Source organism: Antechinus flavipes, chromosome 3 (genome assembly GCF_016432865.1).
Source record: "Antechinus flavipes isolate AdamAnt ecotype Samford, QLD, Australia chromosome 3, AdamAnt_v2, whole genome shotgun sequence".
Classification (NCBI taxonomy): domain Eukaryota; kingdom Metazoa; phylum Chordata; class Mammalia; order Dasyuromorphia; family Dasyuridae; genus Antechinus; species Antechinus flavipes.
The window spans coordinates 438,716,308-438,788,396 of NC_067400.1; positions in this window are offsets into that span (position 1 = coordinate 438,716,308).

The window sequence follows — 72,089 nt, forward strand, 5'->3', positions numbered from 1 at the left end:
CAAGTGGAAACAGAAGATCCAAACACCAACAATTAGTCAAACAAAGTTAAAAGTATGAAAAATAAAAAAAAAGTAAAATACCTCATTGGAAAAGCCAAATAACCTGGAAAATAGATCCAGGAGAAAAAATTTAAAAACTATTGGACTACCTGAAAGCTGTGATCAAAAAAATAATCTGGTACAGCATCTTTCAAGGAAAAGAAAAGGGAGAAGGGGACTGAAAAAATAAAGGGCAAATTGAGGGAAGTGATGGTTAGAAGTGAAACATTGGTGAGAAGAGAAGTTGAAAAGAGAGAAAAAAGTTTAAATGGGGGAGATAGGATGAAGGGAAATATATTGTAATCATAAATTGTTAATGTGCAAGTGACGAACTCTTCCATAAAAGGGAAGTGAATAAAAGAGAGGATTAAAAACTAGAGTCCTAGGGCAAAAACAAAAACAAAAACAAAAACAAAAACAGCCAGAATCCTACAATGTGTTTTTATGTTTTTTTTTTTTTTTTTTTCGGGAAGAGATAGATATATACACAGAGTAATGTTAAAAAGCTGGAGCAGAATATATTAAGCTTCAGTGGAAATAAAAAAAAAAAACAAAAAGCAACACAAACACACACCACACACATACAAAGAATTGCTACCTCCTGATCTAGAAGTAGAAGTTCTGATCTCAGACAAAGCAAAATCAAAGATGCATCTGATTGAAAGATATAAAGGAGTAAATTATATTTTGCTAAAAGATACCACAGTTAGTAAAACAATACCAATACTAAATAGATATGCATTATGTCATATAGCATCTGGATTCTTAGAAGAGAAGTGACATGATTTAAAGAAAGAAATACACAACTAAATTATCTAGTAAGGCATCTCAAACTCCATCTCACAACTAGACAAATCTAACCATGAAATTAATAGGAAAGGAGTTAAAGAGTTGAAAATAATTTTAGATGTTAGATATAATAGATTTCTGGAGAAAATTGAATAGGGCTAGAAAGAAACATATATATATATATATATATATATATATATATATATATATATATATATATATATTTCACAATAGTAAATGGCATCTACACAAAATTTTACCGTGTATTAGGGCATAAAAATCTTAACAAACAAATGCATAAAGGCAGAAATATTAAAAGCATCCTTTTCAGATCATTATACAAAAATTATAAGAAATAAAGGCATGTGAAAGGAAAGACTAAAAACTAATTGGAAACTAAATAATCTAATCCTAAAAAATGAGTGGTTCAATCAAGAAATCATAGAAAAAAATAAACTTTATTAGAGAGAACAACAATAATGAGACATTATACCAAAACTTATGAGATGCAATCAAAGCAGTTCTTAGAGGAAATTTTTATGAGTAAAATAGAGAAAGAGGAGATTAATGAACTGGGCATGCAACTAAAAATCTAGAAAAAGGACAAATTAAAAATCCCCAATTAAGTATCAAATTAGAAATTCAAAAAATCAAAGGAGAAACTAATAAAATTGAGAGTAAGAAAATTATTGGATTAATAAATAAAATTAAGAGCTGTTTTTATGACAAAATTATAGATAAATCTTTGGTTAATTTGGTTAACAAAAGAAGATAACCAAATTATAAAAATGAAAAGGGTGAATTCATCACCAGTGAAGAGTAAATTAAAACAAGCTTCAGGAGCTATTTTGTTCAACTTTATGCCAATAGATCCATCAGTCTAAGTGAAATGGATAAATATTTACAAAAATATAAATGTACCAGATTAATAGAAGAAAAATAAAGTATTTAAATACCCCATTTTAGAAAAAAGAAATTGAACAATTAATCAATGAATGCTTTAAAAAAGTCTGCAGAGTGAGATAATTTATAATTGAATTCTTCCAAACATTTAAAGAACAATTAATTTTAGTAGTATATTGTTAGAATTCTTACAAGGTGCTAAGTCTATAGAATTGATAGAGGCAATGGATGTTTAGCAGGATGCTTAACGTTCTCTAGATGTACTTAGTACTTATTAGAGTTCCACAAGATTCACACCTTTAAGAGAGCATATATAAAGAGGAGTCCACTAAAGGACAAGCACACTCTCGAAGGTGAAGTCCATATTCCACCTTTGTGCTGGCTGGAGATTTGGAGGAAGAGAGGCTGAAGCTGGAAGATACAAAGGACTAATGGCAAGAGCTTTCAGAACCAAGGAGAGAGATAGACTTCTAATAAGGCTATTTTGAAGGAGATGACAAAGGATTTGAACTTTAACTCCTGGCTGCATTTGGGGGGATTACACAGAACTGAAATGAATCCAGAAGCCCCCTAATAAACCTACTCCCAGAGAACATTATATTTTGAGAAGAACATTATACTATATAAACTATTTGGGAAAATAGACAAAGAAGGAGTCCTACCAAATTCCTTTTATGAAACAAATATGATACTAATACTTAAACCAGGAAGAGCCAAAACATAGAAAGAAAATCATAGACCAATTTCATTAATGAATATCATTGTAAAATTTTTAAATAAAATATTAGAAAATATTATAGAATTTTAACACTAGAATAATACACTAAGACTAGATGGGAATTTTTTTTTTACCATAATACTTTTCAATATTAGGGAAATGATCAGCATAAATGAGCACATCAATAACAAAACTAACACAAATCCTATGATTATCTCAATAGATGCAGAAAAAGCTTTTGATAGTATAATAACACATTCCTATTAAAACACTAGAAAGCATAAGAATGAAAGAAGTTTTCTTTAAAATAAATGGTATTTATCTAAAACCATCAGCAAGCCTTATATGTAATGGGGATAAGCTAGAAGCTATCCCAGTAAGATCTATATGGAAAAGAGGGTGCCCATTTTTGCACTATTTAGTATTGTATTTGAAATGTCAGCTTTAGCAATAAAAGAAGAGAAATAGAAGGAATTAGAATAGGCAAATAGGAAACAAAACTATATCTTTGCAGATGATATGATGATATACTTGGAGAATCCTAGAGAATGAATTTAAAAATTCTTGAAATAATTTAGAATGTTAGCAGGATTACAGGATTTAAAATAAACCCACAGAAATTTTCAGCATGTCTACACATTAGCAATGAAGTCTAGCAGCAAGAGATAGAAATAGAAATTCCACTTAAAATAACTGTTAATAATGCAAAATATTTTGGAGTCTACCTACCAAGATAAACCCAGGACCTATATGAACACAATTATAGAAATCTTTTTACCCAAATAAAGTCAGATCTAAATAATTGAAAAAAATGTCAACTACTCATGCGTAGGCTGAGTTAATATAATGAAAATGACAATTTTACCTAAATGAATTTACTTATTCTGTATCATATCAATCAAAGTGTTAAAATTATTTTATAGAACTGGGAAAAATAATAACAAAACTCATGTGGAGGAACAAAAGGTCAAGCATGTCAAGGGAATTAATGAAAAAAAAAAACCCAAGGAAGATGGCCTAGATGTACTAAATCTTAAGCTATATTATAAAGCAGCAATCATCAAAACAGTTTGGTACTGGCTAAGAAATAGAGTGGTAGTTCAGTGGAATCAATTAGGTAAACAAGACATGGTATTCAATGACTATGACAATCTACTGTTTGATAAACCTAAAGACTTCAGCTTCTGGAATAAGAACTCATTATTTCACAAAAAATGCTAAGAAAACAGAAAAATAGTATGGCTGAATCTAGGCATAAATCAACAACTTGCACCACATACCACATACCAAGATAGGGTCAAAATGAGTACATTATTTAGACACAAAAGGTGATACCCTAAGCAAGGGCATAAGGAGGGGAAGGGATAGTTCTGGTTAAATCTATGGAGAAGGTAAGGATTTATCACCAAATAAGTGATAGGAAACATTATGGATAATTTTGATTACATTAAAATGTTTTTGCACAAACAAAACCAACATAAAATCAGAAGGAAAGAAGACAGATGGGAAACAATTTTTACAGCTAGTATTTTTGACAAAGTCCTCACTTCTAAAATATATAAAGAACAGAGTAAAATTTATAATAATGTAAGTTGTCCCCACGTTGATAAATGGTAAAAGGGTGATTGAAAGGCAGTTTTCAGAAGAAAAAAATTAAAACTATAATCCTATGAAAAGTGCTCTAACTCATTCTTGATTAGAGAAATGCAAATCAAAACAATTCTGAGGAACCATGTCATACCTAACACATGTGACAAAAAAGGGGAAAATGTTGAATGTTGGAGGGATGTGTGAATTGATCCGACCATTGTGGAAAACAATTTGTAACTATGCTCAAAAGACAATCAAAGTATGCATACCATTTGATCCAGCAATATCACAACTAAGTCCATATTCCAAAAAAAAATCATTAAAAAGAGAGAAGGACTCACATGTACAAAAATATTTATAGCAGCTTTTTGTGGCAGCAAAAAAATGGAAATTGAGAGGATGCCCATTAAATGGGGAATTCAGATTTCAGAAAAACCTGGAAAAATTTACACAAACTGATGCTAAGTGAAGTAAGAAGAACCAGGAGAACATTGTCACAGTACTAGAATCAGTGTAATGATCAACCACAATAGACTTAGCTTTTCTCAGCAATTCAATGATCAAAGACAATTCCAAAATTCTCATGATGGAAAATGCTATTCATATTCAGAGAAAGAACTATGGATTCTGAACGCAAATTAAAGAATTGTATTTTTGCTTTTTTTTTTCTTATAGTTTTTTTTCCTTTTTGTTCTGATTTTTCTCTCACAACATAAATAATGTGAAAATATATTTAACATGATTATACATATATAATGTGTATCAGAATTGCTTACTGCTTAAAAGAGAAAAGTGGTGAAAGAGGGAGGAAAAAAACTTGGAACAAAAATTCTCATAAAAATGAATATTGAAGACTATCTTTATAATTAGAAAAAAACAAAATACTATTTAGTGGAAAATAAAATATATTCAATAATCTCCCTTTTTAGAGGTAGTCTAGTAGTGTAGTGGACAGAGTATTCGGACTAAAGCCAGGATTAACTGAGTTCAATTAGTTGTGTGATCCTGGGCAAATCACTTAATCTGTTTGCCTCACTTTCTTCAAGGAATAATAATAGTATTTATTTCACTTGCAGTGAGTATTAAAAGGGATAATATTTGACCTAGATGAGCAAATGCAGTACTGTACCTCAAATTTCTGAAAGGTACTTACTCCTTTTCTGATCTACTGTTGCCAATTGTGTATTAGTTCAATTTACTCTCCAAGTTACCAACAAACTATAAAGAAGAGCTTTAATCTGTTGATACTAATTCCTCTGGTAGTCTTTTTGTCTTGGGACATTCACTTTGTTGAATGCAAATATTCAGTTTAGAGAAAATAGATCTAAGATCTGTCCAGCATTCAACACTACACTTTGCCATTATTATGAATAATTATTTTTTCCAATTACTTGCTTATTTCTGTTGTAAAGATATTAGGAGACATCTTGTTTTCCTGAACTAAGGCCCAGCAAACAAGCTGTGCCCTGTTCTTGCCATAACAACAGTTCTTTGCCTTCACCCTCTAGATGATCTCAGCTGCAGCAAAATCCCAGAATTAGAATTCATGATTTCCCTATCTCCCAGGCTATCTGAGGTCTGGAACTGCAGCTGACTGACTGCAGCAGAAAGTGATCAATCACATCTCCTGACATTCTAACAATTCTTGTGCTTTTAATTGCTAAGTAAACAGAATTAGGTGCTGCACTCCTGTTCCTACCATTCTATCTCTGAACCTAGATCTGTACCTCCCTAGATCAAAAAGTTTGGTGATTCTTAAGACTTGAAAAAAATTACAAGGTTCAATGAGTCTGATAAATTGGGGACTTTCCACAGAATCCCCAAATGTCCCCAAAATTGGAATATTCCCAGAATGCCTGCATGTGTGGGCCTGCTCTGTTTCCTTAAGATCTAAGAATGACTGTGTTTTGGTCCCACCTTCTTTGGTTTTTATGTTTAAAAATCCTACCTTTTGTATAAACCATAAATCCTTCTTCTCAGGAAGACTTCTGCTTACAAATATTTTCCTAACTTTGAAATTAAATCTGGAAGTAATTCCAGAGTGAAGAAATAAAAATAGGTAAATGTTTTGCATTTTATAGAAATCTCTTAAATCTTCCTTGACATTTCTGATCATGAAAAGAGAAAAGATTGTTTAAGCCAAAGAGACTCCTATAACTCCCCCACATTGGAAATCCTCTCCTTCTTAACTCCTCTCATCCCAGATTAGATTCCCAAATACGTGTTAAAAAATGCTTGAAAAATACAGTGGAACTTGAATTATGTTCTACTCCTCCAGCCATTCAGGGCCCATCTGGTGGAAAGAGGGGCGCAGCTGCAGCAGGGCCCCCATTGGCAGTGGCTTCGATGGACCTGAGCCCCTGAGCACCTTTCAGTCTACCATTCTAGGTTAAGCCTGGGGGTATAACTAAGGTGCAATGCATCCTGTCCCAGCAGTGCTACTACTAATAGGAAAGTCCTGGCACCAGCTACACTAGCCCCTCGTATTCTCCTTCTGCAGGCAAGTGCCTTCTGCCACATTTCCCAAAGCCCAGTCAATGTCTCCAGTGTAGGCCCACCCCTTGGCAGGCCCTGTCCACCTGCTGCCTGAGAAGACCCTGTGGCTCTGGCAGCAGCTAGCATGGTAGTACAAGGGAGCCAGTCAACTTCTACCCTTGATTAGCCCATCTTTCTCTGTTCTGGTAGAAGAAACTTATTAGCTATATAATCTTAAGTAAGTAATGTTGTCTCTTTGTTCTAATTTCAGGATCTGTAAAAAGAAAAATAATAATAGTATCCACCTGCCAGGATTATTATGAAGATCAAAACAATATAACGATTGTTAAGTGTTTAACACAGTGACTGGCATATGCTACACATTATATTATTATTATTATTTCTTTCACTGAACACAATTCTTTTATGCCTGATAACTAAAGTGATTTTAAATGCCAAAGTTAATATGATCAATTATTTTTACACAAGAAAATTTGGAAATGCAGTCCATGTCACCTGAAGTTTTGTTTCATGTTTTAAATATGTGAATTGTTTGTTATTATTGTATTTCTAAATTCTATTGTATTGTAAAATTTGAGAAACTTGTAACATAAAAGTTGTTAGATAAAACAGCTTTTTAATCTGAATGCTTTTACACATGAATTAGGTTTTTTAAATGGTATGGTAAAAAGAATTTTGAAAGCTATTAAATATTTAATGAGATATATTTTATTATAAAGTAGATAATTATAAGTATATTATAATAACAAATTTCCATAATCAAGAAGTTTTGTAAGTAAAATATTAAATCTATTAAAATAAATTGATACTGGAACATCTCTGAGGTACTGTAATAGGATGCAAATATGAACATTTTATAATTTAACCTATATTTGTAGCCAAATTATTATCTTGGGATGATGTCCTCTAAATGATTAGACAAATTAATAAGACAAAGATGCAATATAAAAGTTTTCTAAATAAATGGAATAGTAAGTTTTGAGAAAAGTAACAAGCTTAGATAGACTATTTTCTCTAAGAACTATATACATATGTATATGATTTCCAAATTTATCTATCATAGAAATTCAGGCTTTGAGCATGCTTGGGTAATAAATTCTCAAAGTTGTATTTTACATGTAAATTGTATTGATAATGGTAAATAAAGTGAAATTATTTTAAAGTATCTGGTAATTTTAAAAGGCAAAATTGTTCATTTTACAGTTGGTCCTACATACATTTTTAAGGATTCTTATATTAGGTACAGAATTTAAATAAGGCTAGAAACAACAAATGGTATATGGACTGAAATTCTCTGAAGTTTCAAGATTGGAAAACCAAATTTAAATGATTATTACTACATGAGACAATTTGGAATTCAGTATGTGCTGGTTAAATGGATACTGAGAATGCGTTAACTATGATATAAGTAGACTTGATGTTAATTAATATTTGTCATAACTGTTGTACTGCTTTGGCATTTTAAGATGTTTGTTTAAGTTTTATTGGTTACCTTGGTGACATATACTTTTCTCAGAACTAGTCTATTGTGAGACTTCTAAATAGTTTGATCTGTACTTGGCTTAATGCAATATGAAATTATGGGAATTGTGAGAAAACTGTATTGCATTGCTTGAACCAAATCCTGTGTGGCTGGGAAACTGGATTATCTACATATGCTTTTTTAGAAGCTCTTAATTAAGGACCTATGTTATGCTTATCAGAAAGTCTGATACAAAGATTGATAGAAGAAATTTTCTTATTTTTTCTTATTTCTTAAGTTTTAATCCATATGTCTTCTAATAGCCCCTACCAGGTCCTTCTAACCACTTCCACAGCCATCAAACTTGTGGATGTGGACTCGTAGATCATCTAAAGAAAAGCCCTGCTCCTGAGTGAATAACAGAAACTTCTAGGGATTTTAAAGTTTATCTAGTATGAACCCAGAAGCAAAAAACTTCCTGATGAGATAGCTGTCCCAACAAGATTCTGGGTGAAAGCTGAGTATAAGTCCTAGTTTTTTCTCCTCTTCCATTTTGTTATGTGCTCAACGACCAAAGACCTGATTCCAACATGTGTTGCTATTTTCTCTTCCAACTTTCTTGCCCCATTCCTCTCTTTGTGGCTTGCAAGCTGGTTGGTTTTCCTGATCTTCTGTTAAATATCCAGTCTGAAGCATAAGAACTCAATTCAGTGATCCTCACTGAAACATAATGTTGAAGCAGAGACTTGAGTTTGTCAAAGCAAAGACTACTTTATTGATTTAAGGAGGACTTCATAATGTCTAGAGAATCCACATAGGAACCAATGTGGTGGAGGATTAGAGGAGAGGAACTTACTGAACTCTTCTTGACAAATTCATCAGTATTTCCAAAAGTTTTTATTTAAGTTTCAAAAAAAAAAAAGGTAGATGAAGGGGAAATAAGGATCAAAGGTCTGAGATGCCTACCATTCTGATTATTTTTTTTATTGCTGTTGCTTTCATAACTGTTTTTTTTTTCCTTTTTGAAATACACCGTAAATATTCTATGCAAATTCCTGGCATTTTCACTGGATGATGTCCTAAAAGCAAAATTCTTTCTGATTTTGTGATCTCAGCTATATCCCCATTAATTAAAGATTGCATGAATTTAAAAACTAAAAGGTATCTTGTGTACATAAGTGTCTCGTGTAACAATCAATTAAGATAGATAATACTATCTTAACCTGAACCGATTTGTATTGAAATTGATTCTAAACCCATCCCAGAAGAGCAAAGAAGAAAATATCTTATTTCTGATGAAAGGTTACATCCAGCAACAAGGGCAGGACAGTATAGCTACAGGCAAAGTAGTGAGTTTTCTTAGGATGATGTATTGGGCTCTGCAAAACAACTATTGAAGGTGAAGGGATGCTAGATGGTTGGCAAATTAAAAATAAAGAAAGAAAATGCAGAGTTCCAGCTCTGTCCAGCTGTGTGTATCACTACTAATCCATCTGCAGAGTAAGTCATTTGCTTGCTCTGAATGGGTTCCTGGCTTTGCCAGGAAGTCAGAGAGAGACAGTTCAGAGTGGTTAAGAAGCAGATTGTTCATAGATTTCCTTTTCTCTCTCCAAAAACATACTTCTTGTTTCTCTTCATTTAGCAATGACTGTTTTGAGCTTTTCTTAGGACAGTAGACTAGATTTTAAAAGAGAATTATTTCTGTATTTTGTTCCTTTTTTCTTACTCAAATTGAATGATGAAACTAATTTTTATAGGAATTAACTTGAAAATAATCAATGAAGATCTTTGATATTTTCCTTAACTTTGAAATAAATGAAAACCTAATAATCTCAATGAAGAATATTGTACTTGGAGACAACAAACTTTGATTCAGATACTAGTTCTGATATCAAGATTTTCCATATTTATATTTTTCATGTTCTTCATTTGTTATATAGAGCATGATAATATTCTATAATATCTATATGCCACAATAATTTTAGCCATCCCTAATTGTTGACTTTTGCAATAAGAGGCTCATGATCTGAATCATAGTCTGCTCTAGCTCTCATTTTAGTTGTTACTATAGAGCTTCTCCATATTTGGCTTAAATTATCTAATCAATTTGATTTGTATATTGGCCATCTTGTGATGCCCATGTGTGGAGTTGTCTTCTGGGTTGTTGAAAAAGAGTAGTTGTTATGACAAGCAAGTAACCTTGACAAAGTCTTACTTTTTATTGTATTTCTGTGATAAGAAATGGTTTGCTTTGTATTTGAACAGGTATAATTTAGTCACTTTTGAAATTGTACCCTAGAGCTGCTTTTTTCACACTTCCCCCCCTTTTTTTATGAAGGCTACTATATTTCTTCTAAGGAATTCTAGCCCACAATAGTATATGTAGTGATGTTCTGAACAAAATTTGTCTATTCTCATCTATTTAAGTTTATTGACACTCAAGATATTCATATTTATACTTCTGTTTAACCACACTCAGCTTATCTTGGTTCATAGATCCTATATTCTAGATTACAATGCAATACTGATTTTTATGACATTGGACATTCCTTTTTTAACTCGATGCATCCACAGCCTCGCTAATTCACTAATTCACTAGCTAATTCAAGTATTTGTAATTGTCCTTTGCACTTTCCTCATTTTGTATTTGACACATTCTGACCTCTAAGACCCATCTTCTAATATTATCTCTTTTTATCATTTTGATAGTGTCCATGAGGTTTTGTTGGCAAAGATTCTGGAATGGTTTGCCATTTTCTTTTCTACTGGAGTCTCTCTTCTTGGAACAGTGGAGTATTCCTATATGGCCTGCCCATCTTGGATAACCATGTACAACATAGTTCAAAATTTTGTTGATCTGCATAAATACCTCTGGCATGACAAGGCAGTGATGATGGGGTTGGGTGAAAAGGAGAATTTAAAGGATTCAATCTAGTAACAGGTCTGAAGAACTGTGTACAGAAATTCCTATATTATAAAGGAGGCAGCAACAAAAAAAAATTCAAAAGCAAAGAAGAGCAAGAATGCAAAATGGGCATTTGATAAAGATTCACAAATAGTTGAGAAAAGAAGACAAGTGAAAGGTAAATCAGAAAGAGAAAGATATGCCCATTTGAAGGCAGAATTCTGGCTAATTCTGCCTTGTTCATTACTTAAATGAACAAGGCAAAAAATAGAAGGAAACAAAAATATGGTAAAGATAAGACATCTTTTTTAGAAAATTAGAGCTATCAAAAGAGAATCTCATGCAAAAATGAGCATGACAAAAACAAAATGGTATGAATTTAACAGAAGCAGAAGAGATTGCAATAACACACAAAAGTACCATATAAGAAAGATCTTAGAATCACCCATAACGACAATGGTGTGGTTACTGATCTTGAGCCAGACATTCTGGAAAATGAAGTCAAATGGACCTTAGGAACATTGCTAACAATAAGGCTATTGCAGGTGATAGAATTTCAGATGAGCTATTTGAAACCTTAAAAGATGATGCTGTTAGAATGCTTCACTCAATATGCCACCATATTTGGAAAATTCAACAGTGACCACTGCACTGGACAAGATCAGTGTACAATCCAATCCTAAAGAAGGGCAATGTTAATACATATTCAGGTTACTGTACTCATTTCATATACCAGCAAGATTTTGCTTGAGAATCTTCAAGCTGGGCTTCAATAATATGTGAATTGATAATTACCAGAAGACTATTCTTCTTTTTAAAGAGTCAAAAGGAGACCAAATTAACAACATTGACTGGATTATGGAGAAAGCAAGGGAGGTTCATAATAACATCTATTTCTGCTTCATTGACTACACTATAGCCTTTGACTGTATGGATTGCAACAAAATGTAGGAAGTCCTCAAAGTAATGAGAATACCAAATCATCTTACTTGTCTTCTGAAGAACCTATATACAGAGTAAGAAGCAATGTTTAGAACTGAACATGGAAAAACTGATTGATTTGTGATGGGAAAAACTATAAGAAGATAGTTTATTATCAATTTATTTATTTAACTTATATGCAGAGTACAAGTGAAACATGAGACTAGATTGAAATTCCAACTGTGAGGATTTTCAGATAGGCAGATTCTGCCTCTAATGGCAGAAAATTAAGAGGAATTAGAAAATCTCTTGATGAGGGTAAAAGAAGAAAATGTTAAAGTTGACTTGAAACTTAACGCTAAAAAAAAACTAAGATGATTGCAACTGATCCTATCCACTTCCTGGAAACTAGAAAAGGAAGAAATAGAAGCAGTATCCAATTTTATATTCTTGGGCTTACAGATCACTTCATGAAGCAACTGTGGTCATGAAATTAAAAGACACTTACTCCTTGGAAGGAAAGCAATGGCAAAACTGAAAAGCTTACTAAAAAGCAGAGACATCACCTTGCTGACAAGTCTATATAGTCAGAGCTATATTTGTTTCTACTAGCAATGTATGATTGTGAGAGCTAGATTGTAAAGAAAACTGAAACTGTAAGAACTGATGCTTTTGAAGTGAGTCCTTAGGAGAGAAAGGAGGCCAAATCAATCAATACTTATAAAATTAATTCAGGCTACTTACTGGATGGTCAAATACAGAAACTGAAGCTTAAATCCTTTGACCACATAATGAGAAGATAGGATTCATTGGAAAAGACTGCAGCCTTTTTGTACCTTGGTCTTCCCTTTCAACTCTGATCTGATCTGTAACTCATTCCTTTTTCAACCATGAATGAATGAGAAATCATTCTTGCACCATTTACTATAGAACTGATGTGCTAAAGATACAGATAGAAAAAGTGAGATGGTCCCTGATCTCAAGAAGTTTACCCTCTAAATTGAGAAGACATGTACAGGAGGGTTCAACTGCAGAATAGATAGAAAGAGCTGGAAGTCCTAAAACTTTAGCAGTAGGATGGACAGCAGGGTCTAGTGATTGAAAAATTGTAGTGACATAATGTATAGTATGATTGTAATACTCTCTCCTACTCCAAGTAAAACATCTTTTCTTCTCATAGGTTGTTCCATTATTTTTCATGTCTGATTCTTTTTTTTTTTTTTTACCACATTTTCAGTTTTCTTGGCAAAGATGCTAGAATGTCTTTTCCATTTTTCAGCTTATTTTATAGGTAAGGAAAACTTAGGCAAACAGGATTAAGTGGCTTGTCCAGGGTCACATATTTAGTAAGTGTCTGGAGCCAAATTTGAATTCAGGAAGGTGAGTCTTCCTGAATTCCAGGCTTGGCATTCTGTCCACTGTGCCACCTAACTGCCCCTCATAGCCTATATACTCCACATAAAAATCAATCTCAACATTTATATAACAACTTCTTTCTTAGTCCCTGGATCCCCCCAAAATCACTGGCTTATTAAAAAAATAAAAAAAAAATTCTCTAGTTTCTTCAAAAAAAAAAAAAAGATCACTGGAGAAATGCTCATACCTTAGTTGCTCCTCTCAAAAGCTGCTCTGACATTAGGAAAGGATTTTTCCATCATGATACAAATGGTGATACTTATTGGCTTTTCTACCTCAAGGCCTCCAAGATGGCTTATATTTGCAACTTTGACAGTGTCTCAAATATCCTGAGAGTTTTCACAATAGCAAGTACTAGACATTTAATTTTGCACATAATTAGACATTTAATAAGTATTGTTTTATTTTATCACTGGGATAACCCACATGCCATAAAATCAACAATTGAAGAGAAATGAGAATTCATTGTAATTTAAGTGTCTGGATATATATGTCAGTGTTCTAACTGTTCTGAAGGATAAACAGAATAGGGCATATGTGCCAAGCTTATTTACTTCCTTTTCCTCAATTTAAGTGCCCAACTAAAAGTATAAGTACAAGTAGGTACACGATACACATTTTACAAATGACCACAAAGATTCTTCTTTACACATAATAGAAGAAATCAAATGCCAAAAAAACCTTCTGAAATAAAATGAAGGATTATATGCTTTCTGACAAAATCAGAGAACTGAGAGAGAAGGGCAATATGGTGCTTTCAGCCATACGTTCTTGTGCCCTTTCCCCTCATAACAGGGTGAGTTAAGGTGGAGTGTCATCCTTAACTTTGAATTTTGCTGCTTTTGTCATTTGTGTCACAACCTTAACATTATTTAAATGTACTTTTTTGTATTTAATATTCATATTCAGGTGTTCAAGCCATAATTTCTGTTAGTAAAAGTGACATTTCTTAAAGTTCATTATTTTTTCCACATAGAAATCTCAGGCATTAAAAAAAAACAGACTTTAAATAATAGAACAGAAGTGTCTTCAGGCTAACAGCCACCTCCATGATTTGTCATTTGGTACTTGAGTATTTGGAAGAAATAAGTTTGATAACATGAGGAATCATTTAGCTGTGTGATTAGCAGCTCCACAGTCAGAGTCCTATGTCTTTGGGAGACCTTCACATCCAATGGAGAGCCTACAGACTGTGCCTTTGACTTTTTTTGCTTGACATTTTCAAGCCAAGATGCACTATATAAAGTGTCCATTAAATTTTCTGGGGATTTCAAGTTATCACAGAGATGTATCTTGATGATAATTGAGACCATGACAGCTTGCATGGCACCTATCTGTGGGGTGTCATATAAAGTACACTAATGAAATCCACAAATTAATCACCAACAGCAAGCTTCTTCATGCTAAAGTAGGAAAAAATGTCAAACTAGTTGAGATGTAATATGGTGAAAATATAGGCAATTACTGACAGATTAAGAAAGTTTTAGTTTAACAGATTATTATATTTACCTAGATTGACAGTGGTCCATCATGGTTAAAAAGATTGTCTCAAAACTGAGAAGTCTTGAATTCAATTCTGACATGTATTGACTGGGTGATTCTGGTAGAGGCACTTACCTCTCATTGCCTCCAGGCATCTCTGTGAGACTTTAAATTGATTCTTTGGTAGAGAAAATTTCCACACAGGAATTCTGTTTAATTCTTAAAAAAATGTTTACTACAATTAATTTTATTAATGCATTAGGATTTCTTTCTAGGAAGGAAGAGAGGTTTTGGTGCATAATTACATTAGAAACCTGGATTGCAAAAAATTTCTTACCAGTTACTGTCAGATGTGTCCTGTTTAAGAAAACCCTAACATACAAAGCTCTGGTTTACAAAGTAGATAAATCAAGTAATGATCATTCATACTACAAGATGCATTTTTTCTCTTCTAAAAATTCACTTCCAATAACTCCCCTAGTACATTATTCAACTGATAAAGATTCACTCTTTGTATAAGTTGACAGAAATACATAACACACTTGTTATTATGATGGTAGCAAGCAATAGCCTCACTTTCTCAGTTTGGAGAATGGTTGTAGTTGGATACATTAAAATATACATAGTGAATATAATATTTCTTTATACTTCTCAAGATAATGCTTACCTGCATTTGTAAGAGGTGCTGTTATTTTACATGACTATTTTCTTAGCTTAAAAATAGAATGAAATCATTTCAGGTTCCACAAAAGTCTAAAAGACTAATCATAGCATCAATCATGGTACAATGAAAAGAATACTAGCTCTGGAGTCAGAGTTAAAAATCCTTAGAACTCTTGTTTCCCCATTAGTAAAATGAGTTAGGGTCAGATCAGAGGGCCTTTGTATTACCATCTAGATTTAGAAATATAATCCTATCATTTTAGCAATGAATCTTGAGTTCTCAAAAAGCTTTTTCAGTGAAATATAATTTGTAGCCTTTTCAACCAAGCTGCAGAAACTTCAAGTTCAATGCTGGTAACAGATTGTGCTTGCTTTTCAAGGATCAGTCTGGTTAAATATGGAAATGCTAAACACCCCTGGATTATCCATAAGTAGATGAATCTTTGTTATGCCCATCCATGAAACTAAAAAGTAACTCTTTGTTCTGTGATGTTCCTTTCTGCCTTTAAAATGATGGTCAAAGTAGTGCAAGAAAAAAAGTGGTAGCAAGTATTGAGAATAACGAACATTTTGGCATTAATTTCTGTTGTTACTTTAAATGTGGAAACTTTGCCCAATTAGCATATTACTGTGAAAAAAGCATCAGTATTGTTTTCCTTAAGTGTATTACCCGAAGACCAAATGAATTATAGTTAAGTGGAAGAATAACTCATGTTTTTCTTGGAGAGTCAAGTAGAGGAAGGGGTGAATTGGCATCATTAAATGTCCAGAAGCAATAATATTCACACACACACACACATACACACATACACACACACATATAATTTCTTGTATCACATTAACATTTGACATTTGTTGCTTATATTGACAATAAACAAAACCATCTAATGTAACACCTAATTTATGAAATATAATATAGATCAACATCCATTGAAGAAGCTTGAGGAAGATGTCAAGATTCTCCAATGAGATATTTTATATTTTCTCCCCCCCCCCGTTTTTTAGGTTTTGTTTGACTTATTCTTGATGTCTCATTAAGTCATTCACTTCAATTTGTTCAATGCTAATTTTTAATGATTTATTTTCTTCAGTTAACTTTTAAATTTTCTTTTGCATTTGTCCAATTGAGCTTTTAAATGAATTGTTTTGTTCATTGGATTTTTTTTTCCATTTCACCAATTCTGTTTTTCAAGGAGTTGTTTTCATTTTCCATTTCATCAAATCTGTTTTTTAAGAAGCACTTTTCTTCTATATCCATATATATATTTTTTTCCATTTTGCCAATTGTATTTTCAAGGAGTTGTTTTCTTCAGACAGTGCCTGTGTTTCCTTTTCCAAAGCTCTCATTTCCTTTCTCCACTTTTCTTCTAACTCTTTTTAAAGATCCTTTTTGAATTCTTCCAAGAGAGCCTTTTGAATTGCAGGCCAATTCATATCACCTTTTGAAGCTTCATCTGAAGACGGCTTGCTTTAGTGTCCTCAGTGTTTGAGGTCTGTTTCTCCCCTGTCTTCACAATAGCTGTCTATGGTCAGAACTCTTTTTGCTCATTTTTAAAGGTTGAGGTCTGCTGTTAGGGTAAAGGGGAGATTGTCCCAAGCTTCCTCTATAGGGTGACAAGGGCTTTATGTTGTCCTGGAGTTGGTGCTGCTGGCTTCCTTCCAGTGCCAAGTCCCGCTTATTATTCTGGGATTTAGAGGCTCACTATTTACCTTCTGTAGTTGCATTGGAAGTCTCACAGCTATTCTGCTGATCCACTGACTTCTAAACAAGTACAGAGTAGTCAATGCTGATGTATTTTGGCTCAGAGCCTTCTACTAGTTTCTTAGATTCCAGTGTGATGTAATGATGTAATCATACCGAAGTATTTAAAGGCTGCGAGGACTTCCACTAAGGCCCTGGGCCTCCCTGCACTTTTCATGAGCTGGGCCATATGCCCCCTGCCCGCTGGAGACAGATCTTTCCTGAAATCTTTCCAAGATATCTTCTGCTATAAATTTGTTGCACTTCAAATAATTGTGGGTTTTGTTACTTCAAAATACATTCAGAGGCTTGATCTGGTGTTGATTCTGAGGGAAGCCAGGAAGAAGAGCTCAGATAAAGACCCATCTACTCTCTACCATGTTGACTCCATCTCTTGGCAATATTCTCTAAACCAATTCAACATAAATGCTTTCATACTTAGTAACTTTGAAATGAAGATGGGCACAGGAAAAATGGTTCAGTTTTGAGAAATGAATTCAAATGCTTATAGAATAAAAAGGCTTGTATCCATTTAACAGGAAATACTTTCTTCAAAAAATTATCCCTTTATCCAAACATCCCTATTATTGAGAATTTTGTCATTTTCAGTCACTTGAGCTCAAAACCTAGGTATCATCATTAGCTTATCACTCTCACTGTTACATATCCAACTTGTTGCTAAGTTCTGTTGAATCTGCCATTATAAAATATCTTACATATACTCTCCTTTCTACTCAGATACTGCCAGTTCCCTAGTTCAGGCTATTATCATCTCACACTTAGGGCACTATGTTGCAAGAGCTTTTGAGTTGTTTTCCTTATGTCAAATCCCTCTTTATTCCAATTCATCTTTCATTCAGCTATATAGCTGCCTATATCACACCTGAACATGTCAGCCCTCTAAATCTTAATAAACTCTAGTGTCTACTTATTTCTTCAGGATAAAATATAAAATTTTCTCTTGGACTTTTAAAGCTCTTTATAATCTGCCCTCTTTCAACATTTCCAGTTTTCTTACTCTTAACTCCTCTCAGTGTACTCAGTGATTAAGCAACACTAGCCTTCTTGCTATTCTTGGGAAACTGTTTCCCAGTTATATGCATTTTTATTGACTGTTTCTTGTAGAGAGCCACAGATAGTGGGGGAACTCTGGATAAGGTATAAGACCCTTTAACCCAGAGGAAATCTGGTGACAATATCTGGTTTGGCTCTCATTGGCTTTCCATTTCCCTTGGTGTTCACACCTTTTCCTGAGGAATCAAGGAGGGCATGACCACCTATGTTCTACTTGAAGCAAGGGATACTTACAGCAGGATGCTTACAGTTAGCACTTATTCAGTGTGATTTATGAGATAATAGTTCTCTAGTTTGAACATAATTAGTGTGATGTAATGATGTAATCGTATCAAAATATTTAAGGGTTGAGAGGACTTCCACTATCCTGGGGCTCTTCTGCCTCTTTCATCTCCTCCACTAAGACCAAGGCTGGTCCCAAGATGCTCCAGAGAACTAGTCCAGACATTACATTTTGGCGCCTGAATAGGGACTTTCAGAAGGACATTACAATTTCTCATATTTGGTATTCTCTTTTCTCATCTTTATCTCCCTTATCTTCCAACTTCCTTTAAACCTCAGGTAAAATTTCAGCTTCTACAAGAAGTCTTTTCTAGTCCCTTTGAATATTAATGCCTTCACTCTCACCTTATCATATACATATACAGTATAATAAGTATAACTATAATATATTTTCTTCTATATTGGAAAATATGCCATAATATATTGATGATATAAAATATAACATTATATCATTATTAGACTATATTGTGTATAATTATAACATATGCACATATTTTTGTATACAGATGTATTTTATACATAGTTATTTACAAGATATTTCCTACCATTAGATTGTAAGCTTTTTGAATGTAAGAACTGTTTTTGCTTCTCTGTGTATTCCCAGTATTTGACCCAGTATATGACAACTAGTAGATATAAGGCTACTGATACTACTAATAATGCAATAAATGCCTGTTGATTGACTTGGAAAAAGAGAATTAGGTGCTGGGATCAGTGAGCAGAATAACACAAAACAATTGATTGAAACAATTTTGTAATTATCTGTTTGTGTGTGATCAGAAAACAGACCAGCCAGCACCAGGGTCAAAATGAGCACCAAGTACTAAGTCCAAAGAGCCCAGCAAATGTGTTGTTTCTATGCCAGGCATAGGTACATGGTAAACAAGAGTGACATCAGTTTAGAATACAAAATCATTTGTAGAATATTATGGAGGAGAACTAAAGAAGTTTGCAAATAGCATTACTTTATAAAATAGTAAAAAATTAGTGAGGAGAATATTAACTTGCAGAAAACTTGGGATAAGATCTTTTTTTTAGATCATTTATAGATGAAACTGGATGGTGGCCAGTGAAGAGATTTCAAATAGGACTGATTTATTAACATTCCTATAATCAGCTCTTTTCATCATTGATGAGAGTGGCTTCACCCAATTTGATCTCTAACACCTCAATCCATAATGTGTTAGAAGAAGTAGAAATTACACCTAAGAAGAGTAAGGCAAAAAAGGGGTTATCCCAAATCAGATACGTCCAAAATGATACAGATTTGTTCTGGGGACAGTAATTTTTAAATATTCTGATGGATTGATTTGTTCATTTCTCTCAGAGAGGAGAGGCTATAAAATAAAATTAAAAATTAAGAAAGCACTTCACAAATCGTATAATTACCAAAAGGGAAAAATGCCACAAAAAGCAACCACTGACTCATATATCTACTTTCTCATTTGAATAAATTTTATATCACAATAGCCTTTGTAGGCATTGATGAAAATATGTGAAAGGAATTGGTACACTTTAGCAAATTATCTTCTATAACATCCACATCTTCAGTTTTGTGGCCAACTGAATGAGATCCAGAGGAAATGAAATCTTGTTGCACTTATTAACTATTGTTACACACAAAAACACATTTGTTAAGGTATGGCCCCAAATAACTAATTTTTAAATAAATGGAGGTAAAAAAATGTGCATTCCAAGAATGAACACAGTACAGAATTCAAACAGTACAGAGACTCAGAAGTGGGAAATGAAGCACTCTGTGAGTGTTACAGGAAGTAATCTAGCATGGCTATACTGTAATGGTTCCAAGAAGTTGTAGCATATGTAGTGGCTACAGCTCAGTAAACCATCTCAGTGGATGGACTAAATAGATTGGTGATAACTGCTGACAAGCCATAAACCAATCATTGAATTAAAGGGATGCCTAACCCAAACATGTGAAAACTTCCCCTGTAGAATGGGCAGATGAGAACAATTTATTCCAACAGACATGAAGGCAGCTGACGCAGACCTTGGGGAGGGCGTAAAGAATGGTGACATATTGAAAATGCCCAGACCATTCTCTGTATTCAGAGCCAGCAAAAGTTGTCTTGACTTTTGTCTTGCCACTGGACTTTAATAACACTGGAAGAGAGAGTGAAGCTAATGACTTTGCGCAACTCTGCTCCATTTAAATCCAACTTCATGCATGAATTAAGATATCACCCAGTGACATCATTGGTGTTCTTCAAAAATGAAGGGCAAATAATAGCTATATTGTGGATATAGGGTATTAATTGAATTTAAGATTACTTCAAAGGTAGAAAGCTACAAATTGGAGTTTCAGATACAGAGAAGATTTTATATTTGAGCTTTTATATCATAGAGAACTAAGGGTTTGACATAGGGGAGCCCATGTATTAGGAAAATCACTTTGGCAGCTTCATAATTCCTGTTGAATGGGAGAAGGGAGGCTTCAGGTGGAAAAGCTATACAGAAAGCTAAATTTTACTTTGTGTCAGAAAAGGGGAGATGAGGGCCACGTGAGTGGAGAGGAGTTGGTTGGGAGAAAGATAATGGAGATGGAAATGACAATGCCAGTTCAATATTTTATAGTTCCAAGGGCTGTTTAGTTCTTTGAATATTTGGTTCCAACTAAATGTACTTGGGTAGTTAGGTGGTGCATTGGATAGAGAGCCAGCCCTGGAGTCAGGAACACAGTTCAACTCCAGTGAGTCACTTAATCCTGTTTGTCTTAAGTTTCCTTATCAGCCTATAAATTGAACTGAAGAAGGAAATGGCAAACCACTCCCAGTATTTTTGCAAGAAAACCCCAAATGGGATGTCAAAAAGTAGCATAGAACCAAAACAAAACCATTACCATCAATTGAGCAGTTAGTTAAAGAATCACTAAAAACACTTCAAGTTTGTTGTTTCGACTGCTTTTCTCCAATTGTTGCTTCAGCTCTTTTTGATTCAAGTAATTTAATTGAATGTGAGAAAATCCCTTCCAGGTTCTTTTCATTTCCAAGATGCCAATTGAAGTTCATACAAATTATGGGATGTAGGTGGTTCTTTGTTTTGCTTCCTCTTTCCCCTTTTATTCTTGATACTTACAAAATCACTCTTTTCAATTCTTTTCATATTTGTAATTAGTTCACCAAAATCTTTTTTTTTAACCATTTCAACAAATAAACAAAGTTTCAGTATCTATCATTGTCTGAAGAGCTGATTTATGGATCTATGATTACTGACTCCTTGAAAATTAATAGGCAGAAAAAAAAAGAAAATTAGTAGGCAGTTTTGCTTCAGTTGATGATCAGTCTTAACATCTCCTTCATCCTTTAAAGGATGCAAAAAAGGTGCTCTCATTGGACTTTCAGTAGGAAAAATGTTCACTTATCGCTATTGTAGAAAAGAGCCAGATATTCTCAAACCAAGAAAATTCCTGGAGGGTTTTCTTGGATAGGATTATGCTTCTATAACCCTCAATCTATATGCGAGGTGAATAAACAATTGAAATTCGTTTCCATGATTCTACTTATGCTGTTTCTTTCAAATAGAATGTCTTTCCTGATGTCTTTTGCCTCCCAGATCATTTCAGGCTAACATAAAATTCAACCCATTTGTGGAATCTTTCTTGACTATGTCAGAGCTTAATGAAGGTTTCTTCTTCTGAATTTCTATAGTACTTGTAACTATAACATAACTTAGCCTTTAGTTATATACTGCCTAATACTTCACCAATCTTTATTCTTAGTTTTGTTAGTTACTGTTTCCTGTCTGTCAATCTTATATTTCAAACTATATTATAAGCTGCCTGAGAGCAAGGATCTTGCCATTATGCATCTTTACCTTTCAGAGCATTTAGTAATATTCTGAGCCCTGAGCAGGAATTGAACAAATACTAATTGATTGAAGCTTTGGAGGATGTTGTTGCAATATTTCATAATAATCTTATTTCTTTTTGGAAATATTAGTAAATTATTTCTGTTCCTTTAATGATGCAAATTCTTTGGTAGAGTTTTGTATTCCATTTGTCTTGCTCAGAGCTCTGTAGGTTCCTTAATAGAAGTAAAATACATATTTATAAAATATCTGTGCATGCAATGTTTGCTAAATTTTATACTTATTTCATTAAAACAGAGTTAGGTGGTATGGTAGTTTAACAAGTTAAAGAGAAAAGCACAGTATTTTTTGTTTCACCAATTGGGTAAAAATGATTATCGTAGGGTTTAGCAGTATTGTCACTGATTTAGGAATTGTATGTTTTTAATATCCAGAATTTTAAAAATCTAAATAAATTTCACATTGTGTTGATCATATTATTAACAAAATGAGCTTAGTTACAGTCTTTTCAATTCTAATCCTTTAGAAATCTAGTTTGAAAGAGAATTCAACCAGTAGAATGTGAAAAATCAGTGACTCAGTCCTTTAAACCAGATTTGTGTATTATCCCTCCATATGATATATATAGGATGTTAACCCTATTAGCCATGCGACTGGCCAGGTAAATAATCCTATTACATATATAAACCGAGGCAAAACTGATCTCTAATACTCTTAGGCAGAGGGAGAGGGAGAAATTAAATGTTTCTTCAAGTCAGGCTCCCCTATAGTATATGTCAAAGTCAGCCCCAAGTGAAACTTGATGTAGGGGAATCTTATTTATCTTTGTTCTTTAGACAATTTTCACTTTCTCTGGCCTTGTTTGTAACCAGGTTGTAACTTGCATGACAAAACTTTGATTTTTGCCAAATTAACATTCATCTAATGTGCCCATGAGGCATTTCTGGGTAGATTTTTTTTTGACTCTATGGGGAGGTAGTTGTTCGAAGTAAAAAGAAAATATTTCCCTACAGAAGTATATAGCTTTGGCCCCAGGGAACCAATGTGTCAAGGAAACTCTTTGTACACTGAATTTCATGTAAAGCTCCCGAGAAACTTAATACTTCTCTGCTAGAGTCAGAACATTATATGTTCAATGCTGTGCCCTAGTGAGCCACTATCACATGCAATGCTGTGCTTTTCTATTAAATTAAAAGATGAAATTAAATTATCACCTAATTCTTGGCAAGACATAGAAGAGAATTATGGGTTGTTAAGCTTCTTCTAAGAATGACTTAGTTTTGTTAATTTCTTCTGCCTCTGCTAAGGAAAATGATAGACAGTCAATGTGCACATCTTGCATTTCACAATTCTCTCCTAAATTATCTCATGTTCGGTCAGATAGATTGTCTTAGCATATAGGCCAAACCACAATTAAATAGACTTTTCTCTAGTGAGAACTCTGACAATCTATTCCCTTATTTAGTTAGAGTTGTTTTTCAATAGTCTTCTTGGTGACTCTAATTGAGTGGCCATTCTATTTCTTAAAATGTATAAATGTGAGCTAGTTTATACATTGTCATCCTATCTAGTAGCCATAAATTTTCAAATTAAAAAGGAATTATAATTTTGAATATATATGTGTATGTGTGTGTGTGTGTGTGTGTGCGCGTGTGCGTGTATGTGTGTGTGTGTGTGTTTTGAGGGTTTTTATTTAAAATAACTACCTTTTTATTGTCAATGTTTTCTAAAGTAGAGAGTTGGGTAGTGTGCTATTCCCATCCTGAGCCAATCTGAATCATCTCTAGACCTAACTACATTCTATTCTGTCCTAGAAATACTATCAAATAAAAGCTTAAATAAAATAATATCAAATATCAAAAATAAAATCAAATAAAAACAAAAGTGTTGTATGTATGTGTGTTGGAGTAATGATGATGATGATTGTCCTGTGATTGACTTTCAATGACAGTATCCAGAGCTTGGATAAAAATTAGAGCATATGGATTTTCAGTTTTTCATCTACTTTGTGCTCAAATGAAATGGTAAGTAAAGGATTTATCTATCTATCTTTTTATGTATATATACAAATATGACATATAACATTTTAATTATATTATGTATTTGAATATTCAAATTTTACCAATGACTTAGGCTATATATATATAATTTGCCAGTAAATATTGGTGAAAGTATACATGAAAGACATAAATGGGATGTTTCTTAGTCTGTAAAATCAACTGCAATTCAGCAAGAAGGTCAGCAATTGAAGAATTCTGAGATTGTAGGACAGCATCCTCAACACCTCTGAGCATTCAGACAGCATATAAGTTATCTGATATGATGATAATGGGCTCTGGGTATGTCTTACAGGCCTGGAGGACAGTGAAAAGCTCAGTTTTCTGGGTGGATTCATAAGGTGTTTCTAACATCAGAATCTCTCTTGAGCGTTCATGATAAATTGAGGCCTTGTGGTTCTTAGTGGCATCAGTAAAAACATTTGTGCCTTGTACAGGCTCATCAACAATTGTCTTACAAGGAGGCTGTACCAGAATATGGGACAGCAAGGGAAGGAGCAAACATGTAGAATGCTGGCCCATTGAGCACAATAAGCCCATGGCCGGTATGTTTGCATCATGACTTCTCTAGCTCCTGGTTCAAAGGGTAAATACAGTAAGGGTCTTTTCCCTGTTAGATTAGAAGCTCTTTTTACTGCCTCAAGGGCAAGTTCTCCCAGCATTTCAATATGGTTCAGTAATACTTACTGTGGTCATTTCATGTACACATATTCCAAAATTTTATTACCTTGATGTAATACCATGAAGGGAATTTTGGTCTACTAAAGAGACCTCTATGGGACATGTGGGGTCCCACCTCCCTGTTCCAGATCTAGAAACAAGAGCAATGATCTTATAAATCGCATCCTTCATGGAGGAGGTCCATTTACGAGGGGATTTTAGATCATAGTCTCTTTTTAAGATGTCATATAAAGGCTGCATAGAAATAGGAATAGGGGCACAAGACTTTAACCATTGAATTTGTCTAACTAGTTTCTGAAATAAGCTGAGAGTATTCACCTTGTCTAATTCTGAGTTGGTATCTGATTAGTAACTGCAGAAGTCCTGACGCAGAGCCCCAGGTAAATGATGGAATAGCTATGTTGAATCTCTTCTGGGGCTACCACCAGTCCATGTTGAGCAAGAATGCTCATGGTCTCTTTAAGAAGGGCAGAGAGATCTTTCCCACTGCTCATTGATAACAGTATATCATCCATATAATGCAGTATCATGGCATGAAGCCATGCCTTCCTAATTGGTTCTAGCACCTTGTGCTTTGTGTGTTTGACACAAGGTGGGGCTTCAACATCTCTTGGGGGAGAACTTTCCATTGGTAGGGCAGATCAGGTCCTGCATTGTTTATAGAGGGAATAGTAAAAGCAAATCTTTTGTTATCCTCTGGGGCCAGAGGGATGGAGAAGAAACTATCTTGTAGGTCTATTACTGTAACTGGCCTGCCAGTGGGTACTAAATTAGGAGATGTCACGCCAGGCTGTAGGGCTCCCATAGGTTCAATAGTAGCATTAACAGCCCTAAGGTCCACTAGCATTCTGAATTTCCCAGATTTTTTCTTTATAATAAATACAGCGCTATTCCATGGGCTGGACATTGGTTCTATATGTATGACCTTCAATATGTCCTTCCCCCATAGATTGCACCTGAGACCTGTAACAACCAGGAGTTGGAATAACCCCTGTTTGTCTGCAAACTGCCAGGACAGGTCTTCTGCTGTAACCCTTTTAGATATAGCAGCTGTGAGGGCATCCATTTGAAAGACACTGGAGCTGACATTCTCACATCTCTTTATCATCTCTTTCAGGCCAGGCTCCCCATCTAAACTAAGCATTGCCTTCTGGCAGTTAGTATTAGCATTCTCCCATGCCAATTTCTGTATAAGGAGGCTGGAGGCATCCCCTTTTCCTACTTCCCTGTCTACTATTGTTTATAATTCAGCTACAAAGTTAGGCCTTGTTTAATTTTGATCATTGAGGGCTTCTGTTTTCCAGAAAGCTGAATTTTGCTAAATGCTCATTGGGCACACTGGGACATAGCTGCATATACTGCTGCATCATGTTGCATTTGATCCTCACTTCTTTCATACCTTCCAGCTCCTACTATTTTTTTTTTTTTTTTTGGAAATATCTTGAGAGGTTTGGCTCTGAATATCCCTCACAAAGTTTTTTTTTTTTTTTTTTTTTTGCCAAGTCTGCAAACAGAATCATCCACTGCAGAGACTCCCCAGGTACAAGGCAGACTTCAACAATAGTCTTCCAGTCATATGGGATTAGTATATTGCTAGAGGCTAAGAGAGCCAACAGCTCCTTAATATATGAAGAGTCAATCCTGTAAGTATTCACTGCCTCTTTCAGTTCTTTAAATTTCCCTGTCCTTCTCTGTAGGCCTTCAAACACGGGGCAGACATCTTAGCCAAGTTTTTGCTTCTATGTTTCCTTCTTCCACTGCTTTCTGTATTATTTATCCTAAACTTATCTGGGAATCTCCAAAGCCTCCACAAGGGAGTGCAGAGGGAGCATTTGAGAAATGTACCTCCTCAAGAAAGGTGGGGAATTGAGAAAAAGGCCATGTCTTGGAGACAGAGGTGACCTTCTCTCTATTCACTTTTTCCTTCCTTGTCTAAACACCATCTTTTTTCTCGAGGTCATATATACCTTTGTTTACTTCCTCATTATTCATCTTATCCCTGCCTCCTCCTGTTTTGTCATATTCACTTCCTGCTTCTTTCATACTACTTCTTCCTTTTTCCTCACATCCACCTCTTTCATCTTCTTGTTTACTTTCTGATTCTTTCCCACAGCTAACTTCCACCTGCCACATTTTATGGGTACAGTTGGTCCCAGTGAATGCTGGTTTACAATCCTCATTTGTTTTATGACTCTCATTTGTGTTCCCATAAATGACGCTCCTTTTGTACTTCATTATCTAATTTTAATGGATTGTGGCTTTCACCTCTTAAAAGTGCTTCTAATCACTTGATAAATGAAGTGATGCCATTCTGGGATGGTCCCCTGCATTTCCTTATCATAGGAAGCCATATGTTACCTATTACCTCCCATTTATTTAAATCAATTTCCACTCCTGTTTGCTTTAGTAATCTATAAACTTCTTTCCCTGGCACCTCCTGGTCTGAGACCTTGACTATAGTTTGTCCCATACCAAACATTCCACTCACTAAAGTAGAGTTCTACACCTGCTACACGGTGAGGTCCTAGCCACGTGGTCCCTCTACAAGGTGCCACTTGCTCCAGCCCACAGCCTGATCTATCTGCCCACCCGTTAGTGGCCGCAACTTGGTCAGCTCACCTGCCTTCCGTCTCCAACCCAGATCACATAGAGACAGACTGACCAGGAGGTGCAAATATTCTGTCTTTATTCAGTCATCCTCTCAGTGGGGATAGCAGGAAGCAAGAGCAAGAGAGCAGGAGAGTGAGTTCTGCTCAAGACTGTCTATGCATGCTGCCTCTTTTCTGGGATTCCCCACACCCAGCTCACTCAGAAATGCATAGGTGGAACCCCAGGCAGGAAGCTTCTGGAGTTAGTGCTGCATCCCAGGAGGAAATCTTAGCAAGAGGACGTGTCCCTCGCCATCTCAAGAAACCTATTAGTTCCTTTAACTTCTGCCAGACATAACCTCCTGCCTCCCAAAGCCCCCTTTTTACCTCCCGGACTGCCCTACCAGCTGATATGGCCTGCAGGCTCTGTGGCCCATCTCAAAGAGAGAGCAGTGCTTCATTGCTTCATTAGGGGACTTCAGTGATTTCTATATACTATAATGTTGTCAAGAATCCTTCTTGTTGCTATGAGCACTCTTCTAATAGTATAGACCACAATCTATTTGTATTTTCTTATTCTTTATAATTCTGTTCCATGAACTCCCATAAATCCATCTTGGGGGATCTATCCAGGGTAATGGAAGCCTTCCAATATGACATTTTAAATTCTTTGGGCATTAGTGCAATACTAAAGTTTTTCACCTATTTTTACCCCTAATATTCATTATATAATTAGTTATTTTTTCTAGAATACATAATTTTAATGATTATAAAGCACTTAGAATAATGTCTGATACATTGAAAGCATTATATGAATATTAGCTGTTATTTCTTGGGTACGTTTTCTGCCTCTTCTTGTGTACAAGTTATTGATGATAATATGTTGGAGCCTACTGATATAATGTGTATCTTCATTGTTTTATATATTAGCTATTTAGTACTGTAATCCTACATAATTAGGAATACTCTAACAAAAAACTAAAAGAAAAGAAGCCCAGATCAAAAGACCCTAAATCCCATATTATCAAATAAAGAAAATTCATAACTTTGAAAATTTTCTTAATAATAAAACAAACTTCTCAATTGAGAAACAAGCATGATTGCCATTTGTAGAATTGAAACTTTTATAAAATTTATATAGCTGTGGAATTTTTAGATCAGTCCCACCTTTCTGATGCTCCCTGTTTCTTCATTCCAAACCATGATAAGCAAGCTATGGGGAAAATGTCAGACTATCATGTACTTTGCTTTAAAAATCCATTGATAATTCAACTAGGAAAATAGAAATTATCACATTTGTGGCAGTATTTTGTAGCATCTTTGTCCTCCATTATGAGCAGAGCATTCACTAATCCACAAAGATGAAAAGAAGATGGCCTATTTGTCCATAGTGTTTATTTCTCCTAGATCCAGTGTATGGTACTGTACATCATTTATTCATCTTGAAATTTTTGTTCACCACAAGTTTAAGGAGAAATATTTGCAAAGTTGATGGAGCATTGTTTGAACTCACTGTATTTTTGAAATTTTCAAGTCACAAATATGTTGTGCCATTAGTAGAGTTTTTACAGTCATTCATACAAATGTGCCAACACATGCAAAACCCACACATTCTTTGTGAAATAAAACAGGCCTAAGCATTGTGTGAACTCTTGGCATGGCACGGCTAAATATTCCAAGACATGCCTATAGAGTACTGTCTGTGCTGCCAAATTGAGGAACAACAAAAGAAAGAAATCATATGAATACATTGGTAAATATAAACTTGGTAAGGAGCTGTTTAGTATAAACTATTTCGGGAAAGAGCTGTGGAGTGTGATTCAAAGAATACATTTAAATGCTTTTCCTTAGAGAAAATCATAATTTATTTTCCATACAAGTATGTATGAAAGCTGTGATTCACTTTCATTTTCCATTTTTGGGGGGAGTATATTTATGCTATAAAGGAAATGGGAATAAGCATTAAGTTTAAGCTTAAATTAAAACGATTTATATGAACTTTAAAAATAGCACAAATTCTCTGCATATGGCAGTGCCCTACTTTATGAAAAGACAATGCAGTATATAAAAATATAAACTACTCAGATTCATTAACAGTGATGATTCATGTTTTAAAGATAAAATCTTTCATTTTTGCTAAAAGATTAACCACCAATTTTTGTCACTGAAAAATTCCCATAGTTCACTTAATACATAGGATAGCTTTTCAGGAACACATTGGGTGTAGGAAGTAATAAAATAATCATATATAAGCAAACATGGTTTTGATATACTCAGAGAAGTTATGGGTGATTTTTAAAATTAATTATTTCAATGATTTTAATTGTATTGTAATTTATCTTCTGGAAATCCTGGGATTCATTGTCAATCAACTATAACACAGTCAAACCGGTTTTATTGCTGTTTTTTACATGACACACCATTTTTAATCTCTATGCCTTTCTCTTGACTGCTCATCAAGCCTGAATTACATTACATTTCTTGATTTCATTCAAGTTTTGATTTAGTTGCTGTCTTCTACATGAGGTCTTTCCTGGCATGCTAAGGGCCCACTCCCTTTCTATAGTTACTTTGTATCACCTTTATATACATTTTGCCTATATGTAGGTGGACATACACACACACACACACACACACACACACACACACACACACACACATATATATATATATATATATATATAGAGAGAGAGAGAGAGAGAGAGAGAGAGAGAGAAGAGAGAGAGAGAGAGAGAGAGAGAGAGAGAGAGAGAGAGAGAGAGAGAGAGAGAGAGAGAGAGATGGATAGATATCCATAGTCATTCATCTCTAACAAATGTACATTGAATCAAAAGATATTAAGATAGTAGAGATATATGATTATATATGTCTAGTTCTTTAATCTACTTCTAATAAAGAGATGATTATTTCTCTCAAGAGACAGAGGTATGCTTGATCATCAGTCTACTCTAATCATGATTGCTTACTTTTTAGTCAAAATTCTGAGTTACTTCAAATTTCTTTCTGCTCACATTTTATGGTCTTAAATTAAATTATTCTCCTAGTTCTGTCCATATAATTCTTTATCAATTCATATAAGTTTTTCTGTAATCTGCTGTGTCCTGCATTTCTTATGATACTAAAGAATTCCATTGCATTTGTATAATACATTTCCCTCTATTTCCTAATCGATAGCCACCTATTAAGTTTGACTATTCCCTTAGAGGGATGTATTGTGAGTTTTCAGGAATGAAAGGGGTGATCATTAAGATTTGATATGCCTTCATCAATAACTTAATTTCAAAAAAAGAGAATCCTGTAGATGTAGTCTAATAGTTCATGGGAAATCATTTGATGAAATTCCAAGAATTTAGCTCCTGATATTATTAATGAATGGCCTTATCTGCTGCCTGACTTGCTTGTCTTCCTTCAAGTCCCAAATAAATGTAGGCAAGGAGTAAAGATGTGGACTATATTTAAAATATGTTGAATAGTTAGACCTAAAAAACAGTTGTTAATCTTGATTTGTAGAAAAGTCTCTATTAAAAGCTCCAGAGATGTGCCCTTGGCTATATTGCTAGGAATTTTTTATTCATGACTTCCATAAAGCCATTGATGACATATTTGTCAAATTTGCATATGACATAAATCTGGGAGTGATAATTACCATGATGAATGACAATCAGAATCCAAAAAGACCTTGACAGACTAGGTGGGCCAAATGTTATTAGATGTAAGTTAATAGAAATAAATGTACAATTCTTCACTCAACATCAACAAACCAACCCCAATTAACACATATAATATGTTGAAGACTAAAATCCAAATGAAAAAGATATAGGGTTTTAGTGGACTTATAGTCTACTTATAGTTTACTTATAGTAAACTGGAGTCACTAGTTTCATAAGGCAGAAAGGAAAACTGATGGTTTGTTGAGAAACAGTCTACAATTTTGGAGAAGTAATAATTCTGTTATACTTTGTCTTGATCAGACCATATTTGAAGTATTGTTCTCCAAGCTACATTTAAGTAGCTAACAAATCAAAGTGAATTCAGGGGTGAGTGATCCAGATGTCAAGGAGGTCCAGATACCTTATGAAACATGTGTGAATTGGAGGAAGTGCACATTTAGATCTTTGACAAGAGTAAACTTAGGGAAGTCATGATACTGTTTTTAAATATTTGATGAATACTCATGAATAAGAAAGATCAAGCTACTTCTCCTGGGTCTCATAGGACAGAAATAAGAGCAAAACATTAAAGTTATAAAGTTATAAAGAAACAAAAGCAAAAGCAAACAAGAAAACAAAAAAACAAAACAAACAAACCCATCTCAGTGTAAGGCAAAACTTCCTAATAAAGTTATCCAAATGTGATGTGGGCCTTGAAATATAGTGGATTAACTGTCATTGGAGATTTTCAAGGCTTGCCTAGTTGATCAATTTCCATGGATGTTATTGAAGGGATACTTGAATAGTTCTCTTCCTTTTCGACATTAAAGAATTCTTTGGCTTTATTCTACTCCCACACTCCTGAAACATTTCTTTTTAGATGAACTGTTCCTCATTCCTCACTGCAAAACAGAAATTTCTGCATGATTTGAAACCAGTTCTTCAATTGACCCATATGGTAGAGATTAGCAAGAGTAGTTTGGGCTATAAGAAAAGGGTCATGTTAGCTAATATCTTTCCTCAACAGTTCCCTTGCCTTTTTCACAGATTTCTAGATCAAATAATACCAAATACCAAATGTTCCATGATCCATTGAAAAAAAGTTTTGCTTTTTTTCAATGAATCCCTAACCAACATAGCAGAATTATAAAAGCAATGGAAGACATTAAGAGGAGGAGGTGTATCATTGTAAATCTAGTATTGGATCTAGTCAATGGCACAGAACCAATATATTTACTGGGAACCTTATAATTTAGGCACAATTTAAAAGAAATCTGAAATAGCACCTGAAATAGTGATGTATGAGTAATTTATGAAAGAAGCTATTTTATGTTTATCTAGAATTCTGTATATTAGCCTCCACATCAGTCTCCACAAGGAGCAAGGTGCAAAGCAGTCACAGACTAGAGTAGATCTCCTAGCAATACTACTGTCAGCATAAAAATAAAGAATGGAAGAATGAAGCAGATTTTTTTTGGAAAGGAGGAAAGCATTCTGCTCATCCTTCGATTTTTCTCTCTATTAAGGTTCTATAGTACATATTGTTCCCTCACCCCAGGAGAGAACAATACAGCACACTATGACATTAGCTCTCTAATTTAGAGAACTCCTAGCAGCTAAAAAAATAAAAATCACTTCAGTTGTCTGGCTATTGAGAAAAAACCCAGAGCAAATTTGTTGGAAATTGTAAAAAGTGAGTGAGCTTACTCCCTATTATATTATCATAGTAAAAGCTTCAAATATCCCTATTAGTATTTCTACCAACGTATTCTTCTAGTACTGAGTCTCCCTTTCCCATTTAAAAGTGCAACATCTATATAGGTCCCAATTCTGATTGGGATGGAAATCTGAATCTATTCTCCTTTTCTGACCTGAGTTGCCCACTCCTGGGGGCTCACAATATGCTGGCTAGACTTAGTCAAGCTTCCTATCACTTCTATGATAAAAAAAAAATCCTCTTTATCAAACTCTTTTATAATCTAGTCCCTTTTTACTTTCCCAGTATTTTTATACCTCATTTTCCACCACATACTTTTTGACTCAGTAACAATAGTTTCTTTGCTATTCCAAGAATTTAGCTCCTGATATTATTAATGAATGGCCTTGTCTGCTGCCTGACTTGCTTGTCTTCCTTCAAGTCCCAAATAAAATCCTATCTTCTACAGTAAGCCTTTCCTAAACATTTCTCTTAACTCTAGTGTCTTCCTTTTGTTAATTATTTCCTATTTATCCTGTATATAATGCTTGTTTGTACATATTTGTTTGCTTGTGGTCTCCTGACTAGACTGTGATCTCCTTGAGGACAGGAATTATTTTCATCTCTTTGCAGCCTCAGTTCTTAGCATGGGATTTGGTACAAAGTAGGCACTTACTAAATACTTACTGAATGACTCACTGACTGTAGAAATATTTGATTGTTTTAGTAGTTCCACTACTCAGAACTACTTTTTCTAGTAGCAAGTATTACAGTCATAGAAAAACATATTAGCTTTTTATCAACATGTTCTTAGGAAAGTCTGGGCCAGTTTTTTTTTTTTTTTTGGTCTTTCATTGAAGTGCATTGTTTGGTCACTCTGATCTTATTAATATTTTAAGCAGGTGTGTTGAACAGAAGTCACTTGTTAAGCTATTTCATATTTAATATTTGGAGACATCTACAATGTCCCTTTTGATGAAATGAGATACAATTTTCCTCTTGGTTTGCCTCCAGGCATAGCCTTCTATTCTATTTCAGAGAGAACTCCATTATCTTTTTGCAGAAGCCTTGGGAAAATTTCAAAACGAATTGCTGGCTTTTAAACTAAAATGATTAATCCATCGAAAATCTCTATTGGAATTTATATCTAATGAAATCAATTAGAGCTCACTAAAGTCACTGCAAAGGAAATCTTTCTTACTTTATGAAGTTCTTCCAAATCTTGGGAACTATTTGACCATTTCAACCAGAGCACATTCATAATCATGTGGGTCTCTATGTCCTGGATTGCTTACTCTGTAATAATGCAGAATTGGCTTGAACACACGTATTGGAAACTGCAACAATTTGTCCTTATAGATTTATTGCAATTATCTACCTCACTAACTACTTAAATATTTTCCCCAGAAGAACACATCTGAAAAGGCAACTCTCTCATACTATATTTTCAGGGCATGCCTGTAGTGAATGTGTTATTTTATTCCTTATTACAAAATCATCTTTTTTTTTTCAGGTGGTCCGTGCTGTTCTTTTGCTTTTGTGTCAGGTGCCAAAATATTTCAAAAAGGCTGCCTACTTCTGCCATGTGTGATTTCTGATGTGTGATTTCTGTGGATGTCATTTTGCAATGCATGTGAGACAGCTATTTTTTGTTTCTTGATGTCTGTTGCACCCAAAGGAAATCTGTATTTTGCTTTTTGTAAGAAAAGAGCAACTGGGTGGCATTGGAAAAACTTCCACCCACTAACATGGAAAAATAGTCAATCTGTCCCTTTACATTGAAGTGAGAGACTTTAAAGGGCAGCGTATCCAGTTAAGGAAGATATATTTCCATCTGTGATCAATAGCATGTGAAGAACAGCTCCACATTGGGTTCTATCCAGAGCAAAATTACCTCGGTAGTTTTTGGACCGTGGACACTCCACAAGTTTCCAGGGTTGAGCAGCCATGGGAAGCTATGTCTGATTCCAAAGGGAAAAGAACTTTCTTTGTGTAATATCTATGGAATACTATTGTACACTCTTCTTCAGAGCTCCAGTGTAACATTTTAGTCTGTGCATTTTGAATGGATTGTATAAAAAGTATAAGATGGATAAGTCCCAGAAAGAGGGAAGCAGACTAGCGATGTAGAGGCAAATGGATTCTCCTTTCTCAACAGAGCTCCTCAGTTTCTCCCCCGGGAAAGAGAAGTTTTCTCTCTTTTTTGGAAATGAGAAGGTGAATGGCACACACACACACACACACACACACACACACACAAACTGACCATCTGAGGCAAACAATATGCAGTCTTTCAAAATGATGAATTTAAACCATTTTTCTTGAAAACTTGCTTATACTTTATCACACTATTTCAACTTTTATTTCCTTCCCCTGTAATTCCCTGTGAATCTTCTCTCTCAAAAAAAAAAAAAAAAACAAAAAACAATAAAGAATGAGACTATCTTGGAAAATATAGATACCACAAGAAGTTTCTTCCTGTTCAATTTGATGTCTTTTTTTTTTGAGTCTAGTAAAACTTAAAAAAATAAAACATGAAAAAATCAGTTCTTAAAGAACAAAAAAGATAATTATAAATGAAATTGTGAAATTCTATATTAACAGTTTTTTTGGCAAATGTTGAATATAATAAGAAAATACCAAATTTTTATCTCCTGAAGTTCTTCTTGTGTTCTTCCTTGAAACTTTTTGTGTTTCTCCAATTTTTTTTTTTAGTTTTAGCATTTGTGTCCTCTTTGTTAGAACCACAGAAATAGAGATTTTAGAATTTGAAGAGAGACTAAGAGGGAATCCATCATTTAGCAGTTCTTTCCCCTGAAAGCAGTTGAATTATTATATTTGTTATACAGTTGGCGAGACTGAAATGGTTAAATGATTGCTCAAAGTCATTTGGCAGGTGAAGGGCAAGAAAGGAGTAAAACCTAATACTCTATTTCACTTTTCTCTCAACTATTCCATGCTACCAGATTTATTTGGTTCCTTTGCTTGGCTATTTCTTTAAGTTGTTAGAATATGGCTATATAGATCTAATCCAAATATTAGTGAAAACAGAGGTCTGAAGTAGAATTTAACAAATGACTTTAGTTGACATGTACCAAAGGTCTGGGCTTTCAAATAAAATAAAAAGAAAACAACATCTTCACTTGGTTGTTCCAAATTCAAATTTCTAAAACCGAGCTTATAATCTTTCCTTCTAAATCCTTGCTTCCTTATAATTTAACTGCTATTAGTTATTTATTGATTGATCCAACTTTGTCATTCTAGATGCTTTCCTGATCCAAATTATCTTATTCTTACATTATTGTCTACATCAGTACAGGAATATACTAGCTTCCCTTTTGCTCCATATTATGAATTCTTACCCATCACTTAAAAACTAACTGAAATGAAAATTTCCTAAACATATCTTTCTCAATCCCTCTTGTTGCAATTATCTTTTCCACCTCAAATCTTACATCTAGCACCTTGTTTGTCCTTCTTTAATGAACTTATGGAACAGCTGAATGGTATAATGGATAGAATGCTTACCATTCTATTCATTATCATTATTAATAATGACTTGATGTCAAGAAGACCTAAGTTCAAATTCTCATTCAGATACTAGCTGTGTGACTCTAGTCAAGTCACTTAACTACTATCTCAATTTTTTATCTGCAAATTAAATATAATAATAATACCTTTAATAATTTCAGAATTATTGTAGGGATAAAATGAAAAGCTCAAAAGACTATAAATTATACTTTTATTATTCTTATCTATTTATATGCTAAATTTTGCTATTGAACTGTAAATCTACTGAAGATAGGGACAACATCTTTTGTAAACTTTATTATATCTTCCACAGGTTCTAGAACATAACACATGGTAAATTATTGACTGTGAATTTAGTCAAAGTTGGCAATCAACGTATATTTGTTGAATTGAATTTTGCTAGGTCCTGTGGAAGATTATAATGATAATCATGAACTTAAGTTCTTTCTATGGTTCATGATATCCTCACATAAATTGCTAGTTGGTGAATTTAAGTTTCTCTTTGAAATAAAAGCTTATATTTTAAATTTAGACTTTCATATTATAATAAATTCAGTATGACTACAGGTCATAGGATACCTTGTTTTCAAAGAATTAAAGATGATGCTCTCCAAAGAGTTATGGAGAGGCTCATGTTGGGGCATTAATAACTTATACTGCATGTTCAGTAAATAATTTGTCAGCTGAAACACCATAAGTATAATTAGAAAATGAAGTGGGAAGATTGAATAGTAAGAAGGAATAGCCAATAACCAATCCACATGCTCCTTTATGCAGTGTCAAATCTAAAGAAGCCTCCAGTACATTGAAAGGGGCACTTGTGAAGAATTGATAAGAGGAAATGAACAAAAGTTGCACTGCATAATAAGGCATAGGTGGATTATGATTTCAACCACTGGAAAGAATACACAAATTCTTAAGATTTATAAAAGAACTGTATTTATAAAAATATTCAATAATTTTATTTATCCTGATTTTTTCCTTTGGAATCTGGGATATTATGAATAGGCACAGAGAGGAGAATAGATTCTGCCTTCTATCTGTGCTATGTCTTCTTTCCTGAGGGTTTAGATGGCAAATCAATTCCCCTGTTAATCCTAGTGGCCTTTGAAGCTGATAAAGATACAGGCTCCCATGTTCTTCTATAATAGAATAAAACATTTGGCATTCATGGGTACTTTGAAACCCTCTCTAGCATGAGGAATTATGAGTGTCTCATGATTCCACCTTGCTTCTAAGAGGCTAGTTGTGGGTGAAGTCAGGAAGATCTATGGGGAGTAGTGGATTGTGCATTGACTTAAGCTATAATCAGGAACAGAGATCCATAAGATTTCAAACTCAGAAGTGATAGCCAACATTTATATTGTGTCTACTATGTGCCAGTAGTATTGACAAATATTTCATTTTATTCTCACAACAACTTTGGGAACAATTATCTCTATTTTACAGAGGAAGAAACAATCAAACAGAGATCCAGTGGCTTGCTCAGAGTCACATAATTAGTAATTGTTTAAGTCAACTGGTTCCATTTATGCATAGCTTAAATTTTTAAGAAGCTTTTCATTTTATACAAAAAATGAAATCTGCTTCTCTACCTTTAACTCCCACCCATTTATCCATCCTTGGGAGTCAATAAAATTAAATCTAATATCTCTTCCTAGTGAAAGCCTGATATGTTTGAAACTACTTTCATATTCCCTTGTAATAAACAAAGAAACTTTGCATTAGAACTGGCTTCCATTTAAGATGATCACAGAATCTCAAAGGTGGAAGGGATTTCATAGACTACTTATACCTAATCATGATGACCAAGAATCATATCTAAATGTTCTCCAAAAAACAGTTGGTTAATTTTTTCCTAAAAACTTTTAGTAAGAGGGAACCTGCTTCCTTTTGAAGTATCTATTCTAATTTTATATTCTAATTCTAGTTGCTCTAATTCTTATATAGTTTTTCCCCATGGCTAAGGAATGGAATGAGAAAACAAACAAACCAATTATTGAGCACATATGGCAATCACTATGCTAAGTACTGGAGATAATTTTTTTTTTTAAATCAAGCCAATCTCTGCTTTCAAAAAAACTTATTCTCATTAGGGGTGAGAATACACACAGAAAAGTTAGGTCCCTGTCAGATAGAAAGGGTGAGGTAGTTCTTGGAGTCCAGGAAGCAAAGCAGCAGAGTACATGATAGAGCCCTGTGGACCTCACCCTTACAATTTCCACCCATTGTGCCTAGTTCTGTTCTCTTGGATAAAGCAAAACAAATATGATACCTTTACTTGTGACAGTTCTTCAAATGCTTGGAAATTGCTGTCCTGTCAACCATGAATCCTTTTTGTATCCTTAACACCTTCAGACAGTCCAAGTTCCCTATGAATCCACAATTTTCTTAAAATTTTCATTGAAGTAATCTCCCTTTTGTGTTTTTACTTTCTTAAGTTTCCCATTTTCCCTGTAGAATATTCTGTATATTTCTTCCTGAAGACTTTTAGTTCATGTAATTTACTTATTATTTCCTAAAATCCATAGAAATTCACTTTTTAAAAATCTGTGCATGCTAGACAACGTCTAGTTTTCTTCTACTATGCTACCCCCCAAAAAAAGGGATGGAATTATTGTTTCCCTCCTCCCCTGCCTGCCCACAATTCCTTCTCCAGTAACCGGTTCCTCCTAATTTTTCAACGTGAGAATCAGACATAGGACAAAATTTCTCCTTTGTGATTTTTCCATTTTTTATAGGTGAAATTATCATTAAGGTAAATGAAGAAATTATTAACAGCTCTGCTTTTGACAAAGAGAGAGATTAAGCAAATGTTTCAATAACTGAAGTCTCTCAGCACTTTCCATCTGTTGCCTTATCTAGTTTCAATGCCACCAAACAAGAAGGCTTTCTTAGGATAAGCTCATCACTTCTAAACTTACTAACATGTGCTAACTAAAGCCATAATTGACACTACTTCTCTCAGTTTACTCTTCCCTCTGACTGAAGACCTAGAAGTTAAAGTACCAAACTTCTCCCAGTTTCTTTGGGAGGGCAGAAATTAAACTTGTACAACTGGATTTTGCATGAATGCCCTACCTTGTTTCAAGTCCACAGAACAAGATGTACTCTTGCCAGGTACCCTTCGTCTCCTCCCTCTCCTAAATTTCCCTATCCCTTTCCTATTTCTTTTTTCTGTGTTGTCTCTTCTTTCAGATTGTTAACTTCCTTGAAGTAAAAGTCTGTCTTTATTACTTGTATCCTCAGCACTTAGCACAATGCATGGGACATAGGAGGTGCTTAATAAATGTTTATTGTTTTTATTAATGGATCATTGTCATTTCATTCTCTGAGTCAGGTTTATAATTAATTTTCTTAACTATTTTTAAAATTTTTTCTTGCTCTCTAGGAGTCTGTAACATACACATAATGACAAAATTGTTTCAGTTTCTCCCTACATTGATTTTCACAAAAATGCTTTACACCATGCTTTTCTGCTCTTTGATTCAGTTGATTCAGTGTACATACATACACACATACATTTATAAAAGAGAAGGAGGAAAATATTGGTTAAAATGAAGCAGGGTTAACTGGGACTTTCTAGTATATTTGTTAGCTCCAACATTATGAAAAACTGACAATATACAACATTATGTGATACTGACATCTAGGAAGTTTAAAATAGATAGCTAATAAAAAATATAACTATTCTAGTTTATGTTTCCAGTTTTGACCCAAACAGCACTTTTTATTTTTTCTCTCATTCTTTTACTTTATCTTTTTGGAATACCATCAGATCATTTGTGGTGCCATTAGTTTGGGTAGGATTGTAAGCAATATTGCTTAGACATGGAAAATTTACAAAAATAGGAAGCTAAGAACACCACACATGCTATCACTGGTATGAAATTACTAGAACAAAAAAGAAATTAGTTAACTTACTTATCAGGTCAAAAAGGTTAATAATAACAAGAAGAAACAAAACCAAATACACACATCTGTACAAACACGTATACATGCATAAACACACATGCCCAAAAATTCTTTCAAAACTAAAACAAATTCTAAATTCGAAAGCATAGTCTGTATTTTTTTAAACTTGTTTGTCACTACTTTCTTTTGGTCTTCTCTATTTCACCTTATTCTCAGCTGGTTTTCAAATAGTTTAAGAGTGTTCACAAACTATTTTTTAAAATATTACTCTGCTTCTTTCTTAGTTGGGACATGATATATATTCTTTAGTACTATCATTTCAGTTCCTAAAGCAACCAGTCTGCTCATTTCTACTGTTTTTTTTTTTTTTTTCTGGAATAGGCTGAACCAAAATGCTCGGAAGCAGCAAAATCAAATAGACCTCTATTCTATCTGAATCTTCTCTGTATACTGTAGTGACTCTATCTAAACTGGATCTTATTAATCTGTCTGAAAGAGAGAAATCTTTCTGAATGAATGATTTGACAATCTAAATTTTTAAGGGATCAAACTAATTTTAAGTATAGTCTATAATGTTGAATGTAATTAAATAATTTAAGGCAATAATTATAAAAGAAACTTATAAGGAGGTATTTGAGAACATTAGAATTTTGCCACATAGTTTCTTCCAAAGTTATATATAAGAATATGAAGAAGTATTGAGATCTATGTCCTTCAAAAAGGAAGAAGAGCCAAAAAATGCTATTTGGGCTTTTCAGCAACCTTTACAGAATTGAGATCACTCAATGTATCAGTTGACCTGGAAATATGGATGTCTCTGGTAGGCCATGGAGAAGTTGGCAGGCATGATTAATAAATTCTTTAGTTATTGCACACTTCACAAAAAATTGCCTTTAAAATTTTGTAAAATCATTTCCATTCCTTCTCATGACTCTACATGCAATTGTCTTCCCAATAGTATATAAGCTCCTTGTAGGCAAGGACTATTTTTTCCTTCTTATCCCCCAAACCCAGAACAGGGCATAGTTTATTACAATAATTTAATAAATGTATATTGATTTATAGATTTTGGTGTATTTCAGAACAAAGACAAGTCAATATGGGGCAAATATGGCATCTTACAATTCTTAACATAGTGATGTGCACAATGGATTTTTAGCAAAGTATATTTCAAAGGTTCAGCTAAAGAATAGGTATAATTCAGTGAGCTAAAATATTATAGAGATGAGATTGGTCCAAGAAATTCTTGCCTATTCAGAGAAAGGATGCGCGTTCCAGGGGGAAAGGGAATGTTAGATGAGGATAAAAAATCCAAAGAATAATAATAATACTAGTTCTTCCAGATGAATTTTGCTGTTATTTTTTCTAGGTCATTAAAATAGTTTCTTGGGTATCTGGTATAGCACTAAATCAATAGATTAGTTTAGAGAGTATTGTCATCTTTATTATATTCACTTGACCTATCAAAAGCACTTAATATTTTCCTAATTGTTTAGATCTGACTTTATTTGTGTGGAAAATGTTTTGTAGTTTTGTTCATATAGTTCCTGACTTTCCTTTGGCAGATAGATTCCCAAATATTTTGTACTATCTACAATTATTTTAAATGGAATTTCTCTTTGTATCTCTTGCTGTTGGGTTTTGTTAGTGATGTATAAAAATGTTGAAGATTTATGTGTATTTATTTTGCATCCTGCAACTTTGCTAACAGTGTAGATTATTTCTAATAGCTTTTTAGTAGAATCTCTGGGGTTCTCTAAGTATACCATTATATCATCTGCAAAGAGTGATAATTTGGTTTCCTCATTGCCTACTCTAATTCCTTTAATCTCTTTTTCATTTCTTATTGCCAAGGCTAGCATTTCTAAAATGATATTGAATAATAATGGTGATAGTGGGCAACCTTGTTTCACTCCTGATCTTATTGGGCATGGTTCTAGTTTATTCTCACTATATATGATGCTTCCTGATGGTTTTAAATAGATGCTACTGACTATTTTAAGGAAAAATCCTTTTATCCCTGTACTCTCTAGTGTTTTTAATAGGAATGGGTGTTGGCTTTTATCAAATGATTTTTTTCTGTATCTATTTAGATGATCATATGGTTTTTGTTAATTTGGTTATTGATATAGTCAATTACGCTAATAGTTTTCCTAATATTGAACCAGCCCTGCATTCCTGGTATAAATTCTACCTGGTCATGGTGTATTATCCTGGGGACAATTTTCTGTAATCTTTTTGCTAATATTTTATTTAAGATTTTTGCATCAATAATCATTAGGGAGATTAGTCTATAATTTTCTTTCTCTGTTTTCGTCCTACTTGGTTTAGGTATCAGTACCATGTCTGTGTCGTAAATGGAATTTGATAAGACTCCTTCAATCCCTATTTTTTCAAATAGTTAATATAGCATTGGGGTTAATTGTTCTTTAAATGTTCGATAGAATTCACATGTAAATCCATCTGATCCTGGGGATTTACAATGTAAACTCTTAATGAGTTCTATACTCTCTATCTCTGTCTCTGTCTCTCTCTGTCTCTGTTTCTCCCTGTGTCTCTGTCTCTCTCTCTGTTTCTGTATCTCTCTTTGTTTCTCTGTCTGTGTCTCTGTGTCTTTTGGTGTGTCTATGGCTCTCATCTCTCTACCCATCTATTTCTATTTAGATCTGCATGATCAGCTTCATAAATACATGATGGGAGAGGTATAATTTATGTAAAAAATACTCTTTAGATTTTAATGGACTGTAACCCTAAAATTAGTCATCACAGAACATTGACACCAAAAAGAAGTTAATATTCTCCTGGGTTACATTAATATTTTGTCTTAGGAGTGAATGGGACTAATTGGATGAAGTATTTCACAGTATTGAGTCACATGATCTCTGTTCCCAGAGCTGGGACCCTGGGGAGGATATGTGTCATATGATCTCTGGAGAGATGAACTTTGAATCTTGGAATACAGGAAGTTAGTGAAGTTGTAGGAGGTGACATGACCTGTGGGAGGCAGTAAACATTGATGACCATTGGTCAAGGATGGTTACATCCTTTTAGTCTATCCAATGAGAAAGCTTGGGTCTTTTGCTTTTAAGTCCTGGACAAGGCAGAAGCAGGCCAGGTTTCAGGAGCACATGGCAGGAATTAGGATGGCTCCCAGATGTGTCTGGGCCTCTCTCTGCAGAGATTAAATAAATGCTTTCTCTTTGTACCTGAAGATGTCTCTGATTAGTTAATTTGGGAAAGGACGTCTTGCACCTGCCCCACACAGGAGTAAGAAATGAAAGAGACCAGAGGCTCATATAGAAACTCCACACCTCTATTTCATTAATATTTTTTTTTCATTTTAAGAAGAGAATTGGGAAGGATTAGATATTTTGAGAATAAAATAACAACAAACATGGGATTATTTTAAAAGACAGAAAACCATTAATTAATGCAGCAACTAAATAGTCCTAAAATCTAGCTATTAATACATAAATCAAAATCAATACTGAACTAGGAGAAAGAATAAAGATGAAAATATGCTGCACACAATTGAGGCAATTCCAACTTTACCAATCTAAAAAGCCTTATAAATTCTGGAAAATCAGAAATGGATAAAAATAGATGTTAATACAGATTGTCACCAATTTCTTTGGAATTTTAACTGATATAAATTGATTGGTATAATGAAGAGATGAAAAATTCTCAGAAGCTTCTATAGCCTGCAACCAGTTATTCTTACTAATCAGAGAAATTTGGCAATTAAGGACAGCTCTACTTTAGAATATTGTGGAAGATTTTGAACACTATTATCTTATTTAAAACAAAGTGAAGATATGAAGAAAAATATTTATGAATACTTTGATGAAAAACATAACTAGGCAAGGTAATCTCAAGTGTTGAAAGAATAAATAAGACTATCAAACAAAAATGGGGGGAAATGTCTAAAATTTATATGATCATTTTTTTTTTTTTGTCATTGATGACAATGGATCCCTGACTTTTATATTCTAACATTATAGTCCATCATGAGCTTCAGGAGAAAGCAAAAGTCACTAAAGATAGAAAAGCTGGGAAAAACAATTGGGCACATTTAAGGGGATTCTGTTAGACATAGCACAATTTTGAGGGATTTGAGCCTTCAGTGATCAAATTTTAGGCAATATGGAAGAGAATAGGATGCTAAATGCTCAGAAAACATCTTATGCCTTGTTTTATTAAATAAAATATTAACTATAGATCATATGACACCTTTGCCACCTCTCATTATTAATATAAAAGACATTTAAAGTATCCTGGAGTATATCTGACCCAGAGCATATAAATACGTTGTGAGGTCTTCTAGAATCTCCTATTGATAGATAACCTTGTATTTGCTTCTTGCCCCAAAACATTACAGTATACTATGTTGAGTTTTAAGCACAATATTTTAGTGCAGATATTGACAAAACCAAGAGTTACCACAATGATAATGAGGAGACTGAAATAATAACAAAGAATACTCAAAGAAATGTAGGTGTTTTGGCCTAAGGAAGAGAAGATTTGGAGTGAGAATAACAGCTGCTTTCAATTGTTTGAAGAGCTGACATATAGAATAAAACTTGTTTGACTTCATTCCAAAGAGCAAAACTGGGAGCAATAGATGCAAGTGGTTAAGAAGCATATTTCAGTTTGATATGAGCAAAAAATTCTTTACCATCAGGGCTGACCCAAAGTGGAAAGGGTTGCCTTGGGAAGTTGTCTTGTAAAGCTATGGGTTGTCTTCCTGGGCTTAAAGTCTTTCTTTATTTATATTCTATGACTATGATTTACATAATTCCCAAAGTATTTTATCCTGCTTTGTTTAATGAATAATCTTCTGAATGTTGGATTTTTTTGTTTTACTGATTAAAATTTAACTGGAAGTCCACAATGTTGATTTCACATGCATCCTAACTAATAACGATATTAATTGTTCGGAATGTTTCTAAAGGGAAAAGAATGAATTTGAGGAGAAAATCAGAAAAGGATAAGAAAAAATGACTCCCAAAAGGGAAATTGAGAGTTATTATCTATTCTTCTCTAAGCCTCCTAAGGACAAAAAATTTTGTGTTTAATCTAAGTTTTATTTCTTTCTCTTTGCAAATTTTACTTTGTCCTAGTTTTGTCTTCTGGGGAAACAGGAACAAGGCTGTTCCCTCTGCCATCCAAGAGCTATTCAGAGTAGAAGGCATTTTTCCCATATTCATTTAGCCTTCTCTTCTCTAGACTAAAACATGCTACCTACTTCCTGATATAGAGGTGAAGGACTGAGTGTAAAATGAGACAATTTTTTTTTGACATGACCAATGTGGAAAGTTGTTTCTTTTTCTTTTAAGATTTCTTGAAATAGTATATCTAGAATCTTTTTTGGTCTTGATGTTCAGATATTCAAATGATCTTTAAGTTTTTTTCTCAATTTGTTTTCCAGGTCAGTTATTTTAAAATGAGATACCTTAGATTTCCTTCCATTTTTCAGTCTTTTAATTTTGTTTTAATATTTCTTCTTTCCTTGTAAAGGCATTGGGTTTTTTTAAATTTCCAAGGAATTTATTGTTTGGGCAGAGTTTTGTTTCTTGTGCCAAACTGTTAACTCCCTTTCTAACTCTTTTTTTTTTTAATAGCTCTCATTTCTTTTCCATTTTATCCACACTCGTTCCATTTATTTAAAAAAAGACATTTTAAACTTTTTTTTTAATTGAAGTTTCCTTTATCTATTCCAGGAATTTACTTAAATTAAATTGCCCAAGATCTGCTTTTCTTGGAGGCTTTATTGATAGATATTTTGGAGTCATTCTCTTTGGAGTTTTTATCTTAAACTTCTTTGCCACCCTAATAGATCTTTATGACAAAGTTCCTTTTTTGTTTTTTCAGTCATAATGTTAGTACTAGACTCAGTGGCACTTCTTGGGGGAAGGTCCAAAGCCTTATTCAGGATAAAACCTCATTGCTGCTTCCTTAGTCTGTTCTCTGCAAGTTCCTGACCTGAGCTTGGTTCTGAGGAAGCATACAGTGTTGCCAAACTTGACTCTAATTAGCCATGTGAGAACTTCTATTGGCTCAGAATGGCAGAATTGAAGGCTCTTTTTTGGATTGTATTCTTGAAACAGCTATTCCTCTGTGGACTGGTTTAGATGCTAGAAATGAAACCTGTCCTGCATTTGGAATCTGAACCACACTACTTTACTGTTACTAGCTTTTGAACTTCCTTTCTGTGGGCACCAGACAGAATCTTCCTATCTGGGACTACTACTCCCTTTTGCAGGTCCCCATCTGAGTTCTATGTGATATAGATCTGGATAGAAAACTATCAAATGGCATTTGCTCCATACTAGTGATCTGAGTCTAAGAGTGTCTGAGTGGGTCTGGGACCTTTTTTTGCCCTGATACACTGTGTCTTCCTGGATGCTAATCATTGTTACTCCTGGCCTAATTCTGTTACTAGTGTCCAAAGACATCACTATCTATCTCCCTAATCTGAGCTGAACTGGACGGATGACTCTCTGTCACTTTTTTTTTTTTTTGCATTTCCCTGCCTGGATTCAGTCTTGTGCATTTTTAGATTTGTTTGGAGCAGGGTTTTTTTTAGTGAAGGGAGAAAGGAGAGGAGATAGGAAAGGAGCTCACTGCAATACTTCCTATCACTGTACCATATTGACTCCTTTACTCAATCTTTAAAAAAAATCTTTCCTCTGTAGTTCTTATTTTCTTCTTTATAATAGATTTTTAGAAACTCTTACATCATTAAAAAATATCTTTATTTAATCTTCTGTTTCCCTCCAATGTGTATTAGAGAAATACAAATTAAAACAACTCTAAGTTACCATCCTATATCCATCAGATTGGCTAATATGACAAAAGAAAAAAATGTCAAAAGTTAGAAAGTATGTGTAAAAATTGGTCAGAGTGCACTGCTGGTGAAGTTGTCAACTGATTCAATCATTCTGGAAAGCAATTTGGAAATATTTTCAAAGGGCTAGAAAACTTTGTAAAATTTTTGAAAGCAAGCAATATCACTATTGGATCTGTATCCCAAAGAGATAAAAAAGCAACAAAAAGAAAGGAATCTATATGTATAAATATTAAAAAAAATTTATAGCAGCTCTTTTAGTGGTAGCAAAGAATTGAAAATTAAGGGGATACCCAACTATTGGGGAATGGCTGAAGAAATTATGATATAGTGATGGTGTGATGGAGTGATGGAATACTATTGTACCATAAGAAATAAAGAGCAGAATGCTCTCAGAAAAACCTGGGAAGACTTACATGAACTGTTTCAAAATGAAATAGGCAGAACCAGAATATTGTATACAATAATAGCAACATTGCATTATGATCAATTGTGAATGACTTAGCTACTCTCAGCAACACAATAATTCAAGACAATTCCATATTTTCATATTAGTCATGAGAGAAAACACAAACCAAAAAAAAAACAAGAAAAAGAAAGTTAAAGAAAGTATACTTTGATTTCCCTTCAGATTCCATCTGTTCTTTCTTTGTATATGGATAGTAATTCATCATAAATCCTTTGGAATTATCTTGGATTACTTTGTCACTTTTCTCTACTGTCATTTTAGCCAAACTGATAGACATGGGGTGCTACCTTACAGTTGTTTTAATCTGTACTTCTCTAATCAATACAAATTTAGAAGATTTTTTTCACATGATTATAGATAGCTTTGATTATTTTATTTGAAAGCTGTCTGTTCATATCATTTGATCATTTATCGATTGGGCAGGGGTCTTTTTTATACATTTGACTCAGTTCTTATATTTGAGAAATAAGGTCTTCAGCGGGAGATAGATGGCACAATGGATAGAGCACCAGGTCTAAAGTCAGGAGGACCTGAGTTCAAATCTGGCCTCAGATACTTAACACTTCCTAACTGTGTGACCTTGGGCAAGTCACCTAACCCTAATTGCCTCAAGAAAAAAAAAAGTAAAGAGAAATAAGGTCTTCAGAGAAACTTTCTGTAAAATTTTTTATAGTTATGATTCCTCCTTAATTATAGGAAGGGATGCTATATTTTGTCAAAAGCTTTTTCTGCACCTATTGAGAATCTCATATGATTTCTGTTGTTTTTGATATGGTTGATTATGGTAATAATTTTCCAGATACTGAACCAGTCTTGCATTCCTGGTATGAATCATACTTGGTCAGAGTGTATTAACCTGTGGATAAATTGCTATAATTTCTTTGCCAATATTTTATTTAAAATTTTTGCATCAATATTCATTAGGGAGATTGGTCTGTAATTTTTTTTCTTTGTTTTGGCTATTCCTGGTTTAGTTATCAATGTCATATTTGTGTCATAAAAGAAATTTGATGGTACTCATTCTTTCCCTATTTTTTCAAATAGTTTCCATAGTGCTGGGATTAGTTGTTCTTTAAATGTTTAATAGAATTTGGTGAATCCATCTGGCCCTGGAAATTTTTTCTTAGGGAGTTCATTAATGACTTGTTCAATTTCTTTTTCCAAAATGGGGATATCTAAACAATTCATTTTCTCTTCTGTTAACATGGGCAACTTATATTTTTGTAAATATTTATCCATTTCATTAAGATTGATTTGCTGCCATATAGTAGGGTAAAATAACTCCTAATTATTGCTTAATTTCTTTTTCATTGATAATAAATTCACCCTTTTTATTTTTGATGCTGATGATTTGGTTTTTTTCTTTCCTTCTTCTGGTCAAATTAACCAAAATTCTATCTATCCTCGTTTTTTTTTCCACAAAACTAATTCATAGTTTACTTATTAGTTTAATAGTTTCTTAGTTTCAATTTTATTAATCTCTCCTTTGAGTTTCAGAATTTCTAATTTAGTATTTAATTGGGGATTTTTAGTTTGTTCTTTTTTTTCTAGCTTTTTCAGTTACATGACTAATTCATTTATCTCCTCTTTCTCTATTTTATTCATGTAACTATTTAGAGATAGAAAATTTTTCCTAAGAACTTTGGCTGCATAACATAAATTTTGGTATGTTGTCTCATTATTGTGATTTTCTTAAATTAAATTATGGATTGTTTCTGTGATTTGTTGTTTGACCTCTCTAATTTTTTAGATGTAGATTATTTAATTAATAATAATTAATTTCAAAGGTTTTTGGTCTATCTTTGCCCTTTATTGAATATAAGTTTTATTGCATTGTGGTCTGAAAAAAAAAAAACATTTACTCTTTCTCCCTTTCTGCATTTGATGGTGAGGTTTTTATTCCCTAATATATAGTCAGTTTTTGTGTAAGTGCCATGTAGTGTTGGGAAAAAGATGTCCCTATTTATCTTTCTGTCCCTATTCAATTTTCTCTAGAGTTCTATCATATATAGGTTTTTCTAGGATCCTATTAACCTCCCCAGTTTCTTTCTTGTTTATTTTGTGGTTAGATTTGTCTGATTTTGAGAAGGAAATATTGAAGGTTTTTTTGCCTTACTATTTTTAGACTAAGGACTCCAGAATTCTCTGTTGCTACTAATTCAGTCACCCACAAAATCTGCTACTAGTTTATTGGGGTACTGCCACAACACAAAACAAGGCTTTACTGTGATATAGATCTTTTTCTGCTGACCTTCTAAGATTTGTTGGGCCGGAAAAGTCTCACTACATTCTTTTGGGGAATTCTCTCTCCAGAATTTGTTTTGAGGCATTATATAAAGTTATTTGGAGGAAATTTTGGAGAACTCAGGCAAGTCCCTGCTTTTTCTCAATCAACTTGGTTCTCCTTAAACCTCTCCTTTTTCGTTAAAGAATTATAATAATCCCTGTGGGTAAAATGCTTTTGTTTGTTTGTATTTTTGATTTTGACAATATGTGTTTGATTTTTTTTTAGTACTTCTCTTCTGGATTATGTCTTCATCATCATCCTTGACATTAAAAAACCTTTTCTGTTTGTTGGTTTATTCATTTTTCTTGTAGATGTTTCAAGAAATGACTTCTAGGCCTCCTCATTAGTAATGAGTAAATTAAATTTTAAACTTTTCTTTTATTCTAGTGATCTTTCATATATGTATGTGTATATATATATATTTAAATAACTTATTTAAAACTTAAATATAAAAAAAAATCTTCACAATGCCATGTATACAGCAGAACATGAGAGAATTCAAAATATGAAACAATAAATATTCATTTTAGGAAAGCCTATATAACAAATAATACACATTGTGTTCAGAGCTGTCCATCTTTTCTTTGCTTCCTTGTAGCTTTCCTTTTGTTCTCTCCTGTGCACTTTTTACTTTATTCTTTTTCCCCTTACCTCCTCCCCCAAGAAGGCTACAATTAAGTTTGTGAACTCAAAAACACACACACTCATGAACACACACATATATGTATATAAATATATTATGCACGTAACATTCCTACTAGAAAATCCTTTAGGAGTATCATAGCTAAATTCCCAAACCCCACAGAGGAAATAATACAAGCAACAAAAGTAATGAAATTCAAATATGGCAAAATGTGGCAAATATGGCCACAATTAGAATCACACAAGACCTAGCAGTGGCCACATTAAAAGACTGAAGGTCTGGGAACATCATATATCAAAGAGCAAAAGAATTAGGATTGAGGCCAAAAATATTATATCCAACAAAGTTAAACATAATTCTGAACAATAAAAAATATTCAATGAATTACCCAGACTTACAGGATTTTTTTTTTTTTTGCAGTAAACATTGAACTTAATAGAAAAATTGACATACAAGATTCAAAAGAAATATAAAGTAAACATCAAGGATTTATTTCAAGGGGCTTAGTAAGGCTAAACTGTTTATATTTTATATATGGAAATATAAAACAATGTCTAAGATTGTCATTAGTAACTGAGTAGTTTGAAAGAAAGATTGGGCTAGAACTGAATATGTGATTTCAAAAAGCAATACCGTGTAGAAAAAAGTAAAAAGTAATTATATTATATGGATGAGGTACAAGAGTAAGTGCTGACTCAGAGGGAGTTAGATGTAGGAGAGCTGGAAGTTCTTGAATCCTACTTGCTTTTGGGAATAGTTAAAATGGAAAATTATATATATAGAGAGAGAATAGGATAAGGTGCGATGTATAGAAATACATGATGATTAACAGAAATGAGATAAGGTATGCAGATTAATTGGAATGGGATAAAGAGGGAAGGAAAAGATGAGGGGAGAGAATAAGGGAGGGATCCTTGGAGAAGTGGTGGGTTACATAATAGCAAGACCTTTTACTGTGTTGAAGTAAAGCAGAGCAGTCTGTGGGGATAAGAATTAAATAATAATAATGATCAAGAATAGAATTAATTAGGAAAAAAAGCAGGAGTGGTAATCATTGATCTTAAAGTTAAAGCTAAAATGTATTTAACCAAAAAAGAAAAAAAATAAAGAATATATCATTCATGTTAATTAATATTGTTTTGGACTATTTAAAATAACTAGATAATATAAAATTGAAATATTGCTGTTATAGAAAATGTTGAGTTAGTGGATTTAGAAAAAATATGGTAAGACTTGGGTGTATGAAATATTTTATCCATCTTCAGAGAACAGAGGACAAACAAGTATAGTTTGTTTGCTAACTGCTATGAATTTGATTAACGTGTGATTTGAATAACTTATAGTAAATATCAGTTATAGACGGAAATAAATAATAAAACAGTACCAATAGGTAATCTCAACAGTGCCCTCTCAGAAATGGATAAATTTAACCATAAAATAAATAAGATGTCAAAGAAATGGCTCTTTATCTCTTTATGAATATATATATGAATATAGTATATGATTAGAAATATCTATGTGTGTATATATATATATATGAATATAGTATATGATTAGAAATATCTATGTGTATATATATATGAATATAGTATATGATTAGAAATATCTATGTGTGTGTATATATATATATATATATTTGTGCCTGTATCTATATATATATGAATATATATGTATATGTTCACTTTCATCTATCTATCTATATATATACATACATATATATATATATATATATATATATATATATATATATATAATATATCCACACTTGTAGTATTCTTGGTGAGCTGGCGGGAGTCAGAGGAAAGAGCAAAAATAATAAAGTAAAATGGGCATAGCAGACAACACAAGAAAATCTATAAGGAAGCAAAGAAAAGATAGATGGCTCTGAACACAATATGTAGTATTCATTAGATAGATTTTCTTGAGATAGAAATTTATTGCTTCATATTTTGAATTCTCACTCATGTGATGCCTTAATACATGGCCAATTTTTGTAAAAGTGCCATATGCAGCTGAAAAAAAGATATACTCTTTTTTCTTCTCTTTTGATTTTCTCCAGGCGTCTGTCATATCTAATCTTACTAAAATTCTATCCATCTCTTTAACATCTTGTTTATTTTATGGTTAAATTTATCCATTTCTGAGAGGGCACTGTTGAGATTACCTATTGGTACTGTTTTATTATTTATTTCTGTCTATAACTGATATTTACTGTAAGTTATTCAAATCACACGTTAATCAAATTCAGAGCAATTAGCAAAAACAAAAAAAAGTGGGAAATACATAGAAATTCACATTGGAAGGAAAGAGTCTTTGTTCAGATCCAAATTTCATTTCTGAATTGTAGTTAGTTTGAACCTTTAGGGAAGGTTAAGTAAGCCACCTCACTGAAAGAGAAAAGGTTGGATTTTAGGCTGCTTTAAAAGAAAGATGGTAGGGAGCCATGATGGTGAAGAGCAGATGCAACTTTCGGTGACTTTTGACCTTCTCTCAAACCAAGAGTAGATTAAGCCTCTAAACTGGGTTTGGAGTCACATAAACAACAAATATTTGGAATACATTACATTTCCAAATAAAGAAACTTTGGAAAAACTTCAGAATAGGTCTATTTCAAACAGATAGGGGGACAGTCTGCCAAGCACAGATCACAACCCAGGAAGCCCAGGGCAAGGAGTTAGGGCAGGGAGCCAGAGTGTTGCAGTGTCTACACAACTAGGAATCTTCTGTAAACCTCTTAGGCTGCTCTGTCTTGGTTGCAAGTGGGTGATCTAGAAGATTTGCTGCAAAAGACAAATTGTAAAACATTGAGCCTCCAAACGCTAACCATAGACAGCTTTTATAGAGAGAAGAACATACCTCAAATCCTGAGATTCCTAAAGGAAAATCAATTCCAGATGAAACCCTAAAGGAAGATATGAGCTAGTCCCCATTTCACAAAGCTTTCTTGGAAGATTTCATAACAGATCTTAAAAGAGAGAAGAAAAACAGGGAAAGGAAATGACACCTTTGCAAGAAAGGTGGATTTCATCATAACTCCCTACAAAATAGATTTGATGAAATGGAAAAAGCCTATAACTCCTTACAAAATAGATATAAAAAGATACCAATTCATTGAGAAACAAAATTTGTGAAATGGAAAAATAATTGCAACAAACAAAACAATTCAATTGGCAAAATAAAAGGATATAAAAAGGTAACTGAAGAAAATAATACACTAAACATTAGAATTGAACAAATGTAAGTGAATGACTCAATAAGACTTCAAGAATTAGTCAAATAAAACCAAAAATTGAAAAAAATAGAAGAACATATGAAATACCTCCTAGGAAAAACAACTGACTTGGAAATAGATCTAGAAGAGACAAAATAAGGATGATTAGACTTCCTGAAAGCCATGATGAAAAAAAAAAGAACCTGGACATTATCTTACAGGAAATAATAAAGGAAAATTTCCTTAGAATCAGAAGGTAAAATAGCCATTGAAAGAATTCACTGATCACCTCCTGAAAGAGAAACCAACATTGAAACTCCAAGGAATAACATGGCTAAATTTCAGAACTATCGCACCAAGTAAAAAATATTGCAAGCAGCCAGAAAGAAACAATTTAAATACCAAGGAGCTATAATCAGAATTACCTAGGACCTAGCAGCTTCCACCTTAAAGAAATGAAATAATCCAAAAGGCAAAGGAACTTGAATTATAGCCAAGAATAAGCTATGCAGCTAAAATGAGCATTATCTTTCAGGGAAGAAGATTTACATTCAATGATATAGGTGGATTTCATCTATTTCTGATGAAAAGATCAGAACTGAACAAAAAAAAACTGATCTTCAAACACAGAACTCAAGAGAAGCATTAAAGGTAAAAAAAAGAAAGCACTCTAGAGAACTATATTTCTGTTAGATATACTTAGAGAGTGTGGGTATAATTTAATTTTATTATGATAATATGAAAAAGAAACATGAGGTGGAATGGAAAAAATAAGAAAAATGAGGTAAAATAAGGAAAATTACATCTCACAAAGAGGCAAAGAAGACCTATTATAATTGAAGGGAAAACTTGTCTTTCCTTAGAGGAAAGTGGGAGGGGAAAAGGGATAAGAAAGGAGAATGCTAATAGAAGGGAAAACAGAAGTAGTAGGGGAAAAGTATAAGAAATGAGGAGGGGCTCTAAAAGGGGAGGTTTGTTTGAGGGAGGTGGTTATCACAAGCAAAGTACTGGGGAGGAAGGAAGGGGAAAAGGAAAGAGAAAAGCATAACTTAGGGTAAATAAGATAGCAGGAAATACAAAATTAGTTATTTTAACTGTGAATGTGAATGTGATGAACTCTCCCATAAAATGAAAGCAGATAGCAGACTGAATTAAAAGCCAGAATCCTACAATATGTTGCTCATAAGAAACACATTTAAGGTATTAAGGTAGAGTAATATATATAGAGTATAGGTAAAGGGCTGGAGCAGAATCTATTATGCTTCAGGTGAAGTAAAAAAAAAAAAAAAAAAAAAAAGCAGGAGTAACAATCCTGATCTCAGATCAAGTAAAAACAACATAGATTTAATTAAAAGAGATAAGGAAGGAAACTATATTTTACTAAAGGGCACCATAAATAATAAAGCAATATCAATACTAAAGATATAAGCATCAAGTGCTATAGCATCCAAGTTCCTAGAGGAGAAGTTAAGACAGATGCAAGAAGAAATAGATAGCAAAACTATACTACTGAGGGATCTTAACCTTGTTCTCTCAGAACTAGATAAATCAAACCACAAAATACATAAGAAAGAAGTTAAGGAGGTAAACAGAATGTTAGAAAAGTTAGCTATAATGGATCTTTGGAGACAGAATTGAATGGAGATAGAAAGGAGTTTATTTTTATCTCAGTAGTTTGTGGAACCTATACAAAAATTAACCATGTATTAGGGCATAAAACTCTTAAAATCAAATGCAGAAAGGCAGAAATAGTAAATGCATTTTCAGATTATGATGCAATAAAAATTAATTGGAAAGTAAATAATCTAATCCTAAAGAATAGATGGGTAAAGCAAAACATAGACACAATAATTTCATCCAAGAGAATGACAATAATGAGACAACATACCAAAATTAGTGGGATGCAGCCAAAGTGGTTATTAGAGGAAATTTTATATCTCTTGATGGTTACTTGAATAAAATAGAGAAAGAGAAGATCAATGAATTGGGCTTACAACTAAAAAGCTAGAAAAAGAACACATTAAAAATCCTCAATTAAATACCAAATTTGAAATTCTGAAAATAAAAGGGCGATTAATAAAATTAAAAATAAAAAAAAAACTACTGAATTAATAAATAAAACTAAAAGTAGATTTTATGAAAAAACAACAAACTAGATAAACCTCTAGTTAATTTGATTAGAACAAGGAAGTAGAAAATCAAATTGTTAGTCTCAAAAATGAAATGGAAGAGCTTTCCACCAATGAAGAGAAAATCAGAGCAATAATTAGGAGTTATTTTGCCCAACTTTATGCCAATAAATTTGATAACATAAGTAATATGGAGAAATACTTACAAAAATATAGATTGCCCAGGTTAACAGAGGAAGAAATAAGTTATTTGAATATTCTCATTTTAGAAAAAGAAATAGAACAGCTATTAATCAACTCCCTAAGAAAAAAATCTCCAGGGCCAGATGGATTTACATGTGAATAATACCAAATATTTAAAGAACAATTAATTCCAATACTATATAAACTATTTGAAAAAACATGGAAAGAAGGAGTCTTACCAAATTCTTTTCATGACACAGACATGGTGCTGACAGCTAAACCAGGTAAGGTGAAAATAGAGAAAGAAAATTGTAGACCTATTTCCCTAATGAATATTGATGCAAAAATCTTAAATAAAATATTAGTAAGAAGATTACAGAAAGTCATTGCCAGGATAATATAAAATCCCAAGTAGGATTTATACCAGGAATGCAGGGCTAGTTCAATATTAGAAAAACTGTTAGCATAATTGAATATATCAATAATCAAACTAAAAAAATCATATGATTATCTCAATAAATGGAGAAATAGCATTTGACAAAATCCAATACCCATTCTTATTAAAAACACAAGAGAATACAGGAATAAATGGACTTTTCCTTAAAATGATCAGTAGCATCTATTTAAAACCATCAGTGAGCATTATGTAATGGGAACAAACTATAAGACCAGGAGTGAAAACAAAGTTACCCATTATCACCATTATTATTCAATATTACATTAGAAATGTTAGCTTTGGAATTAGAGTAGGTAAGGAGTAAACCAAATTATTACTCTTTGAGATGATAAGATGGTATACTTAGAGAATCCTAGTGAATCAACTAAAAAACTAGTAGAAACAATTCAGAACTTTAGCAGAGTTGTAGAATACAAAATGAATCCACATAAATCATCAGCATTTTTATATAGGCAAAAATTCAGCAGCAAGAGATACAAAAAGAAATTCCATTCAAAATATCTGTTGATAGTATAAAATATTTGGGAATCTATTTGCCAAGGGAAAGTCAGGAACTACATGAACACAACTACAAAACACTTTCCACACAAATAAAGTCAGATCTAATCAGATGAAAAAATATCAAATGCTCATGAATAGACCAAGTAAATTTAATTAAAATGATAATACTACCTAAATTAATCTACTTATTTAGTGCCACACCAATCAAACTCCAAAGAAATTATTTTACAGACCTAGAATAAATGATAACAAAACTCATCTGGAAGAACAAAAGGTCAAGAATTTCAAAGGAATTAATGAAAAAAAAAAAAAAAAGCCAATGAAGGTGGCCTAGCTGTGCCAGACTTAAAACTATTATAAAGAAGTGGTCATCCCAAAGAAGAACCTAGAGATCATTACTGATCACAAAATAGAAAATTTTGATTATAACAAGTTAAAAAACTTCTATGCAAACAAAACCGATGCAGACAAGATTAGAAGCAATAAACTGGGAAAACATTTTTTACAGTTAAATGTCCTGATAAAGGCTTCATTTCCAAAATCCATAGAGAATTGACTCTAATTTATAAGAAATCAAGCCATTCTCCAATTGATAAATGGTCAAAGGATATGAACAATTATCAGATGATGAAATTGAAATTATTTCTACTCATATGAAAAGGTGTTCAAATTATTATTGATCAGAGAAATGCAAATTAAGACAATTCTTGAGATACTACAGCACACCTGACAGATTGGCTAAGATGACAGGAAAAGATAATGACAAATGTTGGAGGTGATGTAGGAAAACTGGGACACTGATCATTTTGGAAGAGTTGTAAATTGATCCAACCAATCAAACTGTGCATACCCTTTGATCCAGCAGTGTTACTACTGGTCTTATATCCCAAAGAGATATTAAAGAAAGGAAAGAGAACTGTATGTGCCAAAATGTTTGTGGCAGCCCTTTTCATAGTGACTAGAAATTGGAAATTGAGTGGATGCCCATCAGTTGGAGATTGGTTGAGTAAATTGTAGTATATGAATGTTATAGAATATTATTGTTCTATAAGAAATGACCAGCAGGATGAATACAGAGAGGCTTGAAGAGACTTACATGAATTGCTATTAAGTGAAATGAGCAGAACAAGGAAATCATTATACACTTCAACAACAATACTATAATGAGGATCAATTCTGATGGAAGTGCCTATCTTTGGCAATGAGAGGATCCAATTCAGTTCCAATTGATCAGTGATGAACAGAACCAGCTCCACCCAGTGAAAGAACACTGGGAAACGAGTATGGATTGCTTGCATTTTTGTTTTTCTTCCCAGGTTATTTTTACCTTTCTAAATCCAATTTTTCTTGTGCAACAAGAGAACTGTATAAATATGAACATATATATTGTATTCAAGATATACTTTAACATGTTTAACATATAGAGACTGCCTGCCATCTCTGGTAGGGGGTTGAGGGAAGGAAGAGAAAAGCTGGAACAGAAGTGTTTGCAGGGGTCAGTGTTGAAAAATCACCCATGCATATGTTCTGTCAATAAAAAGGTATAATAAAAAAAATAAAGGAACAGTCATCAAAATAATTTAGTACTGGCTAAGAAATAGAGTAGGCAATCAGTGGATTAGGTTAGGATTACAAGACAAAGTAATCAATAACTATAGCAATCTAGTGTTTGACAAAATCCAAAGACTCCATCCTTTAGGATAAGAACTCAATATTTCTCAAAAACTGCTAGCAAAATTGGAAACTAGTATGAAAGAACATAGGCATTGACCTACACCTAACACCATATACCAAGATAAGGTTGAAATGGGTTCATGATTTAGACATAAATATTGATATTATAAGCAAATTAGAAAAACACAGGTTAGTTTACCTCTCAGATCTGTGAAGGAGGAAGGAATTTGTGTCAAAGAAAAACTAGAACTCATAATTGAACACCAAATAGATAATTTTGATTATATTAAGTTAAAAAATTTTTGTCAACAAGATTAGAAGGGAAGCAATTAATTGGGAAAACATTTTTTACATTTAAGGGTTCTGATAAAGGCCTTATTTAAAAATATAGCGAATTGACTCAACTTTATAAGAAATCAAGCCATTCTCCAATTGATAAATGGTCAAAGGATATGAATAGATAATTTTCAAATGAAGAAATTAAGATAATTTCTAATCATATGAAAAAATGCTCTCAATCACTATTGATCACAAAAAATACATATTAAGACAACTCTGAGATACCACTATATACCTCTCAGATTGGCTAAGATGACAGTAAAAGATAATGACAAATGTTGGAGGTGATGTAGGAAAACTGGGACACTGATCATTTTGGAAGAGTTGTAAATTGATCCAACCAATCAAACTGTGCATACCCTTTGATCCAGCAGTGTTACTACTGGTCTTATATCCCAAAGAGATATTAAAGAAAGGAAAGAGAACTGTATGTGCCAAAATGTTTGTGGCAGCCCTTTTCATAGTGACTAGAAATTGGAAATTGAGTGGATGCCCATCAGTTGGAGATTGGTTGAGTAAATTGTAGTATATGAATGTTATAGAATATTATTGTTCTATAAGAAATGACCAGCAGGATGAATACAGAGAGGCTTGAAGAGACTTACATGAATTGCTATTAAGTGAAATGAGCAGAACAAGGAAATCATTATACACTTCAACAACAATACTATAATGAGGATCAATTCTGATGGAAGTGCCTATCTTTGGCAATGAGAGGATCCAATTCAGTTCCAATTGATCAGTGATGAACAGAACCAGCTCCACCCAGTGAAAGAACACTGGGAAACGAGTATGGATTGCTTGCATTTTTGTTTTTCTTCCCAGGTTATTTTTACCTTTCTAAATCCAATTTTTCTTGTGCAACAAGAGAACTGTATAAATATGAACATATATATTGTATTCAAGATATACTTTAACATGTTTAACATATAGAGACTGCCTGCCATCTCTGGTAGGGGGTTGAGGGAAGGAAGAGAAAAGCTGGAACAGAAGTGTTTGCAGGGGTCAGTGTTGAAAAATCACCCATGCATATGTTCTGTCAATAAAAAGGTATAATAAAAAAAATAAAGGAACAGTCATCAAAATAATTTAGTACTGGCTAAGAAATAGAGTAGGCAATCAGTGGATTAGGTTAGGATTACAAGACAAAGTAATCAATAACTATAGCAATCTAGTGTTTGACAAATCCAAAGACTCCATCCTTTAGGATAAGAACTCAATATTTCTCAAAAACTGCTAGCAAAATTGGAAACTAGTATGAAAGAACATAGGCATTGACCTACACCTAACACCATATACCAAGATAAGGTTGAAATGGGTTCATGATTTAGACATAAATATTGATATTATAAGCAAATTAGAAAAACACAGGTTAGTTTACCTCTCAGATCTGTGAAGGAGGAAGGAATTTGTGTCAAAGAAAAACTAGAACTCATAATTGAACACCAAATAGATAATTTTGATTATATTAAGTTAAAAAATTTTTGTCAACAAGATTAGAAGGGAAGCAATTAATTGGGAAAACATTTTTACATTTAAGGGTTCTGATAAAGGCCTTATTTAAAAATATAGCGAATTGACTCAACTTTATAAGAATTCAAGCCATTCCCCAATTGATAAATGGTCAAAGGATATGAATAGATAATTTTCAAATGAAGAAATTAAGATAATTTCTAATCATATGAAAAAATGCTCTCAATCACTATTGATCACAAAAAATACATATTAAGACAACTCTGAGATACCACTATATACCTCTCAGATTGGCTAAGATGACAGTAAAAGATAATGACAAATGTTGGAAAACGGGGACATCAATTCATTGTTGGTGGAACTGTGAATGAATTTTGGAGAGCAATTTGGAACTATGCTCAAAAAGTTACGAAACTGTGCATACTCTATGATCCATCAGTGTTTCTACTGGGCTTAGATCCCAAAAAGATCTTAAAGGAGGGAAAGGGAGCTACATGTACAAAAATGTTTATGGCAGCCCTTTTTGTAGTAGCAAGAAATTGGAAATTTAAGTAGATGCCCATCAGTTGGAGAATGGCTGAATAAGTTATGGTATATGAATGTCATGGAATATTATTGTTCTATAAGAAACAATCAGGAGGATGATTTTAGAGAGCCCTGGAGAAACTTACATGAACTGATACAAAGTGAAATGAGCAAAACCAGGAGATCATTGTACACAGCAACAACAATATTACACAGCAATCAATTCTGATGATCAGTTCTGATGAACAATAAGTTGATTGATGTCAGTTCCAATGATCTTGTCATGAAGAAAGCCATAGAAGCTCATCATTTCAACCCAAACCAGTGTCTCATTTGGCAGCTACAGAAGATTCTAGAGAGTGGTGGCCGGATACTCCAAATGATATGGAATACTTCAGGGTAGTCATATTCTTGATGTATCACAAGAACACTTCTAGGTCTTAGTATTAGCTTGCTAGAATGTCCTGATCTTTTTCATAAAAAATGTTATGCCCAGGTCTCCTGAATCCTGTGCTTGGATATTTTTTTTGAACCTAATATGGAAGATTTCACATTAATTAATTCCAATTTGCAGATTTGAGTGCTGAATTTCAATCTGTTGAACTTTTTTTATGGTATAGACTTCCTTTAATACAAGTCTTCATCAGGATTAATTGAACAATTTGTTTTCTGGTTCTACATCTTTATATTTTGAATGAGGAAAAGTAATAAAACTATGATAATTCAGGTCATACTAATGAGACATATGACTAATTCGTATAAGTTTGGTCAGAGGTAATACTTTATATTGGCATGACAAAAATGGCTTTCTGAGCAAATGAATAGCATTTTCCTACTGAAGAGAAGCAACCTCTCCAATTACTTTAGAAGGAACTTTTTGTATATAATACAATTGCAATGTAAGCATTATAAGGCACTATGTTAGTGTGCTAATAAAATTATTTTTATCTATCCATTAAAACAGTAACCCTGCCTGGTTAGAATGGTTATTTATTATTTTTTAATGAAATATAGATCAAGAATTAATATTTCAGATGTCAAAATGTCAACAAAGGACTATCTAGATTGAGAATGTAAGTTCATAACCTTCTTTTTTTAAAAAACTTTTTATTGACAGAACCCGGGCCAGGGTAATTTTTTACAGCATTATCCCTTGCACTCACTTCTGTTCTGATTTTTCCCTCCCTCCCTCCACCCCTTCCCCCAGATGGCAAGCAGTCCTTTACATGTATATCCTAGATACAATATATGTGTGTAGAACCGAACAATTCTCTTGTTGCACAGGGAAAATTGGATTCAGAAGCTATAAATCACCCGGGAAGAAAAACAAAAATACAAACAGTTTACATTCATTTCTCCATGTTCTTTCTTTGGGTGTAGCTGCTTCTGTCCATCCTTGATCAATTGAAACTGAATTAGCTGTCTTTATTGAAGAGATCCACTTTCACCAGAATACATCCTCAAACAGTATCATTGTTGAGGTATATAATGGTCTCCTGGTTCTGCTCATTTCACTTAGCATCAGTTCATGTAAGTCTCGCCAGTCCTCTCTGTATTCATCCTGCTGGTCATTTCTTACAGAACAATAATATTCCATAATATTCATATACCACAATTTACTCAACCATTCTCCAATTGATGGGCATCCATTCATTTTCCAGCTTTTAGCCACTACAAACAGGGCTACCACAAACATTTTGGCACATACAGGTCCCTTTCCTTTCTTTAATATCTCTTTGGGGTATAAGCCCAGTAGAAACACTGCTGGATCAAAGGGTATGCACAGTTTGATAACTTTTTGAGCATAGTTCCAATTTGTTCTCCAGAATGGCTGGATGTGTTCACAATTCCACCAACAATGTGTCAGTGTCCCTGTTTTCCCACATCCCCTCCAACATTCCACATTGTCTTTTCCTGTCATTCTAGCCAATCTGACAGGTGTGTAGTGGTATCTCAGAGTTGAAGAATGGTTATTTTTTTGTTATTGGAAATAATTAAATTATATTGCATTGAAATCTTCAATATTTGTATTGACCCATAACTTCAATGATGTGGGTGTCTCCTACCCATGTAAAATAGAACCCATTCGTGTATTTTGTAAAATTATTTTTTATGCCTTTTTATATTTTTTCCAATAAAAGATTGGTTTCATGTGCTCAAGGTCTTTCTCTTGGTATTATAATATTAAAATATTCTAACTTTAGACTTTTCATTAATTAATTTAATTAAAAACACTCTTCTTCCACATCCTCTCTACTTTTTAATTTGTTTTGTATCCTATATCAAATCCTATATATTTATATCCTATATGTAGATAGTATTCTATATCAAAAATTATGTGAACATGACTAAGTCACACAAAACTGCAAGTGAATTTAAATGGGGTAAAGTAAAATCATCTGATTTATTGACTTTAATAAATTTTATAGTTTTTCACACTTTAAATTATAATATATGTTCTTCTATGACTGGAATCTCCTGTGACCTAGAACCAACCACAAGATTTAACATATTCTTGAAATGTTCATCATGTCTTTGATGATCAGTTTCTTTTCCAAGTCTAGCCCTGATTATAGCCTTGATCATAGAAAATTACTATGGTGACAGGAAAGATCATGATACAAACTCAGAAGAGGAAAACAATGTGAACAACTATATGTGAAACCTTGAAGGAAAATGTGAATTTCTCACAGGCTCTAACATATTTGCAAAAAAAAAATGAAAAAAAGAATTTTTAAAATTAAACAAAAGAGGTAGAAGAAAAATTATGGAAAAATGAAAATAGTGCAAGAAAGTTATGAAAAAAAGAGTCAACAATTTCATAAAGGAGGTACAAAAAATAAAGTAAACAACATTTTGAAAAACAGAATTGTGCAATGATAAAAGAGGCACAAAAATTTACTGAAGAGAAGAATGCCTTAAAAAATCATAATTGGCCAAATGGAAAAAGATGTATAAAAATTCTGAAACAAGGTATTCCTTAAGAAATAGAAATGATCAGATGAAAAATGAGGTACAAAAGCTTACTGAAGAAAATAATTCCTAAAAATTAGAAATGGATAGGTTTACATCAAGAAACATTGAAATAAAATAAAAATAATTTAAAAATGAGAAAATGTGAAATAGCTCATGGAAAAGACAACTTATCTGAAAAATAGATCCAGGAGAAATAATTTAAGAGTTATTGGACTACCTGGAAGCCACAATTAAAAGAAAGAACTAAGACACCATCTTTTAAGACATTATTAAAGGAAAACAGTTCTGATATCCTGGAACAACAATAAAATAAAAAAAAAAACATGAATGAATCCATTAACCTTTGAAAGAGATTCCAAAATGAAATTAATAAATCCTTAGCTCCAAAGTCAAGAAGAAAATATTGCAAACAGTCAAAAAAAAATTCAAATATCCTGGAGCCACAGTCAGGATAACACAAGACTTAGGATCTTTTACATTAAAGAAGCAAAGGATTTTGAATATGATATTCCAGAAGGCAAAGGATCTAGAGTTACAACTCAGAATCACTTATCCAGAAAAAAAAAAAAAAACTGTGTGCAATTCTTCAAAAGTTAATATTCAGTGAAATAGAATGCTTTTAAGCATTTTTGATGAAAAGATCAGAGTAGAATAGAAAATTTGACTCATACAAAACTCAAAAGAATCATTAAAAAGGTAAAAAGCAAAGAAAAAGGATAAGAGATTCAGTAAGGTTAAACTATTTCTATGTCTACATGGAAAGTTATTACTCATAACCCTTAAGAACTTTCTCATTATTGGAGCATTCTCAGAGGGCAGGGTTGATTATAATGGAATGATTAAAAAATATAAAGTTAAGGCATGAGAAAGAAGGATATATTTGAGAAGGGGATAGATTTGAAAAGAGGAATGGAGACTTGTGTGTCTCACACAAAAGAGACACAAAAAGAAGCACACACACACACACATATGTATATTTTGCTGAAAATAGAAATCAATTTTATCTTACAGGCAAGTAGGAGTGAAAAGAAATAAGACAAAATGATATGACTGATAGAGAGGAAGATCAATTAAGGGAGTTAGTGATCATAAGCAGAAAGATATGCTGATCACCCATTTAAGGCCTATTCTCATGTCTATACTAAATTATTACTATAAAGTAATGATGGTTGAAATTTTTATAGTATCTGCAAAGCACTTTCTGAGGCTCACAACAACTCTGTGCATAGCTATTATCACCCACATTTTACAAATGAAGAAACTGAATGTCAGTGGAGTCAAGTGGTTGGTCCACAATCTCAGAACTAGTAAGAATCAGAAGTAATGTTCAAACTTGTTTTATCAAACTCCAATTCCAGGATTTCATTTTTTGCACAATTTCATTTTTACATGCAGATGCAAAAATTATGCTAACAGTTTCCACAAGGTTGAAAAAGATTTTGAGTATGGACCTGCCAATGGATTATATATCTTTTGTTGAAGGTCAGCTTAGCCATGTTTGGGAAGGTTTAACAATCAGAAATTTGATCATTAAGTAATTAATTTTCGTGAATCTAATATCCATGAAAACATCAACTAAAGAATAGAAGGCAATGTTTATAGAGGTACTGACCACCCATACTAATGATATCACCAATCCTTTGATATATGTTTGTATTTGTAATTATGAGGATCCAAGGAAATTCAAAATCAAATCTGAGATAGAAGCCACTATTAAAAGGGATTGTTTGCTACCACACATAGGATCATAATACAAACGATTTAGAAATGGAAAAGACTTTAGAATTTACGGAATTCAGATTATTGATTTTAGAGATGAGAAACCTGAAGCCCAAACTGGTTAATAATTTGCTTTGGGCTGAACAGGTGATAAGTTTCAATATAAAGATTTGAACTAAAGTTAAAATTTGTCTTCCTGAGTTCAAGTCTAGTGCTCTATTTACTACACTGCCTTTATCTCTTTACTTGAAATGCTTAAACTGATTAGCATGAACTAAACTATTTTACACAACTAATCCCAGTAGGAAAAAATTGCCCAGTGTGCTATAATATAAAGTATATTAAACTCTGAGTTAAAAGCTCGGGGTTCAAATTTTTGTTCTACTAACGACCTGGGAAGCCTTAGATACTTCTAGGTCTTTGGGCAAATCAATAAAAATCATTTTTTTTTTAATCAAAATGAAAGAGTAAGATTATTTGATTCTTACAGTTTTTTTCTTCTTCACTTTTAAGTCCCATAATGTATGATCTTTGGATAGATAAACAAAACCAGGTTAAAAACTAATGGGCTACCATAGCCCTCTATCTTTGATCAGTTTTAGTAATTCTCTATCATGACACAATAGATAACTGATTCTGGAACAACATTTTGAATAAATTTTTCTGATGGTCTTTTATTGTGTCCTAATGATGCCAATTGGGTTTTCATACTTAGGTTATTATTTTACATGCAAAATGAATATTTTTATCTACAACTGACACAACAGGGAATCCAACAGAATATATATCTGTGAACAATCCTGTCTAAACTTCTTAAATACATCTAATATAAATACCGAGGAACCACATGTACCAATTATCAAAATAACATGAGTGTTTTATCTATTTTAGCTGTGTCAGAGTGGTAGGTTTTTGTGCACTTAGATAAACAATGAAACTATAGTTATAAATATAAACATTGCCAGTTTATAGAGATCAAAAGAAAGCTGTCTCTAAAACAAAACAAAAAAAACCAAAACAGGTAATTCTTGCAATAGATTTGAATCCTAGGAAGCAAGTCTGCTCTGTAGGACATTTATGGCCTTTAAGGCCATTTTATTTAATCTCCTCCTAACACTTGTAAATCCTACCCAAAAAAATCCCCATGTGATGAAATTTACTTTTTATTATTTGCTTTTGAGAACCAGGCCTCAATTCCCAAGGCAGGCCGTTAACATTGGTTAATGAGAACTATGTTGAAAGGCTTTTGTAGGTTTTCAGTTCCTCATGTGTCACTTAAGTGAGGGGGGGAAATTGAAAACAAAACAGTTTCACAATGACTTTGGATCTCTTTCCTCATCATGAGAAATAATGATTAGAGCTACATGTTCAGATAGTTTAGTGAACTCTTCTTCCCACAGAACAGTAGGGATTTAAAAAAAAATCTTATCATGTACTCATAATTTACTTGGGAGAATCAAGATGCCTTAGGGTTAAAGTCTATTCAAGAGTGTTGTGTTTTCACTAAAACTACTGTGATCTGATTCCATTGCGTGGCTCTAGAACTTAAAATTTTGTTGTGAGATGTTCCTTGGTCAAAACTTGTTCTTTGGTTTAAATAAATAACTTAGGGAAAGAAAGAAAGATTTAGATTCTAGATTTCTAGCTCAAATTTTCTTCTGTTGAAATTTAATTTTTTTTAAATTCAGTGTGCTTGTTTGGTTATTTCAATAGTGTCTGACTCTGTGACCCTATTGGGGTTTTCTTAGCAAAGATACTGGGGTAGTTTATTTTTTCCTTTTCCAGAAACTGAGGCAAAATTAAGGATTTGCCCAGGTCATATAGCTAGTAAGTATTTGAGATTGTATTTCACCTCAGATTTTGCTGATTCCAGGTCTGGCATTCTATACACTATGCTACTAGCTTCATGATCATTTATTGAATGATATAATACATCACAATTTAATCCTACACCTTTCAGGTTTCTCTGGTTCTGAAATATGGATTCATGGAATATATCAATGCAATTTCTACTTAAATAATTTTATTTTGCATCTTAATTTAGTTTCAACTTGAAATTTAACTTCTCCCCATTCCCTAACAGTCAGCAAACATTTATTGAACAGGTAGTATCTGAACATATTCCCCTCCTAAATTTTTTAAAAATCAATTTGGAATAGGCAAGCAAAGCTCTCTCTTGCTTCATTTATTACCCACTTTAAAATCACTAAATGAGTGCTGCCACAGACAAAATGAGTCCTGGGAAAGACATTAGTTTTAAAAGACCAACATCTTTCACTGAATCCACATTGACAATTGTCCTGATCTATGCTGTAAGATTTTAGTGAATGGAAAGATCAACAAGACTTGGTGACTTATTGTGTTATATGATTGAGATGGAATACTACTGTGTTATAAAAATAATGATCAGAGTACATTCAGAAAACCCTGGAAAGATTTATATTAATTGATACAACCTGAAATGAGTAGAATCAGAACAGTGTATACAATAATAGCAATATTGTATAATCATCAATGTGAATAACTTAAGTATTCTGTGAATGTACTTAGCTATTCCCAGTAATACAATGACCTAAGTCAATTCCAAAGGACTTATAATGAAAATGCTATCCGTCCCCAGAGACAGAACTTATGGAGTCTGAATGCATATCAAAGTGTAATTTTTAACTTCATTTTTTCTTGTGTTTTTTTTTAGTCTCTTTTCTTTCCTCACATGACTAAAATTGAAATATGTTTTATATAAATGCAAATATATAATCTCTATCAAGTTGCTTTTTATCAATAAGAGAATTTAGAACTCAACATTTTAAATAACAAATGTTAAATGTAATTTGAAAAAAGTAAAATAATTTTTTTTTAAAGATGATGTCTTATTTAATGTAGCAGGCTACTGAAAAGGAAACAAAAATCCTGGATAACTTAGAACAATAAATAACTATGACAGTGAAATTGAGAAGAAGAGCAGGTTTTGAAGAAAGATTATAGGTTTTGTTTTGGGATGTTTAATTTAAAAGAATAAATGGGAAATCCAGATGGACATATCTAAGAGGCAATTAGATTCAAGAGTCTAAAATACAGGAGAGATCAGGGATGCAAATTTGTTAGTATCCAAACAAAGGAAATATTTGAAGCATTGATAATAGAAGAAATTCCTATTGGAAAGAATATAGAGAGCAGAGAGAAAAGGCCTAAGGCCATAGACCTTGAAAATACCCATGTCAAATAGGTGGGAAGAAGAAAAAGAGAATCCAGCAAAAGAGGCAAAAAAGATATGATGAAAGGAGGAAAATCAGGAGATATCACTATCCTGGAAAGCCAAGGAATCAAAGAGTATGAAGAAGAATAGGGTTTATATAAGTTTCAAATGAAACAGAAAGGTCAAGGAGAATGAGGACTTAGGAAAAAGACATTGAATTTGTCAATTAAAAGGTCATGAATGACCTTTGAAAAGCAGTTTCAATCAAACAGTGGGAATGGAAACTAGATTGCAAAGGGGTTAAGCAGTAGTGGAAAAGTAGGCTGTTCTTTTGAGAAATTTGATAGTGAAAGAGATAAGTGAGCAGGGATAGTAACTAATGGGGATAGTAAAGTTAAGTGCATATGTGTATTTTTCAGAATAAAAAAAAACTAAAAAATGAGTGCCAATTCTCTTGGTGGTCCTGAGAGAAGGGTAACCAATAATCCAAATTTCAGAAATTTGGTTTCAGTGAAAGTCTATTTTCAATTAGTGCTATGAAGTAGAAGGAATATTTGAAAATAAAAAGATATAATATCATTAAATAAGCAAGAATTTGTTAAGCATCTTTTATATACTACTCACTGCATTAGGTACCAGGGATACAGAAGCAAACATGCAACAATATTTGCCCTCAAAGAGCTTTCTTTCTATGAATACAATCTACATATGTATGCATAAATTTGTAAAATACATACTAAATGAAGAAAGGGTAATTTGTGTTTTGGGAAGGATTGGCAGTTAGGGGATTTAGGATAGGCTTCATATTGGAGATGGCTTGTAAGCTGAACCTTGAAAGAAATCAAAAGATAAATACAAAGAGGGAGCATATTTTAGGCATGAAAAAGAGCCTATGCAAAGACCCTGAGATAAGCGATGGATCACCAAATATGAACAAGAGCAAGAAAACCAGTTTGGCTGAACCAAAGAATGAGTGAAGAGGAATAATGCATTATAAGTGTGGAGAAGTAGGTTGATGCCAACGTCTGTAGACAGAACCATTTGTATTCAGCCTTAGAGAAGATAGTGGAATTTATTGAATAAGTAAGTAGCATTTGAACAGTCATTGAGGTAGGAGGAATAATTAGGAGGCTATCATAATAATCTAGGTGAAAAGTGATGAGGATGGATAGTGTTTCTAGGAGTTGAAAAAGAGAAAAGGCGATAAGAAATGTTAGCAAGTGAATAGTAAAAAGGACAGTGACAAATCAAAGTTAAAAACTACTGTGCCCAGAGCTTGCTTCCAGAATTGGGAGTCCTTAAGGGCTTGATTTTCCCATAATTCAAATTCCTTAAGTGAAGCTCAGCTTTAGAATTTTTCCCTGATGCTCTTGTTATACCTATCTAGCTACATGAAAATCTACAATACAAACTACATGTTCATGTAAATTTAGCATAAATTCCAATATTCTTTCCTCCCTTGACACCAGGATTATTTACCCTTTATGGGGATTCTCTATTCCATGTGAGAAGGGTGTGTGTGTGTGTGTGTGTGTGTGTGTGTGTGTCTGTGTTTCTGTGTGTGTGTGTGTGTGTGTGTGTGTGAGAGAGAGAGAGAGAGAGAGAGAGAGGGAGACAGACAGACAGAGACAGAGACAGAGAGACAGAGAAAGAGAGAGAGAGAATAAGAGAGAGACAGAGAGAGAATTGGAGGGTATGGGAAGATTTGTAATTATTTTGTACTTTCTTATCTAAGAATACTAGGTCAGGATTATTCAAATACCCAAGGTTGTCCCTACCTACCCAGCCTAGGTGGCTTTGTGTCTTTAGCTTTTTAAGACATGTTTATCTTGACTGCTGTCATTTTCACAAGTCAGCTCCCGGAAAAGGAAAGAGAACAGAAGGGTCCAACAAAAGTTATAATTCTACAACTGTTATTCTCACTAAAGGGTTCACACATTTCCATGCTGCCATTTGCTTTTTGCTTCTCCATCAACAGATTATGTTTACCTTTTCTTGCTTTCTGTCTCTGCTAGCAGTGGTTCATCTAATCCTCTACCTTGCTTCTACTTGGGCTAATAGTAGATGGTATGCTCAAATTCCCTTCATTTTATAGCATATTGAAAATTATTGTTTATTATTCAAAAAAATCAAATATTGTTGACAAATTGTTAGTGAGCTTGACAATTTCTAATCCACCAAATTTCACAACTTCACACTATGGATGTATCCTATTTTCATGATGGAATATAACACTATTAATACCTAAGCTTTACAGAATCATTCCTAAAATGAATACTACAAAGGAGGAATAATTTGAATGCACCTTTTACATGATACATAGACACTGGCAGATTTGAATGTCTTTATAGTTCTGATTATAGTTAGCTTTTGAAAATAAATTACTGATGCTTTTTGTTTTTTGTGTTTTTTTCATATCCACCAAATCCACTGATCCCTAGTGGGTGAGTTAAGATAAACCAAACAGATACAGTAACCATATCTAACCATATCTGAAAGTGTGTGCAACATTCTCCACCTTCATTTTTATTGAGTTCTTTATTATATATGAACTTGGTTTACGAATGGTCATTACAATTATTAGGCAGCTTTCTTTTGATTTCATATTCACATATTATAGACTTAGATATTTTGTTCTTTTGATCCCCTTAATTTCATTCCATTCAAACAAATCTTCTTTCTTTGAATTTTTTTTCTTTATTTGCTACTTACTACATGAAAATATTCAAATACATTCATGTTAGTTTGTTTAACCATTCACAAAATGATGGACACCCACATTATTTCTTTTTTTGTTTTTTGTCTACCATAAAAAGTGCTACTCTGCAGACATTGGCATATATGGTGCCTTTTATTTCCTTTTGCATTTGACTTCCTTGAAGTATGCCCTATCAGAGAATTGTTAGGATAAAGAAGATGAACACTTTAGTACCTAGTCTTGTATAGTTACAAATTACTTTCTACAGTGAGTGGACCAGTTTATATCTCTATCAAAAAAGACTGTCTCCCCAAGATTTCTTCTAATATTGACTC